The sequence below is a fragment of the Chiloscyllium plagiosum genome, unplaced genomic scaffold, assembly GCF_037043375.1.
Source record: "Chiloscyllium plagiosum isolate Xiang-an unplaced genomic scaffold, Cpla_swu_hap1 HiC_scaffold_18, whole genome shotgun sequence".
NCBI classification, from domain to species: Eukaryota; Metazoa; Chordata; class Chondrichthyes; order Orectolobiformes; family Hemiscylliidae; genus Chiloscyllium; species Chiloscyllium plagiosum.
In genome coordinates this window covers 84,507,197-84,579,285 of record NW_028270156.1, presented here as the reverse complement: position 1 = coordinate 84,579,285, position 72,089 = coordinate 84,507,197, and the positions used below count along the sequence as shown (strand labels likewise).

Here is a 72,089-nt window from a genome sequence, read left to right as displayed (position 1 = left end):
ACCTATCTCCTGCTCTGGAAATCTAATATTTCTAATTCGAGAACCTGTAAACTTTTAGAGTTGGAATATTGCGTGCAATTCTGGTCTCCTTCCTATCGGAAAGGTATTGTGAAACTTCAAAAGGTTCAGAAAAGATTTACAAGGATGTTGCCAGGGTTGAAGGATTTGAGCTATAGGGAGAGGCTGAACAGGCTGAGGCTGTTTTCCCTGGAGCAATGGAGGCTGAGGGGTGACCCTATAGAGGTGTACAAAATTATGAGGAGCATTGGTAGGATAAATAGGCAAAGTCTTTTCCTTGGGGTCAGGGAGTCCAGAACTAGAGGGCATAGGTTTAGGGTGAGACCTCAGCGGCAATATAAAAGAGACCTCAACGGCAACTTTTTAACTCAGAGGGTGGTACGTGTATGGAATGAGCTGTCAAAGGAAGTGGTGGAGGCTGGTACAATTGCAACATTTAAGAGGCATTTGGATGGGTATATGAATAGGAAGGGTTTGGAGGGATATGGGCTGGGTGCTGGCAGTTGGGACTAAATTGGGTTGGGATATCTGGTCAGCATGGACTGGTTGGACAGAAGGGTTTGTTTCCATGCTGTACATCTCTATGACTCTATGACTATGACTCTTTGTAAGTGGAGTCTTTCTAAATAACAATGAACAAAGAAATGTGAGGGCAGTCCTGAATCAGAAAAGGACAAGTTGATTAGAACAAAAAAAACAAGAGCAAGTCAGAGAACCAAATAATTCAGACAAATTAACCTGAGTTTATTCCAGTGCAAGACGTCTTACAGATCTGGTCGATGAACTCAAGGCATGTATTGGAACATGGGACTGGGCTGTTGTAGTTATTACAGAAAGCTGGTTGAGGCCAGGACAAGACAGGCTGCTCAATGTTCCTGGTTTTAATTGTTACGGGAAGATAGGGAGAGCAGCAAGACAAGATGGCAGATTAGGTTTGATAGCCATGGGAAATATAGGATAGAGGTATTTGCCCAGGTGGGTTCCTCTTCCAAGGTTTGTTGTAGACTTGTTAGGCTGAATGACCTGTTTGTACATGTAGGGATTCGACTAAGTTCAAGTTGTGCTCCTTCTGCAGCTGCAACATTTTGATCCAGGAAAACATTTCTACTGTACTTAGTGTAGCTATTACTGAGGAACCTTTTGGTGAAAATCTATGGTTTGAAATTAGGAATAAGAAAGGAATGGTCATCTCCATGGGATTGGACTGTAGGCATCCCAACAGTCAGAAGGAAATTCAGAAGCAAACATGTTGAGTTCTCAAATATATGTAAGAACAATAATGTTTTAAAAGAATGGGATTTTAGTTTTCCAAACACTGTCTGTGCCTGCCAAAGTGATAAAGGTTTGGATCATGAAGAATTTCTTAAATGTGTTCAAGAAAATTTTCGTTATCAATAAATTAATGTTCCAGCTTGAGACGGAGCAAAACCTGAACTTCATAGAATCCCTACCGAGTGGAAACAGCTCATTCAGCCTAACAAGCCCACAGCAAGCCTTGAAAGAGGATCCCACCTGGACGAATACCCCTATCATATATTTCCCATGGCGAGCACACCTAAACTGCACATCACTAGATACTTTGGTGTAATGGCGAACAAGCCTAACTTACCCATTTTTGGACTGTGTAAGAAAACCAGAAACTCACACAGTCACAAGGAGATTGTGCAAACTCCACGGGGGCTCCGTCACTGAAGGGGAGAATCGAATGTGGTTCTCTCCCACTTTGAGGCGACAGTGTTAACCACTGAGGCATGGAGTTACTACAGTAGCTTTTATGAAATAAAGCAAGGCAAGTGACTGAAGCGATAGTCTTGACATGGCCTTGACATGGCTAATTTGAAAAATAAACTCAGGATCCTTGCCCAACAAGTTAAATGAGCCCTAGAAGGACTGAACACAGACAATCAACAGGAGACCATGGGACAGCCAGTGGAGAATCATACTGGCTAACCCATACTGGAGGGTGGCACCAGGATGATTAACCAAATCATCCAGGGCCCAACAGGGATGGTGGTGAGCAGGAAAACCACACCCTGTGCAGTATCTACGGTAACAGGATGATGGAACAGCTGAGGGAGGACCTCATGCAGGCTGGCCAACAGAAGGGCCCATCCCGGATTAGTAACAAACGGCGTGACTCTTTGTTCCAGGAGAAGATCCGCTTGACCAACTCTCTGTCAATTACAGCACCTCACCAAGGTCTGGTTTAATGATACCTATAAGCACACTCTTGGTGAGGCACTGGGCATGGTGCTAGCGATTATCCCGTTGGACAGAATTGGGATGAGAATCTTTGAATTTGGTAATATTGCTATAAAGAGAGGTTGAGTAGGTTAGTATTGTTTTCATCAGAAAAAAAATGGCAATTGATAGGGGAACCTGATTGAGGTCTACAAAATCATGAAGGGTATAGACAGGGTAGATAGAGATAAGCGTCTTGCCTGGACGAGGGATTCAATAATGAGAGGGCACACGTACAAGGTGAGAGGTGAAAAGTTTAAGGGATCATATATGCCGCAAATACTTTACACAAAGGGTGATAGGTACCTGGAATGCGTTGCCAGCAGCGTTAATAGAGGCAGGCACGGTAAATTCATTTAAGATGCGTCTGGACAGATGCATGAGTAGATGGGGAGCAGAGGGCTACAGATACTTCGGCATTGGTTGATAGGTATACACAGTGGATTTGGATTGGCTCAGACATGGAGGGCTGAAGGGCCTGTTCCTGGTCTGCACATTTTCTTTGTTCTTTCTTCTTTGTTCTTTATTGTAATTATATAAAATAGATATGTGGATGGGTTACCACGACACCCTCCCATACATTGTGGAGAGACAGGGGCATTGACATTAAGTAAGTGTGTATGAACAGGCCTATCCATTACATGCCCATAGCCTGTCACCCTTGAATTCAGCTCCTCTCACAGCAAGCTGTGTTTCTAACTGCTCTCACCTTGAGAAATCTCAGGTTACTGATGATTATGGTTGCAGGCTGGAAAAGGTAAATGTCTCAACAGAAGTGCACAATCACCACGAATAATGTCTGGACATACACCCAAATGCTATAAGATTAATAGAATACACTTCACACCTATTTGTTGGTGGGATGTGGGCAGCACTGTTTGGTCAAGATTTATTGCCCGTCCACAGTTGCCCCTTTAGAAGAATGGAGAGTGACAATAAAAAACATGGTCAGTGGTTTATTTAGACGGAGACTGACAATAAGAGTGAGGTCAGTGATTTGTCATTGTTGGAAGCCCATTTTGATCACTGAGACCCATTCCCTCACGAAAGGCAGTATGTTCTCCTCGCTTGACCCTTCGTGTGACTCCGGATTCTGGGAAACAGGGAATGGGGAATAAATGCTGACCTCAGCAACAACGCACACATTCAGTGTGTGAGAAGTTTCACATCTCAATCAGTGAGTGAAATGTTCTTGTTTAAAGAGGGCAGCTCCTACCTTAGATTACAGAAGAACAGCTCTGAGTTTATTTCAGTGTGAAAATGTCTATCTCAATGCAGCTTCGGTTGAAATAATTTGTGGTCTTAGGATGGGGTTCGTGATGTTTGAGTGCACAGTGTTATTGCTGTTTTCCAGATTCTGTTTTTGTTATTTTGTTACGATGTACTAAGAAGCAACACTCCGTTACAATTGGGATTAAACTTGTTATTGTAATGAGTTTGTTATTTTACAAAAATTTGAAAAACAGCAACAAAGCTGAGCAATGCTGTAACCTCAATCTCCCCAAGGAGCTTTCACACAGTACAAGGCAGCGTCTCTGGGAATGCATCAACTCAGAGTTTCAAACAAGGAGCTTGTCAGCTGCCTGAAGGGACAGATCACCTCGCACGGAAAAATGCATCGACCAATTGATCACGTGGAGAAAGTGTTCTACACCATCCTTGCTTTTATTGGCATCCCTGGTATGGCATTATAAGAATTGAGCTTGTTTTAATCCGCTGCTGATATGCTCTCTGGTTTTATGTTTTGAACAATAGTGTCTCCAACTCACTGACTGGTCAGACTTACACAGACACCGGAACAGTGACAGCGATTCACTGAGCAGCATTCTCGGTACAATTCTCCACTGACAGAGGCGCCCAACATCACTGCTGCTGCAGAATTCTCTGATCTCAGTGTTCCAGAACATGTGAAGGTATGAGGAGAGATCAGGCAAGTTAGACCTGAAGAATGGTCACTGGGCCTGACATAATAACACTGCTTTCTCTCCCACAGATGCTACCAGTCCTGCAGAGCTATTTCTGTTTTTGGTATCCAAATGAGGCCTGTGTTTTTGAGAATTTTGAAGGTTAAGGGATGATCTGAGTGAAGTCCGACAAGATATAAGCAAGAAAAGAGAAACCTTTTCCGTTGGTTGGAGATTCTAGAGTGGGGGAGCATAGCCTGACAATTAATGCCACAGCTTGGAAGCATTTCTACACACAAAGGGTAGGGGAGTTTTGGAATTCTTTTATACAATGGCAGTGGATCTGGATCAGTTGGTCAGTTCAAGTGAGATTTCTTTTGTTAAGAATATGATTTGAAGAATATGAGCCCTGTTTGGACTTGTGAAGCTTCATCTAACCAACATCCCTTCTGTAATTTCTCTCCTCCTCACTATCTCTGGTCAAGAAATTCAAATATTGACAGCTTGTCCTCTTGATCACTGACATTTGTCATGTGCACATACGCAGCTTTGCAGTGCAAATATCACAGCAGGCCTAACCTTCACACGTTGCATGTTCTGTAATGCTGCACTTCTGTAAGACACATGGAATAGTCTTGTTTGCAATCTTACTCAGGTTCTGATGACTTGTTTTCTGGTCCTGTTGTGGCTTCGATCAGGATTTGGTCCAATGCTTAGAACAGGGGATGACTATTCCAAGGAAAAGGGGGAAAGTTTGGTTTATCGACAATACAATCAATAGTCCAATGACTGAGTTGGGAGCAAGGATTCTACTGATGTTCTATGCCTGCCAGAGTTGGAGGTGCAAACTTTAATAATCTATTGCAGTCAATCAAGTAAAAAATACTTGCGACCAAAAAATAATCACAGACTTCCTTCTGCTCTCAGTCCCTGTCCAAACTCCATACTCTCTGGAATGTTTGGGCTGGAGGAAAAATTGAGGTGAGTGAGAAAGTCTTAAAATTCAAACTCATTTATCCCTAATCGCTTCCACTTTCACATTGTTCTGACTTTCGATGGTAACATCCTATTGCTGCTCTTTCGAACAGCGGGAAGAATGGAACATCAGTAATTCAGCACGTCTTTTCCAATTTTTCTTCCGCAGTTAATTTTCTGGCGATCGGAATCCTTTCACGTGGAAAATGTGGTGTATCTCCTTGCACTACTCGCTACCTGTTGGGTATGGCAGCTGCTGATCTGATGGTGATTATCACTGATGTTATACTGAGATGGTTTCCCTATTATTATTACCCATTGTGTTTCCTGGACATCACTCCAGTGTGCAGTGTTATTGGGGTCCTATATCGTGCAGCCACTGATTGTTCTGTCTGGTTCACTGCCACTTTCTCCTTTGACCGATTTGTGGCCATTTGTTGTCAGAAGCTGAAAACAAAATATTGCACTGAGAAAACTGCGACTGTGGTTCTAGCAACAACCTGTACCATGCTCTGTGTAAAAAACATCCCCTTCTATTTTCAATATGAGCATGTGACGATAATCAACAGTGTGCCATTTTACTGTAAAACAAAGTCAAGCTATCATACTGAGACTTGGTGGGTGGTATTGGATTGGCTTGATACGGTTTTGACTCCTTTACTGCCATTCACTTTGATTCTGTTGCTCAATGCTCTGACAGTCAGACACATTTTAGCGACCAGTCGAGTCCGGAAGAGGCTGAAGAGGGAGAGCAAAGGAGAGAATCACAGAGACCCAGAGATGGAGAGCAGAAGGAAGGCTGTTATTTTGCTCTTCACCATCTCTGGGAGCTTCATCCTCCTGTGGTTAATCAATATTGTAAATTTCTTCTATTATGTCATTCAAGCAATAGATCCTGATGATTTCCCGCCTTTTCTGTACAACGTCAGAAGAGTTGGTTTCATGCTGCGGAACCTAAGTTGTTGTACAAACACATTTATTTATGCAGCGACATTGTCCCGGTTCAGAGCAAAGATCAGCAACGCAGTAAAATACCTGGTGACATAAATTACTTGCAGTATGATTAAATGAAACTCTCCGGTGGAGCCCACAGGAGATTCCACTGTTCATAGACAATTATTTTTTACTTTACTCGTGGGAGGTGTGTCTCTCTGGTTGCATCAGTGTTTATTACCCGCCCCTCGAATCCCCTTGCGAAGGTGGTGCTGAGCTCCCTTCTTGAACAGTGGTAGCCCAATTTCCATTCAATACGCTCATCTTTGCCCCGCCAAATTAGTCCCCCCACCATCCCCAACTTGATAGAAAATATCGAACAGAAAATTAAAACACAGTATCGGCCCTCAATATTGCACCGACCTCTGAAAACAATCTGAAGCCCATCTAACCTGCAGTATTCTATTATCATCCATGCATATATTCAATGACCATTTAAATGGCCATGAATTTGGCGAGTTTACTACTGTTGCAGGCAGTGCATTCCACGCCCTTACTACTCTCTAAGTAAAGAACCAACCTCTGACGTCTGTCCTATATCTATCACCTATCAATTTATAGCTATGTTCCTGTGTGCTTGCCATCACCATCAGAGGAAAAGGTCTCACATTGTCCTCCCTATATAATCCTCTGATCATCTTGTATGCCTCTGTTAAGTCACCACTTAACCTTCTCGCTAAGGAAAACAGCCTCATGTCCCTCAGCCTTTCCTTGTTAGACGTTGCCTCCATACCAGACAACATCTCAGTAAATCACCTCTGAATCCTTTCTAACGCTCCCACATCGTTCCTATAATTCAGCGACTAGAACTGTATGCAATACACTAAGTGCAGCCGCACCGGAGTTTTGTACAGCTGCAGCATGACCAGAACAAACATATCTACTTAACATAAACTAAACTACAAGCCAATTAAATAAAAATTAAATTAAACTGATTTTAAATTAATTTATATTAAATTATATCACACCACTTTATTCTATCTCACTCCTCACATCTCCACTGAGGCTCCCATCCTTGGGAGCACCAGTCATTGTACCCATATTCCTTGCCCCCTCCCAGGATCCCACAGGCACCCAGAGGGATTCCCAAGGCTATACCACGGTCTAATTAATATTGCTGATAAGTCTTTGTCAATATAATTTAGAAAGGCCCGCCACGTCTTGTAAAACTGCTCTGATTTGTGGTGAGTCTTGGCGAGATGTTGCAGTATCAGCCTGCGCCACCCATAAGACTTGAGTTTTTTTCTTACATGCAATTCATTACAATGTTCTTCCCCGCACACTGACCATGAACGTTACACATTCCCGTGTTCCCCCAAAGAAGGCAAATTTGGCAATCCCAGAAGAAAAAATACCGGACCCACATTAACTTCAATCCCTAGGATGTCCTTTAGCTCCCTTACTGGAGCTCTTCAGTATCCCTGGATCTTACAACATGACCAGTAGCTGTGTGTGAGAGTGCCTATACGAATGTTACGTTTGGAACACCCTGGTGACACTCCTCTCTTGATCTTAACTAGCCTGTCTAGCGCCATATGAGCACTGTGCAAAATCTTCAATTGCATGGCCTGTACTTCCTTACATAATGGCATGTTCCTTCCATTTTCTCATATACCGTCCCATACGTCCAATGAGATATCCTCTCTAGCTCTCTATTCCACGTCCTACAGAGTCCTTCCACGTCTCTTAAGGCATTTCCCCTCTTTCCACATATCCCTTCTGCAGATGATACAAAGTACTACATGAAAGTGAACCCGTACACCGGAGCACTGAAAACTGAGCTAGGAGGGTGGTCTTCATCTGTATAAAATCCCTTATCTGAAAGTACCAGCAAAGGTCGCTATAAGGCAATCCATATTTCTGGCTGGCTAAATGACATCAAGACCTCCCGCTCAAATAAATCTCCCAGATCAGAGATTCCCTTATTCTCCCATACCTTAAAGCCAAAGTCCATTGTCCCAGGTTTAGGTCTTTGGGCTCCTGCAAAGGCGTAAATGGTGAGATCTTTGACCAAATACTCTCGTTTTGCCTCATTATCCTCCAAGCTTTCACCGTATTTTAAATTCACTTACACTGTTTGGTCATAGATTTCATCTTATCCGTGAGCAGTAAATTACCAGGGGGCAACTCGAATGCGAGGCTTCAACGTCAAGCCAGATCGACTCCAAATCCTCCCCCCCCCCGTATCCAGAAACTGACATATGCCAACAGGACGCTTATTTGATATCTCTTCAATTCCGGAAGGTCCACCCCTCCGTCACCCTGTGAGAGCTGCAATTTGTAAAATTTAATTAGGGGGCACCTGTGACACCAAATAAAGGATCCTGGCCAACCATTGAGCCTCTGTAACGCTCGTCTCTGTAGCAACAATGGCAGCATTCTCATGGGGTACAACAGGCGAGTAAGTACATTCATTTTGATCAGGGATACTCAGCCGAACTATGTTATCGGTTTCCCTCCCACCATTGCAAATCTTGTTTTACCCTGTCCAATAATTTTACATAATTAGCTTTATACTGCTGGCGGAAGGCAGGGGTAATAAAAATTTCCAAATACAAAAAAGCATTTTGATGACCATCTAAACTGGAACTGCATTCCATCCTTCAGATCAGGAACCTCCACTAATCCCTCCATCGGCATGGCTCCCGACTTTGTAAAGTGATCCTGTAGCCCAAAAAACTGCCAAACAAATTGTTTGAATCAAACAAGGAACTGACTCATCCGGATTAGCCAAAAAAAAAAAAGAATTAGCCAAAAACAAAATCAGCATACAGGGTGATATTGTGCTCCCCTGTTCCTACCCCTGGAGCCACTATTTCAGGATCCCTCCTGATAGCCACAGTTAAAGACTCAATTGCCAAGGTAAATAACAGTGCTGAAAGAGGACACTCCTGGCGACTACCTTGCCCAATATTAAACTTATCTGACTTTGTAGTGATTATCACCTTAGAATCTTTATACAAAACCGCCACGCATCTGGCAAAGGATCCCCCAGACCAAAGTGCTCTCGGACCCAAACAGGTATAGTCATTTTATCCGGGCAAATGCCTTTTCTGCGTCTAGGGAGACCACCATACCCGTTATCAATCTTTGTTGTCATATCTGCATTATGTTCAGTACCCTCCTGATATTGTTGGAGGAGTTACAGCCCTTGATAAAGCATGTCTGATCTTCTTTTATAATATGGGGCAACACTTTTTCCAACCTCGGAGCCAGCATCTTGCATAGAATTTTAAAGTCTCCATTCAACAGTGAAATTGGTCTGTATGAAGAACAGCGTCAGGATATTTCTCCATTTTTAAAATGAGGAAGATATTAGCCTCCCTCAGAGAGGGCAGCAGTCAATCCTGTGTATATGAATAGCTATGCATCCCCAGATGTGGCTCCACCAACACATTTGTGAATTCCTTTTAAAATGCATTTGGGACTCCATCTGGCCCCAATGCTGTCCCACTCTGGAGATGCTTTATAGCTTCCTGCACCTCCTGTACCATCGTAGGCACATTCAACAGGGAAACCTGTTCCACGTTTATGCAGAGGTGGTCCAGATTCTCAAGAAAGGACTGCATTCTTGCTGCACTATGTTCGCCTCCTTCCGAATGATATAACTCTGCAATGTATTCCCTAACACTAACATTGATTTTCTTCAACTCACGGATAACCATGCTAGCCTTCTCTCTAACAGACATAATAGATTGGGAAGCATTTTTCTTTCCAGCCAGATATACCAGATATCTACCTGGCTTATCTCCAAATTCAAACGGTCTTTGTTTAGCAAAGGAGATCTCTTTTTTGCCACCTGTGTGTGCAATGAGACAAGAGTAGGCCAGAGGGCTGTGACCTGCTGCAGCTTGACAAGAGAGTGCCTATTATAATATACTTCGTTAGCTATCAGCAGCCGGGCCTCCAGCATCCATTGTTGTTCTTCCCCTGTTTCCTTCTAGTCATTGAATATGAAACGAGCGGGCCTCGTAAATATGCCTGAGTGACCACCCATAGTATTGCCGGTTTACTTGCCATACCCGAGTTGATATCTCAGAAGGCCCTGAACTCTCTTGTGAAGTACTCAGCAGATTTGCCATCCCTTAACAGGAATGGGTCCAAGAACCAGTGCCGTGCATCCATTCCACCACCCTTGATTTTAACATTTAATATACTTGCACATAGTCTGAGACAGCTATATTCCCAATTTTGCTCTCCAATGTTCTATCCAAACAACCCAATGGCATAGAACATATGTCAATTCATGAATGACACTTGTGTGGAGCTGCCTCCACACATCCAGGAATGGCAACTCCTCACACATGTCCACAACTTCTTAGATTGCGCTGGCGTACCTGCCAGGCCCGTTGGCAGCCTGTGTATTTAGTGATCTATTAGTCGATTAAAATCCCCTCCTATGATCATGCAACTCATGCCAAGACTCATTAATTTATCGACTGCATGAGTTAGAAATTTAAGAGGGTGCACCGGGGTATAATAAACATTCAGGACGCCATATTCTTCTCCAAGTATAAGAGCTTTAAGGATGATAAACCGTCCATATTCGTCCTTAATTTGCTCAGTTACTTGGAAAAGGTGGTTAATTTTCCCCGTATGGCCACTCCTCTACTCAGAGAGATAAAGAAGGAAAAGAATGCCCTATCTCATTTGCAAGAAGAAGTCTAAGAGGGGATTTGATAGAGACATACAAGATGATCAGAGGATTAGGTAGGATAGACAGTGAAAGTCTTTTTCCTAGGATGATGGCGTCAGCATGCACGAGGGGGCATAACTACAAATTGCGGGGTGATAGATTTAAGACAGATGTCAGAGGCAGGTTCTTTGCACAGATAGTGGTAAGGGCGTGGAATGCAGTAATTGCTAATGCATTCAACTCAGCTATATTAGGGAGATTTAAACAATCCTTTCGAGAAGCACATGGATGATTTTGGGATAGTGTAGGGGGACGACCTGTGAATAGTTCACAGGTTGGCGCAACATCAATGGCCGAAGGGCCTGTTCTGCGCTGTATTGTTCTATAACCCCCCCTACTGCAGCTTCATTATCAGTTAAATGCATCTTCTGCAGCAGGGCGATAGCCACCCTTTCCTTCCTAGGGCTTCACAGCACCTTCTTTCTTCTAATGGGGGAATGGCTCCGTTTTACATTCCAGCTGTACCACCTGAACAAATCACTAGCGATATTCATCTCGGGCAGCCTGTCGTTTCTCAACAGGAGGGAGTTTATCTGCGATGCGGCGAACAATAAAGAGCCTTAGACTTAGACTTAGTTTATTTACAACGTGGAAATAGGTCCTTCGGCCCAACAAGTCCATACCGACCCTCTGAAAAGCAACCCACCCAGACGCATTCTTCACCAAACATTACGAGAAATTCACCTAACCTTCACATGTTTGTGCTGTGGAAGGAAACTGGAGCACCCGGAGGAAACCCACGCAGACGCGGGGAGAATATGCAAACTCCACACAGACAAGTTGCCTGAGGCGGGAATTGAGGCAGCAGTGCTAACCACTGTGCTGCCGAGAACTCTATAAAGTCGAAAAACAACTACAACTAAAAAACTAACCACGACATTTAACTAAAGCAAACACCCAAATAACCCCTAGTTCACTAGAGATCTCCCCGCTTCCCCATAGGGGGCACTCCTCCAAATCCTTGCTACCATCCCAACTCTCTCTTGCTGACGCCATATCCGAGCCCAAGTCAATTCGCAAATTGTGAGTTGAAGAATGTGAAATAAAGAAAATCTGTTGTCTACATTCTGCGAATTAACAGGGTATGCCCATTTCCAAAACCCTCACACCTTAACCACAGGTGTAGCCACCCCAATCCAAAAACAAAAGGACAACAGTTAAAAAAAGGCAATACCCAGATAATATCGAATTGATTGATATATGAACTAATTCAGATTTTACATCAAGGCAGGACATATAAAGCCGATAATCACAATAGAAAAGGGAGAGAGGAGAAAAGACGGGGCAAACAATTTAAAAAAAAACCATTGTCCGCAATAGTGTTCCCTGACCACGTCTACCCCGACTCGAGTTCTTTAATTCAAAGATTTCACCAAGTCCACCGCCTTTTCTGCCGAATCAAAATTAATACCGTCCCTCCATGAGTGAAATGCAACATGGCCGGATACCGTAAGGAATATTGAATGTTCAGAACCCTTAACTTTCTCTTAATTTCATAAAATGCCCTTAATTCTTAATTATGATTCCTGAGAAATCTTGAAAAAAAAAACATTAGTCTTGATCCTTTGTATGTTAAAGCCTATGGATCTCTTCCCAGTCTTCTTGCTGTTTCAGTCACTAACTTTTTTTAATATACAATGCAGGAGTCGCACTAGCACAGCGCGGGGCGCATGTCTGACCCAGACCTGCACATTGTGATCTATTGTGCCCGCTCCACACTCAACAGGCTCGACTCCAACTCGAGTCCGAATAACTTCGGGAGCCCCACCTCCAGGAATCCGACAAGGTCTTCACCTCCCTCATGTTCCAGAAGACCCACAAGCCATAAGTCTTTGCTTTTGTTTTTATTTTCCACGTCGTCCACTTGCTCCTGAAGGACCAAAACCGTGTCTTCCAGCTTTCGGATCCTTCCTCAGGAGACTTCCGCCATGGTTTCCAATGCCACGGTCCTCTCCTCCACTGTCTCTCGTCTTCAGTGTTGTGTTTGAATCTCCTGCACATGCTTTTTCAGCATGGCAGTTAGTGATTCCACCGCTGCTTCAATCTTTTCTCCTAGTTCAGCAAACTCCGAGAGTAACTGTTACTGCCCCATCAAATCCAAAGTGGCCACCCCGAGAGTTTCATCTTTGGCTGCAAGCACCCCCGATTCAGTAGGGGAGTGCCCTGCCTGCTCTACTTCTTTTTGCCCCTTCCATGATTTAGAGTCATACAGTCAGAGATGTACTGCACAGAAACATATTGTTTGGTACAACTTGTCCATGCTGACCAGAAAACCCATCCCAATCTACTCCCACCTGACAGTACCCGGCCCATATTCCTCCAAACCCTTCCTATTCATATACGCATCCAAATGCATTTTAAATGTTGCAATCGTACAAGGATCAACCACTTCCTCTGGCAGCTCATTCCATACGTGTACCACCATCTGCTTGAAAACGTTGCCCCTTATGTCTCTTTTATATCTCTCCCTTTTCACCCTAAACCTTTGCCCTCTAGTTCTGGACTCCCAACCCTAGGGAAAATGACTGTCTATTTAGCCTATCCATGCACCTCATAATTTTGAAAACAAGTATAAGGTCACCCCTCAGCCTGCCACACCCTAGGGAAAACAGTCCCAGACTGTTCAGCCTCTCCCTGAAGCTCAAATCCTCCAACTCTGGAAACATATATGTAAATATTCTCTGAACCCTTTCAAGATTCACAACATTTTTCCGATACGGAACAGACCAGAATTGCACGCAATATTCTAACAGTGGGCTCACCAATGTCCTGTACAGCCGCAACATGACCTCCCAACTCCTGTTTTCAGTACTTTGACCAAAAAAGGAAAGCATATCAAATACCATCTTCATTATCCTGCGACTCCATTTTCAACGAGCTATGAATCTGCACTCCAAGGGGTCTATGTACAGCAACACTCCCGAGGACCTTACCATTAAGTCCTGTTAAGATTTGCAGCACCTCTCATTGATCTCAATTAAACTCCATCTGCCACTTCTCAGCCTATTGGCGCATCTGATCAAGATTCTGTTGTAATCTAATGTTAACCTTCTTTGCTGCCCACTGCACCTCCAATTTTGGTGTCATCTGGAAACATACTAACTATACCTCTTGTGCTCACATCCAAATAATTTATGTAAATGACGAAAGTAATGAAGCCAGCACCAATCCTTGTGAATTCCACTGGTTACAGGCCTCCACCACCACCTTACATCTTTGAATCAGTTCTGTATCCGAATGGCATGTTCTCCCTGTATTCCTTGAGATCTAACCATGCTAACTAGTCTCCCATGGGAACCTTGTCAAACACCTTACTGAAGTCCAGATAGATCACGTCCACCACTCTGCCCTCATCAATCCTCTTCTTTACTTCTTCAAAAAACTGAATCAAATTTGTGAGACATGATTTCCCACACAAAACCATGTTGACTATTCCTAATCAGTCCTTGCCTTCCCAAGTACAGGTACATCGTGTCCCTCAGGATTCTTTCCAACAACTTGCCCACCACTGACGTCAGGCTCACTGATCTATCGTTCCATAGCTATTCTTTACCACCTTTCTTAAACAGTGGCACCACGTTAGCTAACCTCCAGTTTTCCGGCACCCCACCTGCGACTAACGATGATACAACTATCTCAGCAAGAGGCCCAGCAATGACTTCCCTAGCTTCCCACAGAGTTCTAGTGTACACCTGACCTGGTTCTGGGTATTTCGTCACTTTTATGCGTTTCAAGACATCCAGCATTTCAAGATGTCACACCTATTTCCAGACACTCTATACCTTCCATGTCCTTTTCCACAGTAAATACTAATGCAAAATATCATTTAGTATCTCCCCCATTTTCTGCAACTCCACACAAAGGCCGCCTTGCTGATCTTTAAGGAACCCTATTCTTCCACTATTTATCCCTTTGTCCTTAATGCATTTGTAAACACCATTCGGATTCTCCTTAATTCTATTTGTCAAAGCTATCTCATGTCCCCTTTTGCCCTCCTGATTTCCCTCTTAAGTATACTCCGACTAAAGTGAAATGTTGCAGTGTTCCAATTTATTATCTCAACCTTGTCCTCAGTCTCCATATGATACTCTCTACCTTGTTTCCACTCTTACCGATAATTGACCGTTTATTATTTAAATATATTTTGTAAGTAACCTGTTCAGGGATGTTACTATGCATCAAAGGAATTGTAGGAGCTTGAATCTGCACCTTCTGACTCAGAGGTAAGGACACTATAACTGTGGCACAAAATACCCTTCTTTTACCATGTGTACACTTACCAAAAATTACTTAGTTAGTTTAACAACAAACCTAACCTTATGTGGTCTCCTCACTCCTCTTCTAGAACTCCTCCATGCTTTCCACTTTCAGTTCAGTTTTAATGAAGAAAAAAAAATCGAAAACTGAAATGAAAAGCAAATTTTATGAAACATGTTTACATGAGTCTGAAGTTCATTTAAAGGCACAGGGGAATGTTCAGATAACTGTGATAGTCATATATTTTCCAAACTTCTGTTTTAAGCCACAATAAATGGAGTAGAGCCTTGTGAATCCATGGTTTGATTCTTTCTGCTCAGCAGTCCGGCAGTAATCAACTTGATAAATCTTAACCGCTCCTATCGTTCCTGCCTGCACCAGTACACCTGACTACGAGTTATCGACACCAACAATTCTGTGTAAAAAAATCTGCCCCTCACATCTTCTTTGAACATACGCCCTCTCATGTTAACTGTATGCCCCCTAGTATTGGACATATCAACTCTGGGGAAAAGGATTCTCACTGTCAACTCTATCTCAGTTGAACAGACTTCGAGCAAGTCTCCCCTCCACTTCCACTGCACCACAGAAAACAATCAGAGTATTTTTAAGCCTCTCCTCACAGCCCATACATTCTAATCCAGGCAGCATCATGGTCGATCTCTTCTACACCCTTGCCAAATCCACCATATTCTTCGTATGTGGCAACCAGAACTGAACACCATGCTCTAACAGAGGAACAACATCATCTACTCGCCAGGCCTCGGGACCTCTCCAGTGGCTCATGAGGATACAAAGAACATGGTCTAGACCCCACCAATCTCTTGCCTCACTCAATAGCCTGGGGTAGATACCATCAGGACCTGGGGCCTTATTCACCTTTATGCTCTTCAGGTGTCCCAGCACTACTTCTTTCTTGATCTCAAAATGCTCCAGCATATTCGCATGCTCCACACAAACCTCACTATTCCCCATATCATTCTCCTGGGTGAATGCAATGCAAAATACTCATTTAGGACCTCACCACATCCTCTGCCTCCAAGTACACGTCTTCTCCTTTATCCTTGAGTGGCCATTGGTCACACTGTCTCCCGAGTTATTCTCTTACTTTTAATGTATGTGTAGAATGCCTTGGGATTCTCTTTAACTCTAATTGCCAAGGTCATTTCATGCCCCTGCCTTGCTCTCCTAATTCCATGTTTGAGTATTGACCGTTTTTCTTTATAATCATCACAGGCCCTGTTCAATTTTAGTTTCCTAAACTTTACATATGCTTCTGTTTTCACTTTTGACGAAATTCACAAACTCCCTGTTATGCAAGGCCCCCTTACTTTTCCATCCTTATCCTTACTCCTTTCTGGAAAATGCTGGTTTCAATATTGAACCCCTGGAAACCCCACTCCAAACATTCCTCCAGCTGGAAAAATATCCATTGGCCATTACTTTCTCGTGGGGCGGAATGCCCTACCTTCTAATGTAGTCAATTCAGCCAGATTAGGGAGCGTTAAACAATCCTTATATAAGCACATGGATAATGATGGGATAGTGTAGGTGGACGAGCTGTGAATAGTTTACAGGTCGGCGCAAGATCGAGAGCTGAAGGGCCTATTCTGGGCTGTATTTTTCTGCGTTCTATGTTCTCTTACCTAGCACTTATGTCAATTTTGTGTCCAAGTTGCCACTGCCGCTTGTAAAATGAACTGTAAACTTCCTCACAAGTCTTATGGAAATCCATAAGAAGGGCCTGTGCCCGAAACGTCGAATCTCCTGTTCCCTGGATGCTGCCTGACCTGCTGTGCTGTTCCAGCAATAAAGTTTCAACTTTGATCTCCAGCATCTGCAGACCTCACTTTCTCCTTATGGAAATCCATATACACCACATCACTAACGTTGCCCTCATCCACTCTTTCCGTCAATTTAAAAGCCTTTAGCAAGTTACCAGTGCAAAATTTCCCCTTCACGTTTCCTAATCAATCAACCTTTCTCCAAGTCAGCCTGAGCTTTATACGAAATGATTGTAGCCAAAAGCTCTCTCAACTTCAGAGTAAAAATGACAGGGCTGTAACTGCCAGGAACGACCTAACAACCCTCTTTAAAACAAGGCTATAATGTCAATCATTCAGTCTTTGGGCACCTCCTCCAAGTCCAGAGGAGAGGGTAATGTCAATGCTCCAGTCTCCTGACACCTCCTCCCAGTCCAGGGGAGACTGAAATGTCAATCGTCCTGTGTCCTGCCTCATCCTCCCAGTCCAGGAGAGACTGTAATGTCAACCCACCAGTCTCCTGACATCTCCTAATAGTCCAGAAGAGACCGTAATGTCGATCCTACAGTCTCCCGGGACCTCATCACAGTCCAGAGGAAACTGTAATGTTAAGTCTCCTGACACCTCTTCCCCATCCAAGGGAGTCTGTAATTTCTTTCCTCCGGTCTCTGAGCGCATCCTCCCAAACCAGCGGAGACTGCAATATCAATCCTAAGTCTCATGTCTGTTGTCTGCAAGGTGTTAGAAGGGATTCTGAGGGATAGGATTTATGACCATCTGGAAGAGCATGACTTAATTAAATGCAGTCAACACAGCTTTGTGAGGGGCAGGTCATGCCTCACAAACCTTATCGAGTTCTTTGAGGATGTGACTAGAAACGTTGATGAGGGTCGCGCTGTGGATGTGGTGTATATGGACTTCAGCAAGGCATTTGATAAGGTTCCCCATGGTAGGCTCATTCAGAAGGTCAAGAGGAATGGGATTCAGGTGAACATAGCTGTCTGGATACAGAATTGGCTGGCCAACAGAAGACAGCGAGTGGTAGTAGAAGGAAAATATTCTGCCTGGAAGTCTGTAGTGAGTGGTGTTCCACAGGGCTCTGTTCTTGGGCCTCTACTCTTAGTAATTTTTATTAATGACTTGGATGAGGGGATTGAAGAATGGGTCAGCAAATTTGCAGATGACACAAAGGTTGGAGGGGTCGTTGACAGTATAGAGGGCTGTTGTAGGCTGCAGTGGGACATTGACAGGATGCAGAGATGGGCTGAGAGGTGGCAGATGGAGTTCAACCTGGATAAATGCGAGGTGATACATTTTGGAAGGTCGAATTTGAAAGCTGAGTACAGGATTAAGGTTAGGATTCTTGGAAGTGTGGAGGAACAGAGGGATCTTGGTGTGCAGGTACATAGATTCCTTAAAATGCCCACCCAAGTGGACAGGGTTGTTAAGAAAGCATGTGGTGTTTTGGTTTTCATTAACAGGGGTATTGAGTTTAAGAGTCGTGAGATCTTGTTGCAGCTGTATAAAACTTTGGTTAGACCGCACTTGGAATACTGCATCCAGTTCTGGTCGCCCTATTATAAGAAAGATGTGGATGCTTTGGAGAGGGTTCAGAGGAGGTTTACCAGGATGCTGCCTGGACTGTAGGGTTTATCTTATGAAGAGAGATTGACTGAGCTCGGACTTCTTTCATTGGAGAAAAGGAGGAGAAGAGGGTACCTAATTGAGGTATACAAGGTTGTGAGAGGCATAGATAGAGTCGATAGCCAGAGACTATTTCCCAGTCCAGAAATGACTAACACGAGGGGTCATAGTTTTAAGCTGGTAGGAGGAAAGTATAGAGGGGATGTCAGAGGCGGCTTCTTTACACAGAGAGTTGTGAGAGCATGGAATGCGTTGCCAGCAGCAGTTATGGATGCAGGGTCATTGGGGACATTTAAGAGACTCCTCGACATACATATGGTCACAGAAATGTGAGGGTGCATACATGAGGATCAGTGGTCGGCACAACATCGTGGGCTGAAGGGCCTGTTCTGTGCTGTACTGTTCTATGTTCTAATCCTCCAGTCTCCTGGCACCTCCGTCCAATTCAGGGGGGACAGTAAAGTCAATCCTCCAGACTCCTGACACCTCCTCCAATCCAGGGGAGACTGTAATGTCAATAATTCAGTCCCCTGAAACCTCCTCCCAGTACATTGGAGACAGTAATTTCAACACACCAGTCTCCTGACACGTCAGAGTTTCAAACAAGGAGCTTGTCAGCTGCCTGAAGGGACACCTCAGTTCGCACAGAAAAATGCATCGACCAATTCAACACGTGGAGAAGGCGTTCTACACCATCTTCGCTTTTATTGGCATCCCTGCTAAGGTTTTATGACAATTGAACTTGTTTTAGTCTGCTGCTGATCTGCTCTCTGGTTTTATGTTTTGAACAATAATGTCTCCAGCTCACTGACTGGTGAGCCTTATCCAGACACCGGGACAGTAATATCAATTCACTGAGCAGCATTTTCGGTGCAATTCTCCACTGACAGAGACTCCCAACGTCACTGCTGCAGCAGCATTCTCTGTTCTCACTGTTCTGTCATCTATTCTGGTTTCATACGGTGTGAGAGTATGAGGAGTGATCAGGCAAGTTAGTTCTGAAGAAGGATGACATATATCGAAACTTTAATTCTGCTTTACCTCCACAGATTCAACCAGACCTGCTCAGTTTCTCCAACAATTTCTATTTTCTTACACAAATGAAGCCTGTTTTCTTTATAATTTAGAAGGTTAATGGGGGATCTGAGCAAATATATTAACAAAACCATTCTCATTGGTGAGGGAGCATTGTGTGAGAATTCGGTTTAGAGTCTTCCAGTTTAGGAAGCATTTTGACACACAAGGGTGGTAACGTGTTGGAAATAATTTGCAAAAATGGCAGTGGGTGCTAGATCAGTTTTGAATTTTAAATCTGCAATGACACTTCTTTTCGTAAAGCTTCATGTAACTATTGTCCCTTCTGGAAATTCTCTCCTCCTCACTGTCTCTGACCAGTGGATTCAAATCTTGACAGATTTCTCTTGATCCCTGTACTTCAAAATAATTGTCACTTGCAGATGTGTAGATTTACAGTGGGAATATCAGAACAGTCCTAACACTCAAACATTATCACGAAGGGAGCTGAACTTGTGACATATATATGGAGTAGTGTCGTTTGAGATCTTACAAAGATTCCGATGATCTGCTTCCTGATCCTGCTCTGGCTTCCATCAAGATTTGGCCCAATGTTTGAACATAGAACATAGAACATAGAACAATACAGCACAGAACAGGCCCTTCGGCCCACGATGTTGTGCCGAACTTCTAACCTAGGTTAAGTACCCATCCATGTACCTATCCAAATGCCGCTTAAAGGTCGCCAATGATTCTGACTCTACCACTCCCACGGGCAGCGCATTCCATGCCCCCACCACTCTCTGGGTAAAGAACCCACCCCTGACATCTCCCCAATACCTTCCACCCTTCACCTTAAATTTATGTCCCCTTGTAACACTCTGTTGTACCCGGGGAAAAAGTTTCTGACTGTCTACTCTATCTATTCCTCTGATCATCTTATAAACCTCTATCAAGTCACCCCTCATCCTTCGCCGTTCCAACGAGAAAAGGCCGAGAACTCTCAACCTATCCTCATACGACTTTTCTCCATTCCAGGCAACATCCTGGTAAATCTTCTCTGCACCCTCTCCAAAGCTTCCACATCTTTCCTAAAGTGAGGCGACCAGAACTGCACACAGTACTCCAACTGTGGCCTAACCAAAGTCCTGTACAGCTGCAACATCACTTCACGACTCTTGAATTCAATCCCTCTGCTAATGAACGATAATACTCCATAGGCCTTCTTACAAACTCTATCCACCTGAATGGCAACCTTCAAAGATCTATGTACATAGACCCCAAGATCCCTCTGTTCCTCCACCTGACTAAGAACCCTACCATTAACCCTGTATTCCGCATTCTTATTTGTTCTTCCAAAATGGACAACCTCACACTTGGCAGGGTTCAACTCCATCTGCAACTCCTCAGCCCAGCTCTGCATCATATCTAAGTCCCTCTGCAGCCGACAACAGCCCTCCTCACTGTCCACAACTCCACCTATCTTCGTATCATCTGCAAATTTACTGACCCACCCTTCGACTCCCTCATCTAAGTCATTAATAAAAATTTCAAACAGCAGAGGACCCAGAACTGATCCCTGCGGAACTCCACTTGTAACTGGGCTCCAGGCTGAATATTTACCATCTACCACCACTCTCTGCCTTCGACTGGTTAGCCAGATTTCTATCCAATTGGCCATATTTCCCTCTATCCCATGCCTCCTGACTTTCCGCATAAGCCTACCATGGGGAACCTTATCAAATGCCTTACTAAAATCCATGTAGACTACATCCACTGCTCTACCCTCATCCACATGCTTGGTCACCTCCTCGAAGAATTCAATAAGACTTGTAAGGCAAGACCTACCCTTCACAAATCCGTGCTGGCTGTCCCTAATCAAGCAGTGTCTTTCCAGATACGCGTAAATCCTATCCCTCAGTACCCTTTCCATTACTTTGCCTACCACAGAAGTAAGACTAACAGGCCTGTAATTCCCGGGGTTATCCCTATTCCCTTTTTTGAACAGGGGCACAACATTCGCTACTCTCCAGTCCCCTGGTACCACCCCCGTTGCCAGTGAAGACGAGAAGATCATTGCCAACGGTACTGCAATTTCCTCTCTTGCTTCCCACATAATCCTAGGATATATCCCGTCAGGCCTGGGGGACTTGTCTATCCTCAAGTTGTTCAAAATGTCCAACACATCTTCCTTCCTAACAGGTATCTCTTCTAGCTTACCAGTCCATTTCACACTCTCCTCTTCTACAATACGGTCCCTCTCGTTCGTAAATACTGAAGAGAAGTACTTGTTCAAGACCTCTCCTATCTCTTCCGACTCAATACACAGTCTCCCACCACTGTCCTTGATCGGACCTACCCTCGTTCTCGTCATTCTCAGGTTTCTCACATACGCATAAAATGCCTTGGGGTTATCCTTGATCCTATCCGCCAAGGATTTTTCATGCCCTCTCTTAGCTCTCCTAATCCCTTTCTTCAGGTCCCTTCTGGCTATCCTGTATCCCTCCACTGCTCTGTCTGAATCCTGTTTCCTCAACCTTATGTAAGCCTCCTTCTTCCTCTTTACCAGACATTCAACCTCTCTCGTCAACCAAGGCTCCCTCACACGACCATTTCTTTCCTGCCTGATAGGTACTTACATATCATGGACACGCCGTATCTGCTCTTTGAAAAAGTTCCACATTTCCACCACATCCTTCCCTGACAGCCTATGCTCCCAACGTATGCTCCTCAAATCCTGCCTTACAGCATCGTAATTTCCCTTCCCGCAATTATAAAATCTACCTTGTTGTGCGCACCTATCTCTCTCCATAACCAAGGTGAAAGTCACAGAATTGTGGTCACCATCACCAAAATGTTCACCCACTAACAAGCCCACCACTTGTCCCGGTTCATTACCGAGTACCAAATCCAATATGGCCTCCCCTCTGGTTGGACAATCTACATACTGCGTTAGAAAAGCTTCCTGGACACACTGCACAAACACCGCCCCATCCAATCTACTTGATCTAAAGAGCTTCCGGGGATGTCCTGATCCAAAAGGTAGGGGGGAGTTTGCTTTGTTGACAGTCCATTCTCCAGTCCTATGACTGAGCTGGGGGTGAGGTTACTCATGTGATTCTGCACCTGCCAGAGTTGAATCTGAGAACTGGAAGAATCTATTACACACATTCAGACAGTACCCGTGCAAACCAAACAAAATCACAGACTTCCCTTTGCTCTCCTAGAAGGGACAGTGAGGTCACTCTCTGTCCCAACTCCACAATCTCTGGAGTGATTGGGCTGGAGGACAACCTGGGGTGGGTGAGAAAATCGTAAACTTTAAACTCATTCAACCCTGACCACTTCCAATCTCACAGTGCAACTGTTTTTTTCTTCTGGGAAAATCATATGTTACACTCTGGAACAGGCGGGGTAGACCTTGACAGTAATTCAATGCATCTTTTCCCTTTTGTCTCCCACAGTTAATTTGCTGGTGAGTGTTGTCCTTTCTCGTGGGAGGTGCAGTGTTTCTCATTGTGCTACTCGCTACCTGGTAATTATGGATGCTGCCGATCTGATGGTCATCATCATTGAGGTCACTGTGAGGAAATTCCGCTTTTATTATTACCCGCGGTGTTTCCTGGACATCACACCTGTGTGCAGTGTTACTGGGGTGCTGTTACGTACAGCCAGGGAGTGCTCTGTCTGGTTCACTGTCACTTTCTCTTTTGATCGATTTGTGACCATTTGTTGTCAGAGCTGAGAACAAAATATTGCACAGAGAAAATTGCGACTGTGGTTCTAGCAACAACCTGCACCCTGTTCTGTTTGAAAAATATCCCCATCTATTTTCAATATGATCCTCGGAGGATAATCAGCAATGTGCCATTCTACTGTAGAACAAAGTCAAGCTACTTTACTGAGACTTGGTGGGTGGTATTGGATTGGTTTGATACTGTTTTGACTCCTTTACTGCCATTTGCTTTAATTCTGTTGCTCAATGCTCTGACAGTCAGACACATATTAGTGACCAGTCGAGTCCGAAAGAGGCTGTAAGGTGAGAGCAAAGGAGAGAATCACAGAGACCCAGAGATGGAGAGCAGAAGGAAATCTATGATCTTGCTCTTCACTGTGTCTGGGAGCTTCATCCTTCTGTGGTTAATCTTTATTATAAATTTCTTACATTATGTCGTTCAAGGACTCAATCCTGTCGATTACTCAGGTTTTCTGTATAACTTCAGGAAAGTTGGTTACATGCTGCGTTCTCTAAGTTGTTACACAAACACATTTATTTATGCAGCAACTTTCCCTGGTTTCAGAGCGAAGATCAGTAATACAGTAAAATACCTGGTTACATGAATTCATTGTGTTGGGAATAAATAAAACTCCCCAGTCAACACCACAACAGGGGTCTCTTGGATGAAGACAATAAAATGATGTTTTAAAAATATTCAGTCATGATAAGTGAACATTTCTGGTTGGGTCAGCATCTATGACACCTCCCTAGTTGCCCCTTGAGAAGCTGGTGCCTTCTTGCACTGCTGCAGTCCAGAATGCCCTGAGAGAGGGTGTTCCAGGATTTTGACCCAGCAACAATGAAAACTCAGGATGATGAGGGGCTTGGAGGGCAACTTGCAGGGGGTGGTGTTCCCACGTAGTCGCTGCTCTTGCCCTCCCAGATCGAAGTGGTCATGGGTTTGGAAGGTGCTGTCTGAGGATCTTTGTTGAATTTCTGTAGTGCGTCTTGAAGATGATATGCACTGCAGCTACTGAGTGTTGGAGGCAGTGGAAGTGGTTGTTTGTGGATGTGATGTGAATCAAGTGGATTCTTTATCTTGGAGGGTGTCGAGCTTCTTGAGTGATTGTTAGAGCTGCACCCATCTAGGTAAGTGGGGAATATTCCCTCACACTCCTGACAGAGGATCCTTATCCCATTGCAGGGAGACAGTTGAGCTGGGAAGCTGATAATTTACCACTGTAGCACAATCCAAAGGAATTGTCCGTGGAAATGGAATCTCTTAAAGGATAATTCATTTCACCTTGGAGCCCTCTGTAAGTCTCCATCACAATCAAATCCTTCAGAGTGTGCTGATGAGATTAAATAGTATAGTTTACCAGAAAATGCTCCAATACATGTTCTCGCTGCTCATTAACAATCCAAAATATCTCATACTAATGTCATAAATAGCAAATGATGAGCTGCTTCGATCTGAGAAACCACTCACCAAATATTTATGCAGCAACATTGTGGAGGGTCAGAGCGAAATTCAGTAACACAGTAAAATATTGAGTTTCATTAATTCCTTGCATTCTGTGTAAATGAAACTTGTGAATGATAATAAATGTGGAGCATGTTATTGTTTTAACATCAAGCTTAGAAATTCCAATGGGCTGCTACACCATTGCAGCCCACAAACATGCATTTCCTGTCATGGAGTGAAGATTCAAACCCAAGCAATAAATATCTCTGCTGTTAAATGTGATACAACGCTATCCATTACTGTCCTCCCCCTGCCACTACATGTGGTGCTGTGGAGGACTCATTCCCTCCATAATTCAGTCAGAGAGAGAGAGAAAGAGCGAGAGAGACAGCAGCAGCTCACAGTATAATCCAAACTGACAGCATCATGAACACACACACACACACACACACGTGTATGTGCACACAAGTCCCGTGTGGAGACGGTTGTAATTGCACTGAGGTCCCTCAGTGTGGAACATGCTCATGTGGAGAAATGTTGTGCTCCCTCTGCAAAGTGGAATTTGTCATTGAGCTGTATTTCTGATATTATATACATTAACTATTGAATTTCCATGCTAATGGTATTCAGACATCTTCAAGTGAGTCATTTCTTAGTCAGAAGAGTGTTTTTTTTTGCAGCTTACATTGATTTGTAACAGGCTTTGATGTTTTCTCCAAAATAAATCTGATGGCGTGGGGAATCCAGCAGAGTGGGCATAGCATCACTTTAAAAACAAGAGGAGCAGATAGAGTCTCTGAGCCGTTGCATCATCACATCTTAATTTATTCATGTAATCTTGCATTCAGACAAAGTGATTCACATTGCGGGCAGAGATGAACACACAGAAATACGTACACACACACACATACATGAACACACGAATAGAGACATGTATCAACATGAGCATCAACGTGATTTTTAGAAATGTCTTGGATGAGGAAGTGGAGGGGTGGGTTCGTAATTTTGGAAAAGTGGACAGTGTGGAGGGCTGTTGTAGGTTGAAATGGGACATTGAAAGGATGCAGAGCTCGGCTGAGAAATGGCAGATAGAGTTCAACCTGGAAGTGTGACGTCATTCATTTTGAAATGTCGACTTTGAATGCAGATTACAAGGTTAAAGGCAGGATTCTTGGCATGTGGAGAAACAGAAGGATCTTGGGGACCACATACAAAAGATCCCTCAAAGTGGGCACTCTATTTGATCGTGTTGTTAAGAAGGCATAGGATATGTTGGCTTTCATTAGCAAATCGATTGAGTTTAAGAGCTTCGAGGTTATGCTGCACGGTTATATAAAACTCTGGTTAGACCACAATTGGAATATTATGTTCTGTTCTGGTCACTTCATCACAGGAAGCGTTAGAGAGTGTGCAGAGGAGACTTATCACGATTTTGCTTGGACTGGAGGCTGTGTCTTATTGAGAAAGCTTGAGTGAGCTAGCTACTTTTTCATTGATGTAAAGAAGGATGAGAGGTGACTTGTTAGAGGTGTACAAGATAATTAAAGACATAGAGAGAGCGAATAGGCAGAGACCTCTTCCCGGATGGCAATGTCGATCACGAGGGGGCATAATTTTAAGGAGATTGGAGGAAGGTTTAGGGGAGATGTCAGAGTTATTCTTTCCACAGAGATTGGTGGATGTGTAAAAAACACTGCCAGCAGTGGTAGCAGAGTCAGACACATTAGGGACGTTTAAGTGACTCTTGGATAGACACATTGTGGACAGTAAAATGAAGGTATGTAGGTTAGTCTGATCTTAGAATAGGATAAAAGGTCAGCACAACATTAAGGGCCGAAGAGACTGTACTGTGTTTTACTGTCCTATGTTCTATTTTCTACCTTTTATTAACATTATATCATCTTAAACACAAGAGAGAGAGAGAGAGAGAGGAGTTGACCCCATTTCAATGGCTTAACACCCAAAATAACAGATCCCATTGCACCGAGATACACACAAGCACAGATACAGACTGTTAGATTAACACATAATAGACACACACATAACAAACAAACAAACAAACAGAGACAGACACAGAGAAGCATCCAGATATGGAAACAAACATAAAAAGCTCAGTAATATACGCATTAATATTCACTTACAGACGCACATGTACTGACAGCCACACAGAGGTAATCACACACAGATACCGAGTCAGAAACATTCATAGACAGACACTTACAGAGACAGAAACACAGATAGGTACACACGGCGACACACAAATACACACATGCATACACACACTCACAAACACATACATGCACACACAGACGCCCGTATAGAAACACAAACGCATACACACACACAGAAACCCCACATATGCATATACATGCACACACGCACGCACACACAGATATTGCCGAGGATAGCAAAAGATAAGAGTTTAATAGAGTTCTTTGTTCCTACATCTAAATGAGAAACTAACAGATTTTTAGGAATATGTGAGTTCACTGGAAAATGTTTGCATAATTTTCGCTCGACAGTTGTGCCTTTAACACATTTGTGAAGGAAAAAAAAAGCAATAAGTTGTCTAGTTAGCAGATCACGAGGCTGCCTTTGAAAGCAAGAAGACAAGTTGAATAAATTAACCAATGCTGGCCATCCCTGATTTCCCAGAATTTACCCAATGATAGTTGATGCTGGTGACTTGAGGCTGTGTACTGTCTTGTTATAGGACGGTGAACCAGGAATAGAGAAACCCAGAGGGTACTTCTCTGAGAAACAATGCCAGTCATTGGAAAACTACTCTCTGATAGATTAAAAAGGGCTTTGGGAGTACTGTTGGCTATTCAATACTTTGAAGTCTATATCCATCAAAGAACAATGAAATGCTTAGTTACACTGATCACAATCCACTAACTTTTATTGAAAAATTGCGAATGAAGAATGTAGCTTTATTCCGATGGAGTATTTTGTTGCAACCACTGAACGTAAAGATTGTGAACATCACTGGAACACGTAATGTAATTGCTGATGTATTGTCCAAGTGCTAAATGTTGGAATAAGGGAAAGGTTTAAGGAATGCTCAAATTCTATAACATTCTAAGAGTGGAGAAAGTATAAATAGAGTCGTAAAGTCGCAGAGATGTACAGCATGGAAACAGACCCTTTAGTCTAACCTTCCATGCTGATCTCAACCCAATATAGTCCCACCTGACAGCACCCGGCCCATGTCCCTCCAAGCCCTTCCTATTCATATACCCATCCAAATGCCTCTTAAATGCTGCAATTGTACCAACCTCCACCACTTCATCTGGCAGCTCATTCTATACCAGTACCACCTTCAGTGTGAAAAGGTTGCCCCTTAGGGCTCCTTTATATCTTTCCCCTCTCAGCCTAAACCAATGCCCTCTAGTTCAGGGCTCCTTGATCCCAGGGGAATGACTTTGCCTATTTACTCTGTTCATGCCCTCATAATTTTGTAAACCTCTATAACGTCACACCTTAGCCTCCGACGCTCCAGGGGAAGCAAACCCAGCCTGTTCAGCGTCTCCCTGTAGCTCAAATCCTCCAACTCTGGCAACATCCTAGTAAAACTTTTCTGAACCTTTTCAAGTTTCACAACATCTTTCCGATAGAAAGGAGACCAGAATTGCACGCAATATTCCAACAGTGGCGAACAAACGTCCTGAACAGCCGCAACATGACCTCCCAACTCCTGTACTCAATACTCTGACCAATGAATGAAAGCATACCAAACGCTTTCTTCACTATCCTATCTACCTGCGGCTTCACTTTCAAGGAGCTATGGACATGCACTCCAATGACCCTCTTCGCTGTCCACTACACCTCCAATTTTGTTGTAATCTGCAAACTTACTAACTGTACCTCTTATGCTCGCATCCAAATCATTTATGTAAATGATAAAAAGTGTCAGCCTAGTCAATTTCTTTTCTAACAATATTGCTTGTAATAAACATCCTGTCAATTTCACCCAGTCTGGCTCGTGCACTCTCTGCTTTATTGGGCTAATTTCACCGACAGATTGGCGTTAGTCGGCAGCCCTCTTTTTTTGTCTTTCGACACGGTAAGTGAATCTGATTTTTTAAATTTAGCCCGGTTCAGACCTGGTGGCTATCCTTGAAAGCCAGGTACAGCACTTACAAATCATCCCGAGACGTCCAGGATGCTAGTGGGCACGGACATTCACCCTCTGCTGAGAGATGCCAGCTGTAGGAGCGGGGCAGCCCGAACCACGTGGTGACAACGGCCCCGGACTGAAAATAAACAAGATTACCCTGGTCTGCGGAGTCCCTTACCACCGCGGGCTCAGCCCCGCTGCCCTATGCCCCACAGTACACAGAACTTCCCCTAACGGCCCCAGAGCCAGACCCGTTGTTAAATGTCGTGGCTGCCTTTCACACGCAGCCCACGAGGAGCCCGAAGCTAGACACAACAGCCGCTGGGTAGAATGAATCACTATCTCTGCCCAACCCAGGGTCACACGCTGCCCTGAAAACCCAGGGCACTGAATGCCAACTTCCACACTTAGTATTGGATCTCCTCCCCTTGATAAGCCCTGGAACCACGTAGAGGTCTAGGCCATGTTGCAAGACGCCCCACACCCATTGAAATACCCACTCTCATTCTATAATTGGCTGCAATAAATTTCCACTATTTTCAACTGTCTGCCACAAGATGTGCAGACCTTGTTACAGCTCGCCGAAGGTACCACTGGCCGACCATTCGCCCTGCCATTAACGTCCCCACCCAATCCTGGGACACTGCGGCAGCCGGGTCAGATGGCTGGACAGCACTGTGAAAGAGGCGATAAAAACTCGTACAAGACAGCATGCAGACTTTGGTGTTACCCGGTGACTGCAGAAAGCAGACGGGCCCCTGACAATCTTCGTTGCCCCCTTTAAGGAGGCCATGACCTCTTCCGCAGGCATCACCTTAACAGAGAATAAGAAACTGGTTGTACAGACTCTCGTCAATTGCATATGCCCATGTATACAAACTACATAATTTAACCTTTCCAACAACATCCTGGGGCGACATGTTTGCATCCCTTTTGAAGTACTTCCTTGCCCATGTCCACTGACACCAGACCCCCGAAACTCTCCACAGATAAAGCGCTTATTCTGCATCAAGAGGCCCTGCTGGAGTATGTCCAGGGCCTTAGCAGGAGCATTAGTGTTACACACAGCCAGGTCCGGGCCGCGTCGCCCATGCCACAATCAGTGCCCATTCATCCGTTCAGACCCAGGGACTATGTCATGATAAAATCACTAGAAAAGGATTCTCTCTCCCTTCGGTGGAAAGGTCCGTTCCTGACCCTGATGACGACCCGAACAGCTGTGAAACTGGAAGGACGGCCCGAATGGACACATGACACCCGCTGCAAGAGGGCTCCATCATCAATGAACAGGGACCAAACAGCGAAGACACAACTCCAACCACCAAAGATGGATCCAGATGCTCGCCACAGCCATAATCACCACCCGCAGCCTGACCTGTCTGACCATCATACTGTGACTTGCTTGTGAACAGGGACAAGGGGCCTGTGTGCAACATTGCTAACTTCTGCTGCTCCCCCCCCCCCCCCCACGCCATTCAGCAAGCACAGATCCACTGGGAGTATGTCCCTGCCACGAGATAACATTTGCTGAGCCAGGCACAGACTCAGACAGCCAACTGTCTGATGTTGTGGTTCTGTTCGCCGAGTTGGGGATTTGTGTTGCAGACGTTTCGTCCCCTGTCTAGGTGACATCCTCAGTGCTTGGGAGCCTCCTGCGAAGCTCTTCTCTGATCCTTCCTCCGCCGTTTGTAGTGGTTTGAATCTGCTGCCTCCGCAAATGGCGGAGGAAAGATCACAGAACGTCTGCAACACAAATTCCCAGCTCGGTGAACAGAACCACAACAACGATCACCCGAACTACAAATCTTCTCACAAACTTTGAACTGTCTGATCCTGAGAGCCCCAACCCCCCACCCAACAAATCCCCTGGCTCTAGCTACGTTGAGCCCTTATCACCCCTCCCCTAAACAATGTCGGAATTGTGGAAAATGATCTGCCATCATGCCAACCCATAAAAGATCCAAAACGAACATAGGAAAGCAATCATGGCCAAATTGTACCAAAAGCACCCAGAATGCCTCAGCAGGGATCAAGTAGGCTGACAAGCGAAACTAGACAGCACTCGCTGACAAGAGAATACATTTCCCAGCTCCCACTAACAACGTCATAGCAACACAGCAATCTCAAACCCCCGAGTACAGTTTCACAACCCAGCAACTTCAAAGACAAACAAAAAACAGGTCAGACAGAGACATCAGCAAAAGCACTACTCCCAGGACAAGACAGTGGAAACACCTTACTGTTTCAGAGGAGACATTAGCACCTACCTGTGAAGGAACTGGAAGTGCTAGACCCATTGATACTGTCAGGATGTTACATTGTATCGAGAATCAGGACATTCTTCCGATAACTGTTTTCTGATTAACATCATTGTAACTAGAGTACTCCATTTCCAAATACGTTGTATCTTTCCTCATTCTAATTAACCTTATTCTACAAGATTCTTATAAAACCCGGCTTCTTCCTCAGCTAGAGGAAGAGAACCCTTGATATACATGATCTAGATGGTCAGTTTTATGTCAGCCGAGTCAATTTCTCTTCCAGCGATATCACATGTGATAAACAGCTTGTCAATTTCAGCTGATCTGGTTTGTGTGGTCTCGTGTTTTATTGGGCTAATAACTCTGACACCTATCATTAGTTATATAAGAATTATGTCCCACACGCCAACGTCCCCATGTTCCACAATACTACCCAAGGCCCTAACTTCAATTATATAATAAATGTGTCCTGAACCCCCAAGGTCCCTCTGTTCCACTACAGTACTCAAGCGCCTACCATTAATTATATAAGAATTAGGCCCTACAAAGCATAGGTTTCTCTGTTCCACAACACTACCCAAGGCCCTACCAGTAACTATAAAGTATTGTGTCGTTATATCAGAACTATGTCATACACCCCGAGGACACGCTGTTCTACAACACTACACAAGGTCCTATCATCAATTACATAAGCATTGTGTCCTATAATCCGTCGGCCCCTGTGTTCTGCAACACTATCTGAGGCCCTACTAGTAATTATACAAGAATTATGTCCTTCACCCCATGGGACGTTGTGTTCTACAATATTACCCAACGTTCTACGATTAATTACATAAAAAAAATGTCCTACACCCCTTAAGTCCCTCTGTTCTACAACACTACCCAAGGCCCTATCATTAATTATATAAGAATTATGTCCTACAACCCAAGGTCCCTCTGTTCTACAACACTACACAAAGCTAGATCATTATTGTGGTAAGAATTATGTCCAGCACCCCCTGGGCCCCTCTCTTATACATCACTACCCAAGGTCCTACCATTAATCACGTAAGAAGTATGTCCTCCACCCACGATGACACCCTGTTCTACAAAACTACCCAAGCCCGATCATTAATTACAATATAATTATTTCCTACTCCCCACCCCCAGGTCCCCTTGTTCTATATTACCATCCAAGGTTCTACCACTAATTACGTAGTCCTACACCCATGTCGACCCCTTCTCTACAACACTACCCAAGGCCCTACCGTTCATTATATAAGAATTATGGGCTGCACCACGAGGTCCCACTTTACAACAACACGACCCAAGGCCTGAGTATTAAATATGAAAGAATTATGTCCTACACTTCCTGGATCCCTCAGTTCTACAACACTGCTCAAGGCCCAATCTTTAATTATATAAGTATTTTGCCCTGCACCCCCGAGGTCTGCATGATCAACAACACTACACGAGGCCCTACCATTAATGATATAAGAATTATGACCACCACCCCGCAGGTCCCTCTGTTCTGCAACACTACCAAGTCTCCACCATTAATTATATAAGAATTATGAACGACAACCCCCAGGTTCCTCTGTTCTCCAACACTACCGAAGGTCCTACCATTAATTATATAACAATTATGTACTATACCCACTATGACCCCTTTTCTGCAACACTGCCGAACGCCCTACCGTTAATGATATATGAATTATGTTCTACACCTCCTAGGTGGTCTACATCACGACCAAGTCCTACCATTAATTATGTTAGAATTATATCCTGCACATGTTAGGACCCTTTCGTTTTACAACACAACCCAGGGGCGTATTATTAATCATAATAGAATTATGTCATACACACGCTCGGTACCTCTGTTCTACAATGCGACCCTGGGTCGTACTATTAATTCCATAAGAATAATGTCCTACACCCAGAGGACCCTCTGTCCTCAAACACTCCTCAAGGTCCGACGATTAATTACATAAGAATAATGTCCTATACCTCGTAGATTCCCCTGCTCTACAACACTACCAAAGGCCCACTGCTAATTACATAAATATTATGTCCTACACCGCGAGGTCACTCTTTTCTTCAACACTACCCAAGGCCCTAACATTAATTATAAAATAATTATGACCTACAACCCCTCAGTCCCTGTGTTCTACGACACTACCCAACGTTGTACCATAAATTACATAAGATTTATGCCCCATACCCACGAAGACCCCTGTAATACAAGTCTACCATCAATTACAAAATAATTTCCTACACCCTCTTGATGCCTTTGTTCAACAACACTACCCAAGCCCTACCTTTAATTACAATACAAATATGTCCGACACCCCTGGTCCCTCTGTTCCACAACACCACAGAAGGCCTTACCACTAATTGCATAAGATTTATAGCTTAAACCACCTTGGTCCCCCTGTTCTGCAACACTACCTAAGGCCCTACCATTAATTATGTAAGAACGATCTCCGCCACCCACGAAGACAACTTGTTCTAAAAACTACCCAAGCCCAATCATTAATTACAATAGAATTATTTCCTACAAGCCCGAGGACCCCTTGTTCTACATAGCCACTCAAGGTTCTCCAACTCTACCGAGTGCTCCGGTTTCCTCCCACAGTCCAAAGATGTGCAGGTCAGGTGAATTGGCCATGCTAAATTGCCCAGAGTGTTAGATAAAAAGGGGTAAATATTTGTGGGTTGCGCTTCGGCGGGTCGGTGTGGACTTGTTGGGCCGAAGAGCCAGTTTCCACACTGTAAGTAATGTAATCTAAATAAGAATTATGTTCTGAACTCCCTAGGTCCCTCTGTTCTACATAAGCCTTGTGTCCTGCACCCACTAGGTCTCTATGTTGTTATACACTACCCAAGGCCCAACCATTAATCATATAAGTATAATGTCTGACACCCCGATGTTCCTGTGTTCTGCAGACTACCCCAGGCACTACCATTAACTAGATAAGAATTATGTAGTATACCCACGATGACCCCTGTCCTATCCAAGGCCTATCAGTAATTATAAAAGAACTTTTTCCTAAACTCCCCAGGTCCCTCTGTTCCACAAAACTACTCAAGGCCGTACCACTAATTATATAAGAATCATGTCCTTCTCCACCTCGGTCTCTTTATCCTACAACACTACCCTTGGCCAGACCATTAATTCCGTAAGAATTATGTCCTCCACCCACGAGGACACCCTGTTCTACAAAATTACCTGAGCCCTATCATTATTTACAATAGAAATATTTCCTACACTCCCGACCCCCCTAGGTTCCCTTGTTGTACATTATAACCCAAGTTTCAACCATTAATGACATAGGAATAATGTCCTACACCTGCCCTACAACACTACCCAGGGCCCTACCACTAATTATATAAGAATTATGTCCTACACAATGAGGTCCCACTTTTCGACAACACTACCCAAGGCCTGAGTATTAATTGCAGAAGAATTATGTCCCACACCCCCTAACTCCCTCAGTTCGACAATACTACTCAAGCCCTATCATTATTTACAATAGAAATTATATAAGAATTATGCCCAACACACCCTAGGTCACCATGTTCAACAACACTACCCGAGGCCTTAACATTAATTATATAAGAATTATGTCCTACACCCCCAGGTCCCTCTGTTCTGCAGCACTACGCAAGGCCCCATCATTATATTATATAACAATTAAGTCCTGTACCACCTATCTCTCTCTCTGTTCTGAAACACTACTGAAGGCCCGTATATTAGTGATATGTGAATTATGTCCTACACAGCACAGGTCCCTCTGTTCTGCAACACTAACCAAGACCCCACCATTAATTATATAAGAATTATGTCCAATATCCTCTACGTCTCTCTCTGTTTTGCAACACCACACAAGGCCCTAACATTAATGATATAAGAATTACGACCCACACACCCAAATTTCGTCTATTCTACAACACGACCGAAGGTCCGTCTACTTATTATGCAAGAAATATGTCCAACACCCTCTAGGTCCCCCTGTTCTACACCACTACCCAAGTCCCTACCATTAATTGTAAAATAATTATGCTCTACACCCCTTAGGTCTGTGTGTTCTGCAACACCACCCAAGGTCCTACCATTAATTAGATGAAATTATGTCCCACAGTCATAGATCCCCCTGTTCTGCAAAACTGCCCAAGGCCCTATTATTAATTATTTTAAAAATATGTGCTGCAAACCACAGGTGTTCTACAACACGACCCATGGCCCTGCCACTAATGAGATGAAATTATGTCCTACAGCCCTACGTCCCCCTGTTCATCAACACTGCCTAAGGCCCTACTATTAATGATTAAAAAATTATGTGCTGCAATCCCTAGGTGTTCTATAACACTACGCAAGGTCCTACTATTCATTACATATGAATTATGTCCGACATCCCCGAGGTCCCCCTGCTCTATAACACTACCCAAGGCCCTACCATTAATTAAATAAGAATTATATCCTGCACCTCCATGTTATTCTATTCTACAGCACTACCCAAGTCCTACCGTTAATTATATTAGAATTATATCCTACATACTAGGTCCCTCTGTTCTACAACACATTAAGTACCACGTTCATATTATTAATTCCAGAAGTATAATATCCGACACCCAGAGGACCCCCTGTCCTCCAAAACTACGCAAGGTCCTACCTTTAATTGCATAAGAATAATATCCTACACCTTTAAGGGTCCCCTGTTCGACACACTACCCAAGGCCCTACTATTAATTATATAAGAATAGTGTCCTACACCCCGTAGGTCACTCTCTTCTTCAACATTACCCAGGGCACTAACATTAATAACAAAGCAATCATATCCTGCAAACCCTCAGTCCCTGTATTATACATCAATACCCAACGCCGTACTATTAATTATATAAAATTTATGTCCTATACCCACGAGGACCACTGTACTACAATACTACTCAAGTCCCTACCATTAATTACAAAATATTTTTTCCCACACCCCCTAAATCCCTCTGTTCTACAGCAGTACCCAAGCCCTACCATTAATTAAAATAGAATTATGCCGGACAGCCCTAAGTCCCTCTGTTCTACAACACTACCCAAGGCCTTATCACTAATTATATAAGAACTATGCCCTCCACCCACGAGGACACCCTGTTAAAAAACTACCCAAGCTCTGCCATTAATTACACTAGTATTATTTCCTACAAGCCCTAGGCTCGCTTGTTCTCCATTACTACCGAAGATGCTACCATTAATTACATAGGAATAATCTTCTACACCCACGAGGACCGCCGCTCTACAACACTACCGAAGGTCCTCCCATTAATTGCATAAGAATTATGTCCGACAGCCCCCAGGTCCCTTTGTTCTGCAACACTTCCCAAGGTTCCACCATTAATTATAGAACAATTATGTTCTAAGCTCCCTCGGTGCCCCTGTTCTACAACATTACCCATGGCCCTACAATTAATTACGTAAGCATTGTGTACGGCACCCACTAGATCTCTGTGTTGTACTGCACTACCGAAGGCCCAAACATTAATCATATAAGTATGATGTCCGACACGGCTGAGGTCCCTGTGTTCTGCATTACCGTTAACTTGATAAGAATTATGTCTTACAATCCCAAGTCCCCCTTGATCTACAACACTAACCAAGGCTCTGCAATTATCTATATAAGATTATGTTCAAAGTTTGTGCGAAGATTTGTAGCTCGGGTGCTCGTTGCTGTGGTTCTGTTCGCCAAGCTGGAAGTTTTTGTTGCAAACGTTTCGTCCCCTGGCTAGGCGACATCATCAGTGCTTGGGAGCCTCCTGCGAAGCGCTTCTTTGATGTTTCCTCCGGTGTTTATAGTGGTCTGTCCCTGCCGCTTCCGGTTGTCAGTTTCTTCTTTTTGCAGTTCTGGTGTACTTCAGTGTGTTGTGGCCCTTTTGAATAGTGTCCTGATGCAGCTTCGTTTGTGTGTGTTGGAGTGGTTACTTTCATAGTTTAGGACTTGGTCTGTGTGTGTGGCTTTCCAGTATACTCTTGTAGTGAATTCTCCGTCTGGTGTTCTCTGTACCATCACATCTAGGAATGGGAGTTGGCTATCCTTTTCTTCTTCTCTTGTGAATCGGATTCCTGTGAGTGTGGCGTTGATGATCCGGTGTGTTTTTTCTATTGCCGTGTTTTTAATGATTGCGAACGTGTCATCGACATATCTGACCCAGAGTTTGGGTTGGATTTGTGGTAGGACTGTTTGTTCTAACCTTTGCATAACTGCCTCTGCTATGAGTCCCGAGATTGGTGATCCCATGGGTGTTCCGTTGATTTGTTCGTATATGTGGTTGTTGAATGTGAAGTGTGTTGTGAGGCACAAGTCCAGTAGTTTAAGTATACCGTCTTTGCTGATGGGTTCAGCGTCCCGTTTTCTGTTTTGTATGTTCAGTAGGTTGGCTATTGTTTCTCTGGCTAGGGTTTTGTCAATCGAAGTGAACAGTGCCGTCACGTCGAATGATATCATGGTTTCTTCTTTGTCTATGTGTATATTTCTGATGATGTCCAAGAATTCCTAGGGACACCATCATACAAACTGGCCAAAGAACTATAACAGAAACTGAAACACCTGGTCAGCGGATCCAAACACTCGATACAATCAACACAGGAATTCTTGGACATCATCAGAAATATACACATAGACAAAGAAGAAACCATGATATCATTCGACGTGACGGCACTGTTCACTTCGATTGACAAAATCCTAGCCAGAGAAACAATAGCCAACCTACTGAACATACAAAACAGAAAACGGGACGCTGAACCCATCAACAAAGACGGTATACTTAAACTACTGGACTTGTGCCTCACAACACACTTCACATTCAACAACCAGATATACGAACAAATCAACGGAACACCCATGGGATCACCAATCTCGGGACTCATAGCAGAGGCAGTTATGCAAAGGTTAGAACAAAAAGTCCTACCACAAATCCAACCCAAACTCTGGGTCAGATATGTCGATGATACATTCGCAATCATTAAAAACACGGAAACAGAAAAAATACACCGGATCATCAACGCCACACTCACAGGAATCCGATTCACAAGAGAAGAAGAAAAGGATAGCCAACTCCCATTCCTAGACGTGATGGTACAGAGAACACCAGACGGAGAATTCACTACAAGAGTATACAGGAAAGCCACACACACAGACCAAGTCCTAAACTATGAAAGTAACCACTCCAACACACACAAACGAAGCTGCATCAGGACACTATTCAAAAGGGCCACAACACACTGCAGTACACCAGAACTGCAAAAAGAAGAAGAGGAACACCTATACAAGGTATTTGCCAAAAACGGATACCCGCGCAACTTCATCAGCAGATGCCTAAGAGAAAGACCACGGAACGAGGACATACCACAACCAAAAGGACTAGCCACACTACCATAGTCAGGAGCATCTCAGAACTGACTGCCAGACTACTGAGACCCCTAGGACTCATAACGGCACACAAACCAACAGCCACGTTCAGACAACTCACCAGAACAACAACTCAAGGACCCGATACCTAACATGTGCAAAACGAATGTAGTGTACAAAATACCATGCAAGGACTGCACTAAACACTATATAGGACAAACAGGAAGACAGCTAACAATCCGCATACATGAACATCAACTAGCCACGAAACGACACGACCAGCTATCCTTAGTAGCCACACACGCAGACAACAAGCAACATGAATTCGACTGGGACAACACTACTATCATAGGGCAAGCCAGACAGAGAACAGCCAGGGAATTCTTAGAAGCATGGCATTCATCTACAAACTCCATCAACAAACACATCGACCTGGACCCAATATACCAACCACTACAGCGGACAGCTGAAACTGACAACCGGAAGCGGCAGGGACAGACCACTATAAACACCGGAGGAAACATCAAAGAAGCGCTTCGCAGGAGGCTCCCAAGCACTGATGATGTCGCCTAGCCAGGGGACGAAACGTTTGCAACAAAAACTTCCAGCTTGGCGAACAGAACCACAGCAATAAGTTTATGTTCTATACCGACGAGGACCCCTGTTCTACAACATTACTCAAGTCCCTACCATTAATTATAGAATTTTTTTTCCTAAAGCCTCCAGGTTCCTCTGTTCCACAACACTAACCAAGGCCTTACCACTAATTATTTAAGAATCGTGTCCTTCACCACCCAGGTCTCTCTGTTCTAAAACACTACCGAAGGCCTGACCATTAAGTACTTAAGAATTATGTCCTCCACCAATCAGGGCACCCTTTTCTACAAAATTACTCAAGCCCTATCATTATTTACAATAGAATTACTTCCTACCCACCCCAGGTCCTCTTGTTCTACATTACTACCCAAGTTTCTACCATTAATTGCATAGGAATAATGTCCTACGCGCACGAGGACCCCCTGCTCTACAACATTACCCAAGACCCTACCACTAATTATATCACAATTATGTCCTACACACCGATGTCCCACTATTCGAAATACCCCACCCAATGCCTGAGCATTTCGTATGGAAGAATTATACACCATACTACCGAGATCCATCAGTTCTGCAATACTACTCAAGCCCCTACCTTTAATTATATATGAATTATGCCCTAAAACCCCGAGGTCTGCATGTTCAACAACGCTACCCGAGGCCCTACCATTTATGATATAAGAATTAAATCGTACACCCCTCCTCCCAGGACCGTCTGTTGTGCAACACTACCCAAGGTCACACCATTAATTATATAAGAATTAAGTTCTGTACCCCCTATGTCTCTCTATGTTCTGCAACACTACCGAAGGCCCCTCCATCAATGATATATAAATTACGACTTACACACCACAGGCCACACCATTAATTATATAAGAATTATGTCCTATTAACCCTTCATGCCCGAAACATCGCTTCTCCTGCTCCTTGGATGCTGCCTGACCTGCTACGCTTTTCCAGCAACACATTTTCAGCTCAGATCTCCAGCATCTGCAGTCCTTACTTTCTCCTAACACTGCCGAAGGTCCACCCATTAATTATGCAAGAAATATGTCCTACACCCTCTAGGTCCCCATGTTCTACACCACGACCCAGGGCCCTATCATTAATTAGATAAAATTATGTCCTATGGCCCTAGGTGCCCCTGTTCTGCAACACTGCACAAGGTCCTACCATTAATTATATAAGAATTATGTCATCCACCCTACCAGATCCCTGTGTTCAAAAACACAACCCCAGGCCCTATCATTAAGTATTATAAAAGTCCTACAGCCCGAGGTCCCCCGTTTTACAACACTACTCAAGGCATTACTATTAATTATATAAGAATTATGTGTTCTATCCCCGAGGTGTTCTCCAACACTATCCAATGTCATACCATAAATTACATAAGAATTATGTCCTACACCCCAGTCGGTCTGTTCTACAACACTACCCAAGTCCTATAATTAATTGTAATATAATTATATCCTACACATACTAGGTCCCACTTTTCTACAGTGTGACCCAGAGTCGTACTATTAGTTCACAAAGAATAAATTCCTACGCTCAGAGGATCCCCTGTTCTACAACCCTACCCAAGGTCCGACCATTAAATACATAAGAATAATGTCTTGCACCCCGTAGGTCCACCGTTCCACAACACTATCCATGGCCCAACTATTAATTATATAAGAATTATGCCCGATACTCCCGAGGTCACTCTGGTCTTCAACACTACCGAAAGCCCTGACATTAATTATAAGAGAATTATGTCCTGCAATGCCTCGGTCTCTGAGTTCTACAACACTACCCAAGGCCGCATCATTAATTAAATAACAATTATGTTCCACGCCACCAAGGTCTGTCTTAATTAATTAATTAGAATTATGTGCTAAATTCCTAAATTGCTCTGTTTTACAACATTACCCATGACCCTCCAATTAATTTTGTGAGCATTATGTCCTGCACACACTAGGTCCCTGTTCTGTACTACACTACCCAAGGCCCAACCATTAATCATATAAATATTGTGTCCGACACCCTCGAGGTCTCTGTGTCCTGCACACTACCCAAGACACTACCATTAACTAGATAAGAATTATGTCCTACACCCTCAAGTCCCGCTTGTTCGACAACACTAAACAAGGCCTACAATTAGCTCGATAAGATTTATGTCCTATACCCACGAGGACACATATTCTAAACATTACTCAAGTCCTTGACATTAATTATAAAATAATTGTTTCCTACACCCCCCAGGACCCTCTGTTCTACAACACTACCCAAAGCCTTGGCACTAATTATATAAGAATTACGTTCTTCACCATCTCGGTCCTTCTGCTGTACAACACTACCTAAGGTCTGACCAATAATTATGTAAGAATTATGTCCTCCACCCACGAGGACACCCTGCTCTGCAAAACTACCCAAGCCCTACCATTATTAGCAATAGAATTATTTCCTACCTACCCCCAGGTCCCCTTGTTCTACATTACCACCCAAGGTTCTACCATTAATTACATAGGAATGATGTCGTACACCCACGAGGACGCCCTGCTCTACAACACCAACACTACCCCACCTACGTTCGAGACACCACCGACGCCCTCCACCTCCTCCAAGACTTCCATTTCCCCAGCCCCCAACGCCTCATCTTCACCATGGATATCCAATCCCTCTACACCTCCATCCGCCATGACCAGGGCCTCCGAGCCCTCCGTTTTTTCCTCTCCTGACGTCCCCAACAGTACCCCTCCACCGACACTCTCATTCGTTTGGCCGAACTGGTCCTCACCCTTAACAATTTCTCCTTTGAATCCTCCCACTTCCTCCAGACCAAAGGGGTAGCCATGGGCACACGTATGGGCCCCAGCTATGCCTGTCTCTTTGTTGGCTACGTAGAGCAGTTGATCTTCCGTAATTACACCGGCACCACTCCCCACCTCTTCCTCCGCTACATTGATGACTGCATTGGCGCCACCTCGTGCTCCCGCGAGGAGGTTGAGCAATTCATCAACTTCACCAACACATTCCACCCTGACCTTAAATTTACCTGGACCATCTGTGACACTTCCCTCCCCTTCCTGGATCTCACCATCTCCATCAGTGACGACCGACTTGACACTGACATTTTCTACAAACCCACCGACTCCCACAGCTACCTGGATTACACCTCTTCCCACCCTACCTCTTGCAAAAATGCCATCCCGTATTCCCAATTCCTCCGCCTCCGCCGTATCTGCTCCCAGGAGGAGCAGTTCCACCATAGAACACACCAGATGGCCTCCTTCTTTAGAGACCGCAATTTCCCCTCCCACGTGGTTAAAGATGCCCTCCAACGCATCTCGTCCACATCCCGCACCTCCGCCCTCAGACCCCACCCCTCCAACCGCAACAAGGACAGAACACCCCTGGTGCTCACCTTCCACCCTACCAACCTTTGCATAAACCAAATCATCCCCCGACATTTCCGCCACCTCCAAACAGACCCCACCACCAGGGATATATTTCCCTCCCCACCCCTCTCCGCCTTCCGCAAAGACCGTTCCCTCCGTGACTACCTGGTCAGGTCCACGCCACCCTACGACCCACCCTCCCATCCTGGCACTTTCCCCTGCCACCGCAGGAACTGTAAAACCTGTGCCCACACCTCCTCCCTCACCTCCATCCAAGGCCCTAAAGGAGCCTTCCACATCCATCAAAGTTTTACCTGCACATCCACTAATATCATTTATTGTATCCGTTGCTCCCAATGCGGTCTCCTCTACATTGGGGAGACTGGGCGCCTCCTAGCAGAGCGCTTTAGGGAACATCTCCGAGACACCCGCACCAATCAACCAAACCGCCCCGTGGCTCAATATTTCAACTCCCCCTCCCACTCTGCCGAGGATATGGAGGTGCTGGGCCTCCTCCACCGCCGCTCCCTCACCACCAGACGCATGGAAGAATAACGCCTCATCTTCCGCCTCGGAACACTTCAACCCCAGAGCATCAATGTGGATTTCAACAGCTTCCTCATTTCCCCTTCCCCACCTCATCCTAGTTTCTAACCTCCAGCAACACGATCTCCTGACTTGTCCGGACTTGTCCGATCGGCCCAGCTCCTTTTCCACCTATCCACTCCACCCTCTCCTCCTTGACCATTCACCTTCATCTCCTTCCCCACTGACCTATTGTACTCTATGCTACTCTATCCCCACCCCCACCTTCCTCTAGCTTATCTCTCCACGCTTCAGGCTCTCTGCCTTTATTCCTGATGAAGGGCTTTTGCCCGAAACGTCGATCTTGCCTGTCCTCGGATGCTGCCTGAATTGCTGTGCTCTTCCAGCACCACTGATCCAGAATCTGGTTTCCAGCATCTGCAGTCATTGTTTTTACCAACACTACCCAAGGCCCTACCATTAATTACATAACATTATGTCCTATACACTGAGGTCCCACTTTTCAAAATACATTACCCAATGCCTGAGTATTAATTATGGAAGAATTATGTCCCACATCCCACAGATCCCTCAGTTCTACAATATTACTCAAGCCCCTACCTTTAATAATATAAGAATTATGCCCTACGCCCCCTAAGTCTGCATGTTCAACAACAATACCATAAGCCCGACCATTAATGATATAAGAATTATGTCCTCCACAATACAGGTCTTTCTTTTCTACAACACGACCCAAACCCCAAAATTAATTATAGAAGAAATATGCCATATAACCCCTACGTCCCCCTGACCTATAAAACTACCAAAAGCCCGCCCATTAATTAGAGAAAAATAATTTCCTACACCCCAACGGCTCCCGTTCTGCAACATTACTCATAGCACTGACCCAAGGCTCATTCAGAAGGTCAGGAGGAATGGGATACAGGGAAACTTAGCTGTTTGGATACAGAATTGGCTGGCCAACAGAAGACAGCGATTGGTAGTAGAAGGAAAATAGTAAAAGTCAGTGGCGAGTGGTGTTCCACAGGGTCTGTCCTTGGGCCTCAACTGTTTGTAACTTTTATTAATGACTCGGATGAGGGGATTGAAGGATGGGTCAGCAAGTCTGCAGACGACACAAAGGTTGGAAGTGGCGTTGACAGTATAGAGGCCTGTTGAAGGCGGCAGCGGGACATTGACAGGATGCAGAGTTGGGTTGAGAGATGGCAAATGGAATTCTACCTGGATAAATGCAAGGTGATGCATTTTGGAACGTCGAATTTGAAAGCTGAGTACAGGATTAAGGATAGGATTCTTGGCAGTGTGGAGGAACAGAAGGATCTTGGTGTGCAGGTACATAGATCCCTTAAAATGGCCAGTCAAGTGGACAGGGTTATTAATAAAGCATATGGTGTTTTGGCTTTCATTAACAGGGGGATTGAGTTTAAGAGTCGTGAGATCTTGTTGCAGCTCTATAAAACTTTGGTTAGACCGCACTTGGAATACTGCTTCCAGTTCTGGTCGCCCTATTATATGAAAGATGTGGATGCTTTGGAGAGGTTTCAGAGGAGGTTTATCAGGATGCTGCCTGGACTGCAGGGCTTATCTTATGAAGAGAGATTGACTGAGCTCGGACTTCTTTCATTGGAGAAAAGGTGGAGGAGAGGGGACCTAATTGAGGTATGCAAGATAATGAGAAGCATAGATAGAGACGATAGCCAGAGACTGTTTCCCAGTGCAGAAATGGCTAACACGAGGGGTCATAGTTTTAAGCTGGTAGGAGGAAAGTATAGAGGGGATGTCAGAGGCGGCTTCTTTACACAGAGAGTTGTGAGAGTATGGAATGCGTTGCCAGCAGAAGTTGTGGAAGCAAGTTCATTGGGGACATTTAAGAGACTGCTGGACATGCATATGGTCACATAAATTTGAGTTTGCATACATGAGGATCAATGTTCGGCACAACATCGTGGGCTGAAGGGCCTGTTCTGTGCTGTACTGTTCTATGTTCTATGTTAATTACATCAGCATTATGTCCTACATTCCGTAGGTCTCCCTGTTATACTACAAAACGCAAGCCCTACCAGTAATTATAGAAGAATTATATCACCCTGTTCTACAACACTACCTAAGGTCCTGTCATTAATTATATTAGAATTATGTCCTACACCCCCAAGGTTCTACAACAAAAGTCAAAGCCCTGCCAATAATTATGCCAGAATTATGTCCTCATGGTCGCTGTGTTCTGCAAGGATACCCAAGGCTCTTCCATTAATTATATAAGAATTATATCCAACCCCTTCTAGATCCCTCTGTTCTACAACACTACCCAACTCCAACCATGAATTATAACATAATTATCTCCTACATCCCCTATGTCTCCCGTTCTACAACACTACCCAAGGCACTACCCAAGGCACTACCCATTAATTGCATCAGAATTATATCCTACAATTCCTAAGTCCACGTGTTCTACAACGCAACGCAAGCCGAAACATTAATTATAGAAGAATTATGTCCTACAACCCCTCGGTTCACTTGTCCTAGAACACTACCTTAGGCCCTACCATTAATTATATATGATTTGTGTCCTGCATCCCATGTCCTTCTGAACTACATCACTACTCAAGTGCCCGACCATTAATTATGTAAGATTTATGTTTTGCACTGCCTCTGTCCCCTGTTCTACAACAATACCCAAAGTTCCACAATTAATTACATAAGAATTATGGCCTACACTCTCTAGATTCCCGTGTTCTATAACACTACCCAAGGCACTAACCATTAATTATATCAGAATTATGTCCTACACTCCCTAAGTCTACGTGTTCTACAACACTACGCAAGCCGTATAATTAATTATAGAACAATTATGTCCTACAACCTCTCGGTCCACCTATTCCACAACACTATCTAAGTTTCTACCATTAATTATATATGATTTATGCCCTGCACCCCCATGTCTTTCTGAACTACATCACTACTCAAGTGCCCGTTCATTAATTATGTAAGATTTATGTTTTGCACTGCCTCCGTCCCCTGTTCTACAACAATACCCAAAGTCTCACCATTAATTACATAAGAATTATGTCCTACACCCCCAACGTCCCACTGATCTATAACACTAGCCAAGACCCGACAATTAATTTTATAAGAATTATGTCCTGCACACCAATATTTCAATAACACTGCCAAAGGCTCTACCATTAATTATATTGGAATTATGTCCTCAACCTCCTAGTCAGACAATGTCAAATACAACCACACAATGTCTGGTACTTACTGCAGTATGTGTATATTAGTTTGGAATCCTCAGTCGCAGACAGTTGTTCCATTCCTGAATCCCCCAGTTTATTACAGAATAACAGTGCATTCAGAATCAACAGTGAGGAATTTGCACTGACAGCAGAGGTGAGATCATCAGTGCAAGAATCTGAGAGGTTGCTATCATTTAGGCTGGGGACCAAAGACCGAAAAGAAAACTGGATAATGGTAGCAAGGTGAAACAGACCAGGTATGAAATTGGATTTCTGATGAAGGACTTATGCCTGAAACGTAATTTTTCCGGCTCCTCGGATGCTGTGCTTTTCCAGCGTTACTTTTCTCAACTCTGATCTACAGCACCTGCAGCCCTCACTTTCTCGCAGGTTATGATATTGGATCTGGTAAGGATGCAGTATATATGAGATTGCCAGATTCTTCTGTCCCATGCTCAGCTAGATTTTAGCTTTCATCAATTCAGAGTGTGATTACAGGGCAGGTCTGCAAGAACTGGCAAATAAAATGTCATCTGTTTTATATCTCCACAGTTTCACCTCCGATTTGTTATTAATGTCGCTACCTTTAAACTACCACATTTTTATTAGTAACATTGAAGCTAATCGAATGGTGTTTAGAGTTAGATGTCGAGTTATTTTACTCCAGTCACCAAATTTTAACGTTTGGATTCCTCAGAGCTGCAGATGCAATTTCACTCCTGAATCTCCCAGGCCATTGCTCTGGAGACTAAGCAAAATTATCATGAAAATACATTTAGTCACAACCAAATTGATGCAAAATGTCTTTCTTCAATGTTACAAGAAACATGAAAAGCTAAATGAGAGCTTCTTTGATGTACAAATATAATTCAGCAGGACAAATTGGAACGTCCTACTGTAATTAATAAATTAGGAGTTAATGAGGGCTGCAGTTGCTGGAGATTAGAGTCGAGAATGTGGTGCTGGAAAAGCACAGCAGGTCAGGCGCTGGAGCAGGAGCCCTAATGAAGGGCTTTTTTCCAGATATGTCGACTCTCCTGCTCCTCAGATGCCACCTGACCAGCTGTGCTTTGCCAGCACCTCACGCTCGACTGCAATTAATAAATGACAAGTAACAATGATATATGATAAATTACCAATTACTGGAAATTTACCTTATCCAATTTCGCTTCCAATGGAATTTCAATGTCCAAAGTCAACGAAGCAGAGAAACAAGAACAAAGTGGACTGGCTGTCCATTCTCTATCACTGATCTTACGTTGTGGTGAAGTCTGATATCACTCAGAACCTGGTTTTCTCCCCCCCCCCCCCCCACCCCCGCAATACCATTTCACATCATTTGTATTCAAATGACCATCCAATGCCCTGTGAAAGATTCGGTTGAACCTGCCTCCACGATATTTTCAAACAATGGACTCCATGCACCAAGTACTTATTATGTGAAAAGGTTTTACCTCACTCACCTTTGCAGATGCGCTCTTTTGGCATTTATTAAATGCTGGTTTGGAGCTTCTACATAGCAACAATCAATGGACTGACAACTGCCCAAGCCTTTCTATTCCTGGATGTTATTTCTCGGAATGGCATTGAGTCTGGCCCCTTCAGAAGTGAGAAGTGTAGCATCACTCAGACATCTTTGTTGTTTAAGGGAAGAAGACACACGTCCTTTTGGCAATAGCCACTGGTGTTTATGTCTGAATGAATGACTGTATCAGTAAATGAATGAATGAACGAATGGACTGCAAAGGTTGAAAAAGGTATAACACTCCGATCTTCTTCAGGGCAACTTGGGTGGGTGATAAATGCTCACATCTTGTAAGTGAATTCAGAAAACTACAACATGTGTATGTGGGTGAGGTAAGTGGCTAGAGTGGCAGGTTTGTCGGGTGGAGGGTGCAGAGGGTGACACGTTCCTGAGGGAAGCCAAAATTAATCGGTTTCGGTCAGGAGATAGTCAGTTCAAGAGCTAGTCAAGTCTGGTGAAGGAAGGCAGTCAGAATGAAGATTAGTTTTATTGGTTTGGGCGCAGTCCCTATCATCTAGAAGGTCATTCAAATTTTAGCCCTGGTTAACTGAGCTTTACACCAGTTCCAGGAAGATCAGCATGTAGCTAAATAAAATAATCAGTGCTTGGGATCTTCTCTGAGAGGACCCATCACTCCCGATCCCTGTCAGCTTGCTTCAACCATCTCCCGTGGGTCCCAGAGCCCCATCTGAACTGGATTTATTTCAGTTCAGTTACACAGCCCTGCTGGAATTCCTCTGTTAAAAAGTGGTTCCGGTGCGGCAGTGAATAGCATAATTCTTCCTGCGCCGAGCCCATGTACTGTTGGAAGGGATGCATGTGTGGGTGTTGGGTGTAGACACACTTAAACCACAGTGTTGGTGTGGGAACGCCTCGGCGTGCTGGTGATGCTGTCGTTGTGTATTTATCTTTGTTACAGTCTTACTCAGCTTCCTTGCTACAGCCAGTACTGTGATGGCTGTCTTTGCGACGTTCCCTTTGATCAGCTCGATGTGGAGTAACTTCATCAACTTGTTTAAAGTTTCCACAAATTCCCGGTATTCAATGGACCTTCTTTGTTACATTTCTCTAGTCTTCAATTCATTTTCAGACAATTGCTTCTCTACCACGATCATGCATAATCTCACAGACTCCCATATCTATCATGCTCCCCACCCCGTTGTGATTTCTTTGGTTCTATTGATCCTTATGTCCATCTCTTTTTTGGTATTGTCGACAGCAAAGGTTATCCAAGATTACAAAGGGATCTTGGTCAATTGGGATAACAGGCTGAGAAGTGGCAGATGGAGTTTATTGCAGTTTAGTAAAACAAACAAGGTCAGGACTTGTACAGTTAATGGTAGGGCCACAGGTCGTTTTGTCGAATGGAGACAACGAGGGATTCAGACACATTATTTCTGTAAAGTTGTGTCACAGGTAGACAGGGTAGTTAAGACGGTGGTGAGCATGCTTGCTTTCATTGCTCAGAACATTGAGTGTAGGAATTGCGATGTCATGTTGATGCTGTACAAGACATTGTTGATACTGTTTTTGGAGTACTGTGTATAGTTCGAGTCACCCTGCGATATGATGTTATTACATTGGAGAGGGTTCAGAAAAGATTTTCCAGGATTTTGTCAGGAAATGGAGGGTTTGCGTTGTAAAAACAGGCATGATACGCTGGGACTGTTTTGATTGGAACGTCGGAGATTGAGGGGTGAACTTTTGGAGTTTGATAAAATCATGAGAAGCATAGATAAGGTGAATAGCAACGATCATTTCCCTCCGGCGGTGGAGTTTAAAACTAGGCACTGTATTTTTAAGATGAGAAAAGAAGGTTTGAAAAAGGACATGAGATGCAATTTTTTAAAGGCAGAGAGTGGTTCATGTGTGGAATGAACTTCCAGAGGAAGTGGTGGATGTGGGCACAATTACAATGTTTCGAAGACATTTGGATAAGTAGATGAATAGGAAAGGTTTGGAGGATTCTGGGCTCGGACTAGTTTAGTTTGGGAGCATGGTTAGTGTAGATTAGTTGGACTAAAGGGTCTGCTTCTGCGCTGCATGATCGATGACTCTATGAAAAATAATAAGCCAATGTTCTTTATTCTGTCCAATATGTTATTCAATTAAATATTTTAGTGTAAGCCACGCAGTGAAGAACTGATAGTTGCTCTTTTAAATGTTAGCCAGGAGATTTCAATAACCAGAGTTTATTCTGATGGTTTATTAAGTTTCAATATCCTAATATGTAATGATGATCTCCTCAATCTTTAGTTACGATCAAATTGCCTGCATTATTTTCAAGCCAAATTATTGCTCCATTTTGGAATAACTCCTGGACATTCCATAATTCCATAGATCCTCAGACTACAAAGACCTAATGACCAGTCAATGAGTGTAATAGGGTTTTTACCAACCAGTGTTTGTGGAAACCAACAGAAATATGGACTAGTGGAAAACTCCCTAGTTATTCCATACACGTCTGCCAAATAGGATGTAACTCTAATAGGTATGCAAGAGTCTTTAAATTGTCAGATTTCATTATTCAAATATAATTGAGAACAATTCCATTAAACAATTCTTCAAAAAAAAATTTCCTTAATTTTCTAAGCCTGTTTGAATATATAGGTTATAAAGCACTTAATTTCTCTCATGCACAATTCATTTAAGCTGTAAAATGAGAAATATTGCTATTTTATTTTAAGTGCATTGATGCTTGAAATTCATAACGTGTCCATGCATCAAGTTAAATCAAGTAAATAAAATGTTTGATTATGATTTCATGATGAATTTCTACTAAAAGCTGGGAGATATAACAACATTTACAACAACTGTTTGCAAAGGTTCCATTCTCAATCCTCAACGCCATGGTACCAAGATCGCACTGCTTCTTCAATAAAGCTTTGTGCCTCTGTTTTTTAGGGTGAAGAAGAGGCTGTTTTTTCATGATAGCGAAATTTTAACATAGACAGTGACATTTAACAATGGAACAGCAGCTTCAGAAAACAACATTTCATTACCTCAACATTTGGCATTAGGGAGCCAGATACTGCAATCCTTCATAATGAGTGTAGCAGTCACCTACATCGAGGTGTTTGAGTGTGTCATAGAACTCACTGACATAAGATATAATTACACAGTCCTCAATTCATTAAGCTTAAATACTTTTAGACATTCCAATGTGGACCCAGCTAGTGCTTTGAACTGATGCTCGAACAGACAATGCCATGGTTTCAGGAGTTCGGGTTTATCAATTTCACTGGCTGTATTCGTAATTTGTTCTTTAACCTTCTCCTTCACCCAATCACTTTGCAGGTTGTTTGATGAAGAAATTGACTTTGAAACTCCTCCAAGGGCCGAGATGTCAGTGGGAAGGAAACGCAAGCAACAAAATGGAGAAATCTCTCAAATTGCCCAACTTCCTTGTGATGGGCTTCACTGAGGAGCTTCTGGATGTCCCTGGGATCTTTGGTCAGGAATTGTACCAGAGCAGCCACAAACTCTTGGACGGTGAGATGTGGGAATGTGTGAAACACACTGCAAGCAGAATCATCTCTCTTCAAAAGTTCCATCATGAACCAGACAGGAACTGTGAGGGTTGCTGGATTTACTGGATCAAGTCTCCATTCCTAAACACAATCTTCTTCTCAGAGATTCCTGTGTAAGCCATCTCACCAAGATATGTAACACATCATGGGGATCTTCAATTTTTCGGCCATGGTTTTGCAAAATGTCATAAATATAGTATGAATAGAGATGGGTGATGGTCCTGGAAACCTGCTGCTGTTTCCTATCTTTTTCTGTTAAAAAGGGACCCAGTGACAGGCCGAGGATCCTGCAGTACGAAGAGCAGTAGCACGTGGTGTACAGGATCTCATTCTTCTCCACGTGTTTGAAAACAACTGCTGTCACCGCCCGATCGTCAGAAAACGTATTGAAATATTCCTTCCTCTCATTCCAAACAAATCCCAGGATTTCAGCCCAGACACTGATCCCAGCTTTTTCCAGTCTATGCAATGCAGTGGGATGGCTGGTCACTAGCACTGAACATCCTGGGAGCAGCTTGTACTGGATTAAGCTATCAATCACTTCACACCAGCTTTTAGGATCCATGCACATGAATTGTGGTTCTGATTTCTCCGACTGTCAGAAAAATTAATGCTGTCTTTGGATTCATCCAAACCATCGATTATAAATAGCAAACCCTCTGCGTTCTTCCAGAGCTCTCGCAGAACATTCCCGAAGCAAGGATACTCATCTCGTATCAGCTTCCTCAGGTTTATACTACAGTTAATAGTGTTCAAATCCAGGAGTGCAAATCTGAAAACAAATTGAAATTCTGGCTGTATTTCCCCAGTTACCCAGTCATAAACCACCTTTTGTACCATTATCCAATCCTCTTTTCTAATTCGCTCGGTCTCCAGTCCCTGCTACTGTACTCCCAGATATGGAATCTCTCTGAGGGATAAAAACTGTTCTGGAACAACTGATGAGTTTGTATGTTTTCCAGTTCTCTCCGGAGATGTTTGTCTCTCCACTGTTCATGATCGTGGCCTCTTACCAGGAGTTCCTCTTCTATAAATGTCTGATCTCGTACGTTAGCGATGAGTGGTTCCTCAGTGTGTCGCTCAGACAGCCAGAAACTGTTCACCTTCTCATTCAATAGGACAGTGTTCAGTCAGTTTCTCAGTTTGTACCTGGAGCATCTCCTTGTGTTTCTGCTGAACACCATCGAAACTGGATTAGAGAGTAAACCGTTCTCGATATTCTCTGTATTGTGATTTCATCAATTTCTCAATACCATTTCATAATTTAGCATTTACTATTGAGTTAATTGTTGCAGATTTTATTTACAGCTTCAATCAACTTGTGTACTTGAAATGGACAAAGATCAAGAAATGTCGCAATAATGAGCTACTTTGTGACATTTTCCCTCGGATCTTTAATACTAACAACCCACCCCGTATTCCAGGCATCTCATTGTAAATCGACACTTGGCCCTAACAATGCCATAGCAGATATGAACAAGGACCCAACTGGTCCCTCAAGCTGTTCTGCTGTTTATTAAGACAATGCCTGAGTCATTCTCAGGTTGTCAATCTGTGTCCAGAAGGAACAGTGCCTGTGCCCTGTTCTGGGAACTGATCGTAATATTTCCAAACTTGCAGATGATGTAAAACTTTGTGGGATTGCAAATATTGAGGAGGATGACAAGGGATGTCAGGTGGACTTGGCTAGGCTGAGTGAGTGAGAGGAGCATGGGAGATGGAACAGAATGTGAATGAGTATGGGGTTATCCCCTTTGCTTGGAGGCTTGATGCTGCAGAGCATTTTGTAAACCGGAGAAGGTAGAAATTGCTGTGGTCCAAAGGACCTTGATATCCCTCTTCGCAAGGTACTGAACATTAGCATGCAGATGCAGAAAGCTGTTGGGAGTTTTCTCTCCTCAATGAGAGATTGAGGTCACTGAGCATGTTTTCTCGAGAGATTGGACGAATGAACAATGTTCTCAGAAAATTTCAACTTTCTTGAAATGGGAAAGACAGAGTAGATGGAAAAAGCATTCACCATCAACAAGGCACAAGTCACAAATGTGATGAAACATCCTCCAACTTTGCCTGGATGAGCAACACTCAAAGAGCTTGACATCAGACAGGTCAAATCACCATCCTATTTTGCATCCCATCCACCACCTTTGAAATTCACTCTTTGCAAACAACTCCCAGTGGCAGCAGCGCGTGCAATCAACAGGAATCACTGCAATAATTTATCAAGGCTGCTCAGACAACACCTTCCAAACCTTGAACCTCTGTCATGGTGAAGGACAAGGGCACCAGATACATGGCACTATCTGCAAGATGCCTTCCCAGTGATATACCATGGAGACTTGGAATGAAGTTGCTGTCCCTTCACTGTTGCTCAGTCAAATTAGTGCTTGACGACCAGGAGAACGTTCCCTTCAAGCAGCTGCTTTCTTTAGAAGCTGAGAAGATGGAGAAACACCAACACGTGAACAGAAGACTGTTGCCACAAACTGCACAGATCAATGTGCCTGCATGTTCTCCGAGTGCAGAAAAATGCTCTCAACTGGCACAGATCATGCATTTTTTTCCGCTACGCATCGTAACTGAACAATATCTTTGTCATGAACATAAAAAAAAGCTAACTTAAAATGACTTATCAGTTCTCGGTCACTTTGTGACTCCTAAACTTTTCTTTCACACACCACTCTCACTCCTACTCCTTTTCTCCCATATGCATCCGATTTCTCTTCCTATCAAGGAGGCCCCCTTCTCTCCGGTGACACAGGAAGACCATACAACCATATCGACAGCAGTCTTCAAAGGGCAAGGGCCTGCATGTGGAGAGCTACACTCAACCACTCACTGCCTCACGCCTGCCCCTGCTCGCTAAATCCCAGACCTCAGCTCACAAGCCTGACAGGTTTCTATCATCCTCCCAGACCTCCACCTCACTGAGGATGAACGATCAGTTCTCAGTAAAGGACTCATCTTCATCCAACTACGTTCCCTTGTCAACAAATTCCATATGTGTTGTGATAATGAACTTTTCTTCTACCTCTCCATACTTACTTTCTCAACCATGATTCTCACCTACTCTCAGAGGACCCCTACCACTTATACACTCCGTCCTGGTCTGTTAGCTACCCCCAACCTCTGTCTCCAACTGCTGCTGTGACATAGACTGCCTCAACCTGTCCAATCCACTTCATCCACTCCAAGCTCTTACCCTCGACTACCTCCATTCCAACTCTAACTTCACCATCAAACCAGCAGACAAGGGAGAAGAGGCACAGTGGTAGTTTGGCACATCAACTTCTACACTGCTGAAGCCAGGCACCGACTCGTGAAAACCTCCTCCTACTGTCCCCTCGACCATGACCCCTCCTCAATCACCAAAGCATCATCTCCAAGAACATTTACAACCGTATCACCTCTGTGGATCTCCCACACACAGCCTCCAACTCATAGTCCAGGAACCCTGCATCACCAAATTCTACTTCCTATCTAAGGTCCACAAGCCTGACTACCCCAGTCAACCCATCATCTCCACCTGCTCCTGAACCACCAAACGTACCTCTTCACATCACAACATCGTCCTGTCCCCCTTGGTCCAGGAGCTCCCCACGTACTTTCGGGACACCACCCACACCATCAACGCCCTCCATGACTTTCGTTTCCGTGGCCCCCAGTGCCTTATCTTCACCATGGACATCCATCCACCATGGCAAAGGCCTCCAAACCTTCTGTTTCTTCCTCTGTTCCCGACACATCTGTACCCCTCCACCGACACACTCACCCAATAGTTGGAACTGGTCCTCTCCCTCAAACAATTTCTCCTTCGAATCCTCCCACTTCCTTCAGGCCACAGACACCTGCATAGGCCCCAGCTGTGCCTGCGTACTCATTGGATATGGGGAACAGTCCATCTTCGGCAGATACACCGGCACCATTCCCCACCATTTCATCCGCGACATCGTGCTCTTACAAGGAGCTTGAACAGTTCAACAGCTTCACTCACACCTTTCACGTTGATGTGGAACATCTGCGATTTGGATTCAATCGTTTTAAACAGGGCTTGGTGTACTAATGGATCCTTCAGTCACTAAGAGTTTTCTGGGGATGGACGGAGTGACTTTGGATGTTTTACACAAGGTGAGCAAGGCAAAGCTGTTCGGCCTGGCAGATCGAGTGGAGTTGAGGTTAACTTTATCTGCAAGAAAAGGAGAGATCACTCCAACAATAGCTTGGTATTTAGATTTACTGGAAATGCCATCGGAATCTCTGGAAATGGCTGGAATTCAATTGGAAATGAGACAGCTTGAACATAGAAAAGAATGGAAACAATTTAAACTACGATTAAAAACAGACAAAAGAGAAAAAGTGAAAGCCACTCTTCAAGAAAAGTAAAGAAAAGCAAGGGCCAAGCAGAACAAAAAGAAAATGACAGAATTATTTTGGCAGAATATAAAAAGAAAACAGAGAGAGTAAAGGGAGAAAGAAAGAGCGTTTGACCCTCAGAAACTTGAACTTAAATAGGAAAGTTGGTATAAAAGGATGGAGGTGAAGGTAGAAAGTAGGCTTATTGAGGAGAATAGTGGGGATGTGCAAACCCATCGCTGCCAATGTTTGGTGGTGGTCTGTTTAAACATAACCACGCATTGCCTTAATTTGAGGAGAAGGATGTAGAAGACTTTTTCATTGCATTTGAGGAAGTTGCTAAAGAAATGAAGTGGCCAGTGACCATGTGGGTTTTGTTGATCCAAATAAAGCCGGTATGTAGATCTAGCGAGGTATTTGCCTCACTATCAGATGAAGTATCTGGGGAATATGAGGAGGTGCAGAAAGCAATTTTAAGTGTATATTATTTGGAGCCAGAAGCCTGCAGACAAGGTTTCAGGAATCTAAGGAGGGACCCCGTTCAAAGATGCATTGAGTTTGACAGGATCAAACAAAGCAATTTTGGTAGGTAAGTAAGGGCATGAAAAATAGATCGAACATATGACTCGCTCAGGCAATTAATTTGGAGGACTTACAAATTCACTTCCTGACGAAGTGAGAGCTCATGTGGAAGAGCAGAGAGTGAAAACAGCAAGATTAACAACTGAAATGGCTGATAATTATGAATAGATACATAAATGAAATTTTGGCTTCCAACATCAATTTCAATCCGTGACGGATAGAAATTAGGGGAAAGAGAAATCCTCATGTGGTCAGGGAATTTCAGATCTCGGTGAAGATCATAAAGATATGTTACAACAGAGTTAAAAGGAAGCCCTTGAAAGGGACAGAGAAGTTAAAATCTCCGGTGTTTTCACTACAATAAAGTTGGTCACATGAAATTACAGTGTTGGCGGGTTAGGAAAAGCACCGAGAAGACGGATGTGGGATAACAGAATAAGCCAGAGTATTTTTTTGGAATGGTAATAAAAAGCACAGTGGAAGCTAAAAAGCTGCACCAGAATATACAACCTGGTCAGAGGTTGGTTAAGGGGAATGTGCCAGATCTTAACTCATTTACTTGTATTTCAGGAGCAGCAGGTAAACAGGTTAGAGTATCAAGAAATACAGGGTTATGTCAATCTTTGATGTTGAGAGATGAGAAGATATGTAACTCAGAAGGACGATTGCCAGAAAAAAAGTGCTCGGACGTGGAATTTATGTCGAGTGAGGTTAGAGTGTCCAGTGGTGGGAGGAGGAGTGGATGACCTCTCGGCAGAAGCAATATCATTTTTCCTTGATAACGGTACAGCTGGGTCCCAGGTATAAGTGCTGCGTACTGTGGTTGAAAGCCAGTGTAAACTCAAGCATCTGAGGTATCGCAGGAAGCATATTCTGGGATTTTTCCTGAGAGTCTGGTAACAGGATCACGACGTTAGCAGCGGAAGCAGGAGGAGAAATCACAGAATACAGGTAAGGGAGTTGAAGTAGAATTATCAGAGACTGTGTATGATCACATGGTTGAGACAAAATAGGTGATTGGGGAGTTTCCCATACCATCAATGAAGATAGAGTTACTTTGCTTCCTGGATTGAGTGGCTTTTGCCGGATGTTCATACTGAATTTTAGCAGTTAGCTAATTTATTGTTTTACTGCAGAAATGCAGGAAGTTTCAGTGGAAGGCAGATTGTCAGAAATCAGTTGACAACATGAAAGCTGTGTCAACCATTGCCCCAGTATTAGCCACGTTTAATTACGCAAAGCCATTCAAGGTGGCTTTTGACGTAAATGATGTCGATGTTAGTGCTGTACTCTTACAAAAAGATGGCGGGAAGATAGAAAGACCTATTGATATTTCTCCAGTAAACAGAACATTCATCAAAAGAAATACTCGACAATTGAGAAGGAGACGTTGAGGTTGGTGTTCGCGTTTCAGCACTGAAGTTGCTAGTGATGTGTCTGAGACAAGCATATATATTGATCATAACCCACTGACGGTTTTGGAGAAATTTAAGGACAGAAATTTAAGGACGAAGCTTGTTATTGGAGCTTGTTATTGGAGCCATTCAATTTGAAAATTATACATGTGGCAGGATGAGAAAACGTAATTGCCAACACATTGTCAAGACTCGAATGAATAAACAAAGGCATTCAGTTTGAGGAGTAAATTGACTGAAATAGAATGTAGTAGGGCATGTTTGCATGGCTATAGTCAACATAATGTAGTGTACTGTACTAACACAGTAAAACAAGTGGTTTTAAATGAAGCCATTTTTGTATGTGAGGAGTGAAAATGCTGTCACTTTAAAAAGGTTATTTTGTCCTTTTTTTCCAAGAGAGGTCACAAAAACAAAGGTGCAGGAATCTAGTTTAACAAAGGCAGGGGAGTTCGCCCAGTTCTGTTTTTTTTCCAGGTTCTTTTAATTGTAACAGTAAAAAGCTGCCTGCAATAGCAGAAAGGTTTCAATCTTCGGTACTTAGTTCGTGACTAGCTTTCTCTCTGAAATCTCTCCTATCTGTAAGAACCTGTGTTTGAATTTAATTTTTGCCAAAGAGTGTGGCTACAGAATGTAGTGGAAATTGGTCCAGTTCCTCAGTCAAGTTGGATTGTTTTCAAATAGTTAAGTTATTCTAAATTCTGTGTTCCTTTGTCCGTGTTTCAACTGTAGAGTTTGACTGAATACTGTTTTGCTTAAAGCCGAGTGGTTTGACCAGCTGCATCATACCTGGAATATACACTTCACATGTATCTTTAAAATAAGTGAAAGTAAGGGTCTAGGCTATCTTCTTGGAACATTTTGAGAGGGTCTGGCTGGTCCATAACAACCTGCTCTTGCGGTTAGATAAGGATTCCTAGAAGTATAGTCCAACTATACCCATGAGCGTTATTAGCAATATATGTACCCACTATTTCGGTATCATCAGCCTGTGCCATTTTTCATAATCTAATGGAGGGTTATGCCCCTTCATTAGTAGTGACATCTACTTATTGATTAAGGAAGTTTTGTGGAGAACAATGAACAAATTCCTCCCCATCCAAGCCCTTAACACTGTAACAATCCCAGACTATGTTTGGAAAGTTAAAGTCGCATGATTCTTCTTACAGATGTCTGCGATCTCCCTATGTATTTACTCCTTAATTTCCCACAGACTATTGATGGGAGCTTTAGAACAATCCCGTCAAAGTGATCATCACCTTCTTTTGTTTCAGTTCGACAAATATATCTTCACTGTTTCATCAACAGAGCACGTAAAGATAGCATTTCCCTTTCCCTATAGGGCATTAATGAACCAGTTGGGTTGTTGTGACAGTTGACGATAGTTTTTTGGTAGAGATTAGAGTAACAATTTCATTTTTAATCATTTGAAGTTCTGTCTTGATCGGATTTGTCCTGGGTACACAATAATACTTCTGAAGTATCTTGATATAGAATGATTCTATGTCTGACTTCCTGGTTCGTTTTAGAATCCAAGATAATATTTCTGTTTCAATTACTCAATAAACCTTAATTATCTCATATATCATTTAGTGAAATACTAATTTGTCTCTGTTTGGTCCCGAGAAAATGGGAATACAAGCAGATGAAGTGAGAATCGTGGACTACATTAACTTGAAATCGCTGCTAAGTTGTGAGATCGTCCAGTTTTTTGTGATGGAGACGGTTTAGCACAATTGCTCTGTGGGAAGATTGAAGGAACTATGGATGATCAGAGTCAGTTGTGTCTCCAAGCAAAGGAAGTTATTCCAGAAAAAGGTATAAAAGTATTTGAGTGAGTGTGTGTGTATATAGGCCTCTGTAAGATCACAACTCAGTGTTTTATTTTCCAGGAAAGAAAAGTCTCAGCCCATTTAACCTCTCCTTATAATGCAAACCTTCCAGACCAGCCAGCATGCTTATAAATCGTTTCTACACTCTTTCCAGTTTTATAATATCCTTCATATAGTAAGGCGACCAGAACTGCGTGCAGCATTCTAAATGTGGCCTCACCAATGTCTTGTACAGCTGCACCAAGACGTCCCAATCCAAATACTTAACCCTCTGGCTGATGAAAGAAAACTCTTTGTTCTGTCACACTCCTCAGGGCCCTACCATTGACTATGCAAGTCCTGCCAAAATGCGACACATTCCATTTACCTAAATTAATCTGCCACTCCTCAGCCCAAATGGCCCAGTTGTTGAAGGTTTCGCTGCATTTCCAGATAACCTTCTTCACTGCCCACTGTACCATCAACCTTGGTGCCATCCACAAACCTACTAATGGTACCTCTGAAATTCCCATCCAATTCATTGATATAAATGATAAATGACTGTGGACCCAGAACCTGTGGTGCACAGCTGGTCACAGGCCTCCAGTTTGAAAAACAATCATCTCCCACCATCCTCTGCCTTCTACCATCAAGCCAATTCTGGATCCAATTAGCCAGCTCTCCTGGATCCCGTGAGATTTAGAGTCCAGACTTTAGCCCTGGAAAAACACAGCATCTGAGGAGCAGGAGAACCAACATTTTGGGCAAAAGCCCTTCGTCATTCCTGACGAAGGGCTTTTGCTGAAAAGGCGATTTTCCTACTCCTCGTATGATGCCTGCCCTGCTGTGCTTTTCGAACACTACATTCTCGACTTTGATCTCGAGCATCTGCAGTCCTCACTTTATCACCATGAGGTTTAACGTTACTCAACTACCTACCCATACGGTACCTTGTCAAAGATCTTGCTAAAGTCCATGTAGACAATGGCTGTCACACTACCCTCATCTATCTTCTTGGTTCCCACTTCAAAAAAACTGAATCAATCAGGACTTTGTAAAGTGAGAGGTGGAGGATTGTGTGCAGTTCTGGTCACTGTACTGGAGGATGGATGTGATTGGACTGGCGGGAGTGCAAAGGAGATTCACCCAGAATGTTGCTGGGAGATTTTAATTAGATTACATTACAGTGTGGAAACAGGCCTTTCGGCCCAACAATTCCATACCGACCCGCTGAAGTGCAACCCACTCATACCCTTTACCTAACACTATGGGCAATTTAGCATGGCCAATTCACCTGACCTGCACATCTCTAGACAGTGTGAGGAAACCGGAGCACCCGCAGGAAACCCACGCAGACACGGGGAGAACGTGCAAGCTCCACACAGTCAGTCGCTTGACGCGAGAATTGAACCTGGGTCTCCAGCGCTGTGAGGCAGCAGTGCTAACCACTTTGCCACCATGCCGCAATGCAACTGTGAAGAGGACGGATCATAAGCTCAGGCTGCTTTCTTTAGAGTAGGATTTGGGGTATATAATACTATGAGGGACATGGACAGTGTGGATAAATGGTAGATGTTTTCCCTTTGTTGAAGCACCAACAACAAGGCAGGATAATTTTAAGCTGAAATGCTTAGGGGGGAACATGAGGAAAACTTTTCTCACCTCGAGGATGGAAGTGACCTGCGATACACTGATCGGGAAGGTATTTGAGACGGGAAACCTCACAACCTTGAAACAATTCTTGAGGAGCACTTGAAATGTCATAACCTTCACGGCTATGGGCCAAGTGCTGGAAAATGGGACGGTTGGAGATTCAGTATAATTTTGGTTGGACAAACATGACGATCCGCCCAGCTTCATCTATTCTATGTGATTCTGTCATTCTATAATTCTGAAGGGAAGGTGCTGAATTAGTTTCTTTTCTCGTATTTGTCTCGGTATCAGTTCCAATTCTTGAGGTGATCAGTATCGGCTTCAAGTTCTGTATTCGACTGCTCGTTCACAGATAGAATTACCCTAATGATTTGTATAACTGAGTGAACAAGAACAGCAGTGGGATAACAGTGTGCAGTAGAACAGCTCTCAAAGAGTTCGACAGCATGAGGTACTGAATGACGGTATAGCCTCAGCAAAATAAAGGGCTTCACGAAAAAAAAACAGAAGATATTTAAATATTTATGGTGTTGATAATATGTGAAATAATCGAGGAGAAAGTGAGGTCTGCAGATGCTGGAGATCAAAGTTGAAACTTTATTGCTGGAACAGCACAGCAGGTCAGGCAGCATCCAGGGAACAGGAGATTCGACGTTTCGGGCCCAGGCCCTTCTTCAGGAATGAGCAGAGAGTGTTCAGCAGGAGAAGATAAAAGGTAGGGAGGAGGGACTTGGAGGAGGGGCGTTGGAAATGTGATAGGTGGAAAGAGGTCAAGGTGAGGGTGATAGGTCGGAGTAGGATGGAGGCGGAGAGGTCAAGAAGAAGACTGCAGGTCAGGAAGGCGGTGCCGGGCTGGAGGGATTCGGATGAGACAAGGTGGGGGGAGGAGGGATGAAGAAACTGTGGTTCATCCCCTGTGGTTGGAGGGTTCCCAGTCGGAAGATAAGACGCTCCTCCTCCGACCGTCGCGTTGTTGTGGTTTGGCGGTGGATGAGTCCAATGATCTGCATATCTTCAGATGCAGTAGATGATGTGGGTGGAGGTGCAGGTGAATCTGTGGCGGATATGGAAGTTTCCTTTGGGGCCTTGGAGAGAAGTGAGGGGGGAGGTGTGGGCGCAAGTGTTGCACCTCCTGCGGTTGCAAGGGAAGGTGCCGGGAGTGGAGGTTGGGTCGGTGGGGGGTGTGGATCTGACAAGGGAGTCGCGGAGGGAGTGGTCTCTACGGAAAGCAGATAGGGGAGGGGAGGGAAATATATCCTTGGTGCTGGGGTCTGTTTGGAGGTGGCGACCGAATCAACACGGACATCTACTACAAACCAACCGACTCCCACAGCTATCTGGACTACACCTCCTCCCATCCTGCCCCCTGTAAAAACGCCATCCCATTCTCCCAATTCCTTCGTCTCCGCCGCATCTGCTCCCAGGAGGACCAGTTCAAAATACGTACAACACAGATGGCCTCCTTCTTCAAGGACCGCAATTTCCCCCCCCGACGTGGTCGACGGTGCCCTCCACCGCATCTCCTCCACTTCCCGCTCCTCCGCCCTTGAGCCCCGCCCCTCCAACCGCCACCAGGACAGAACCCCACTGGTCCTCACCTACCACCCCACCAATCTCCATGTATAGCGCATCATCCGCCGTCACTTCCGCCACCTCCAAACAGACCCCAGCACCAAGGATATATTTCCCTCCCCTCCCCTATCAGCTTTCCGTAGAGACCACTCCCTCCGCGACTCCCTTGTCAGATCCACACCCCACACCGACCCAACCTCCACTCCCGGCACCTTCCCTTGCAACCGCAGGAGGTGCAACACTTGCGCCCACACCTCCCCCCTCACTTCTCTCCAAGGCCCCAAAGGAAACTTCCATATCCGCCACAGATTCACCTGCACCTCCACCCACATCATCTACTGCATCTGAAGATATGCAGATCATTGGACTCATCCACCGCCAAACCACAACAACGCGACGGTCGGAGGAGGAGCGTCTTATCTTCCGACTGGGAACCCTCCAACCACAGGGGATGAACTTGGACTTCACCAGTTTCTTCATCCCTCCTCCCCCCACCTTGTCTCAGCCGAATCCCTCCAGCCCGGCACCGCCTTCCTGACCTGCAGTCTTCTTCTTGACCTCTCCGCCTCCATCCTACTCCGACCTATCACCCTCACCTTGACCTCTTTCCACCTATCACATTTCCAACGCCCCTCCTCCAAGTCCCTCCTCCCTACCTTTTATCTTCTCCTGCTGAACACTCTCTGCTCATTCCTGAAGAAGGGCCTGTGCCCGAAACGTCGAATCTCCTGTTCCCTGGATGCTGCCTGACCTGCTGTGCTGTTCCAGCAATAAAGTTTCAACAATATGTGAAATAATACAAGAATTGTCAGTTGAACATAAATTGAAATTAATTGGATACCTAACAGGTTCAGATGAATCCAATCTTTGAGGTATTCAGTTACAGAACCAAATCTCAATGATATCACATCTTTAAAATAAACCTGTTGTCATAATTTTTTTGTTCAAAATTACATATATAATTTGAAGATGTCATTAATGTTTTACTGTGGAGATACCATACAGTTTATAAAAATCCATCACTGCAACTGTGTCAGTTCCAATTTCGAGAGAATTCTCTCGTTCCGACAGATTGCCAACAACAGGGAGAGGTTGTTTTATAAACAAAAAAAATGCATCTTCCACTAGAAAAAGTTGCCAAAGTATACTACAACATTCTTGCTGTGGGTGGTATGCCTCCTAAGTGTCATGACAACTTAGGTTGCATACATCTCTGCATTACATCTGTCGTATTCTACTGCATGACACTTAGACATTTTCTTTCTATTTCGCAAGGCAAATACTGATGTCAGATGCCAGTATCCTCACTTACTAAGTTGAAAGGAAATAATTGTTTGATTAGAACGTTCCTCAGTAAATTGCTGCATTTACTGTTTCTCTATGTTGTGCAGAATGGGTTTGCCCATTCTGAGGATACATTGATTGGGTTTCGCTGAGCATCAGGCCTGGCTGGTCGAGAAGGTGCTTAGCAAGACCACCCTCTCTCTCTGTGAGACTTCAAAGCCTGCTAGTGGTCGAATGGGCTTTGTAACAACCCACCTCTTTGTGATAGCCGGTGTTTCGCATTCCTTAATGTGAAGTAATTGAGTTGGTGGGTCTTGCTCAGACAGCTTGCTCCAAATGGGAGCTCATATGCAACAGGTGGGCAATGGTAGAGTTTAGCAAGTCATTACAGAGTGAGAAGTTAATGTTAGCACGGATAGCTTTGACCATCTTGTCTGTTTTTGTTCAGTCAGTAGATGTGGGGGCCTGACATTTGTGAGAACAGTTCATTGGGAGGGGATGTTGAGCACAGGGTTCCAGTTATGGTGAATTATATTGAATTATTTGATTGTCAAAAAGACGGGTGAGTTGTGCCATTTGTAAAACGTTGGACAGTGCTGTTGTGTGGAGTTTATCAGAACAAACACTGACATCTGAAGTACAGTGGTAGCAGCTCTCACACAGAGGACCATACATTTTGGCCAATAGGATGTTTCCCACGCTGCCCTGTGTTGTTGTTACCCTTTGATGTTCCTGGAACTATACTGGTCAATGTGGAAGGGCTCCCATGTACATTCGTTTTGGATTGTTATTTAGTCTTTGGCTACCGTTTTCGATAAAATATTATTATTTTGATTATTGTTATTATTATTATTTTGTTGGTACTGAGAGATGAATCCTATGGACATATTAAAAACTGATTCACTATGAAGCCATAGTGTTATACCATGGAGTGCAGTACTCTGTCAACTTTTTGAAATCTCTGTTCATCTACCTGGTCCATAGGGCTCAGAATGGTGGAGATTCGGTAGTTCAACAGGATTTTTCATTGATGAAAGATAAGTTGGTTCGCTCTGTAATTTCGGATATTTGACATTATTGTGTTGATGAAAGGGTCCAATCGGGATCAAGAACATTCAGCCATATGGACTGATAGTTAGCCCTGCTGTTGGGAACTTCAGTTGAGCTGATGTTCAGAACTCAGAGACTTGGTGATTTGGATAATATGTTGTGGTTCTGTTCACCGAGCTGGAAATTTGTGTTGCAGACGTTTCGTCCCCTATCTAGGTGACATCCTCAGTACTTGGGAGCCTCCTGTGAAGCGCTTCTGTGATGTTTACTCCGGCATTTGTAGTGATTTGTATCTGCCACTTCCGGTTGTCAGTTCCAGCTGTCCGCTGCAGTGGCCGGTATATTGAGTCCAGATCTATGTGCTAATTGATTGAATCTGTGGATGAGTGCCACGTCTTTAGGAATTCCCTGGCTGTTCTCTGTTTGGCTCGTCCTATAATAGTAGTGTTGTCCCAGTCGAACACATGTTGCTTGTCATCCGCGTGTGTGGCTACTAAGGATAGCTGGTCGTGTCATTTCGTGGCTAGTTGGTGTTCATGGATGTGGATCGTTAGCTGTCTTCCTGTTTGTCCTATGTAGTGTTTTATGCAGCCCTTGCATAGGATTTAGCACACTACGTTGGTTTTGCTCATGCCGGGTATTGGGTCCTTCCTTCTGGTGAGTTGTTGCCTGAGAGTGGCTGTTGGTTTGTGTGCAGTTATGAGTTCTCGTGGTCGCAGTAGTCTGGCTGTCAGTTCAGAAATGCTCTTGATGTATGTTAGCATGGCTAGTCCTTTGGGTTGCGGCATGTCCTCGTTCCATTGTCTTTCCCTGAGGCAGCTGTTGATGAAAATGAGGGGGTATCCGTTTTTGGCGAATACATTGTATAGGTGTTCTTCTTCCTCTTTTTGCATTTCTGGTGTACTGCAGTGTGTTGTGCCACTTTTGAACAGTGTCTTGATGCAACTTCTTTTGTGTATGTTGGGGTGGGACCTCGACAAACAGGATGGTCTACACCTGTGTGGGAGTGCGGTGGAGTCCTCATCTGTGACTACTGATGACCGAACTATCTCAGCAAGGGCCCCAATCATTTCCCTAGCTTGTCACAGACGTCTAGAATACACCTGATCAGGTCCTGGGGAATTATCCACTTTCATGTGTATTAAGACATCCAGCACCTCCTCCTTTGTTATAAGGACATTTTTCAAGATGTCACTATCTATTTGACAGCATTCTATATCTTTCATGTCCATCGCCACAGTAAACACTGAGGCAGCCTATTCTCTCCCTAGTTACCCTTTTGTCCTTAAATGTATTTGTAAATCCCTTGGGATCCTCCTAAACCCTGTCTGCCAAAGCCATCTCCTGTCCTCTTTTAAACCTCCTTGTTTTCGTCTTAAGTATACTCTTCTCAGGATTCACTATCTCTGTTGTCTAGACCTGGAAAACGTTTCCTTCTCTTTTTGAACCAAAACCTCACTTTCTCTCATCATTCAATTTTCCTACACCTACCAGCCTTGCCTATCACCCTAACATGAACATATTGTCGCTGGACTCATTATCTAATTGTTGGAGGCTTCCCATTTTCTAGCTGTCATTTTACATGCAAACATCCACCCCAATCAACTTCTGCAAGTTCTTGCCTAATACCTTCATAATTGACCTTCTCCTATTTAGACCGTTAAATTTTAGACCCGAACTATCCATTCCCATCACTATTTTAATGCGAATAGAATTATGGTTACTTGCCCCAAAGTGCTCCCCCACTGCTAACTCTCTCTTCTTTCCCATGAGAAGGTGCAAAACCTGATCTGCTCTCGTTGGTACATCCACATACTGAATTTTAAAAAAGGACATTCTTAAATTCCTCTCCATCTAAACTCTTAACATTAGAGCCGTCCCAGACTATGCCTGGTACGTTAAAATCCACTTACAGAACCACCCTATTTTTTATAAGTGAGACAGAACATGGAACAGTACAGCACTGTACAGGTCCTTTGCCCTCGTACCTTTTATCCTATTCTAAGATCAAACTAACCTACATCCTGTTGATTTTACTCCCCATCATCCATGTGCCTATCCACAAGTTGCTTAAACATCCCTAATATTTCTGGCTCTACTGCCATCACTGGCAGTGCATTCCAGCACCCACTTTATGTGAAAAGAACCAAAGTGACATCCCCCAAACTTTTCTCCAATCACCTGAAAATTATGTCTCTTCGCGATATCCATTTCTGCCCTGGGAAAAGTATCTGACTATTCATTCTCTATGCCTCTTATCATTTTGTACACCTCTATCAAGCCACGCTCTCCAGTCCAGGAAGCATCCTGGTAAATCTCCTGTGCACCCACTCAAGCTTCCAAATTCTTTCTGCAATGAGACGACCAGACATGAACACAATATTCCAGTGTGGTCTAACTAGAGCTCTATAAAGCTGCAGCATAACCTTGCGGCTCTTAAACTCAATACCCTTGCTAATGAAAGCCAACACACCATATGCTTTCTTAACAATCCTATCAACTTGGGGAGGGGGGCAACTTTGAAGGACCTATGAACGTGGATCCAAAGATCCCACTATTCCGCCACACTGCCAAGAATCCTGCCTTCAATCCTGTTTTCTGAATTTAAATTCGACCTTCCAAAATGAATCACTTCACTCTTTTCCAGGTTGAACGCCATCTGCCACTGGCCAGCCCAGTTCTGAATCCTGCCAAAGTCCTGTTGCAACCTACTATAACCCTTCACACTTTCCACCATTCCACCAATCTTCATGTCATCGACAACCCACCCTACTATTTCCTCATCCAAGTTATTCACAAAAATCACGAAGAGCAGAGTTCTTTGTGACTTTTGTGCACAAATCCCTGCAGGACACCACTGGTCACTGAGCTCCATTGAATACTTTCTATCTACCATCATCTTTTGTCTCCTATGGGCTAGCCAATTCTTTAACCAGGCTGCCAGGTTTCCCGGTATCCAATGCCTCCTTACTTTCTGAATGAACCTACCACGGGGAACCTTATCAAACGCCTTGATAAAATCCATAAACATCGCATTCACTGGTCTACCTTTATCAATGCGTTTTGTCACATCCTCCAAGATTCTGTAAGTCTTGTGATGCATGTGGGCGGCACGGTGGCACAGTGGTTAGCACTGCTGCCTCGCAGCGCCAGAGACCCGGGTTCAATTCCCGACTCAGGCGACTGACTGTGTGGAGTTTGCACGTTCTCCCCGTGTCTGCGTGGGTTTCCTCCGGGGGCTCCGGTTTCCTCCCACAGTCCAAAGATGTGCAAGTCAGGTGAATTGGCCATGCTAAATTGCCCGTAGTGTTAGGTAAAGGGGTAAATGTAGCGGTATGGGTGGGTTACGCTTTGGCGGGTCGGTGTGGACTTGTTGGGCCGAAGGGCCTGTTTCCACTCTGTAAGTAATCTAATCTAATCTAATCTAATCTAATCTAATCATGACTTGCCCCTCACAAAGCCATGCTGACTACCCCTGATCAAAGTATGGTATTCCAGGTAATCATAAATCCTGTGTCTCAGAATCCTCTCCAATAATTTCCCCATAACAGACTAAGACTGGTCTGTAATTCCCAATATTATTCCTATTCCCTGTCTTAAATAAGGGAATAACATTTTTCACAGTCATATCATCTCCGTACAAACTAATGTGAGAAAGTTTCTAACCTTAAAACGTGTTCTTAAACATTTAGACTAAAATGCCATGTTGAATTACAGAACACATTTGCTGCACACTAGAAAATAGACAGGAAATTAAGAACATTTGCCTAAACATCAGTCAATCTGTCACAAGACAGGAACATTCATGGGGCTGTTCCTTTGTGAAATTAATAACTGACTCTGAACTCTAAATGAAACTTTGTCAATTAACGTCTCTCCCAAGTTATTGTCCTTCACCTTTATCTGTCCAGTTCAGAGTATGCAGTGCTATTGTAAACTTTTGTATAAAGCTAGCCTGTTTGTGATTGTTCAGCAGAGTAGCTTGCCAGGGATCTTGAATAGCTGATGTCTTACGCTTCTGCATTATTAGAATCCAGTTAGCTTAGCTTATATGTATCAGTGTTATGTTGTAACACTGATGTTATTAGCAAATAAAAAGGATGACTAAAATTCAATTAAACTGTTTGTAAGAGGTTTCTTACTTCAGGAAGGGGAGGAAACAAGAGAGACTTACAGATTGGGTACACAAGCGATTCCCTGGGCCGTGTCAAATCTGTAGTTTATCAATTTGGTGCTGCAAGCAGGGTTCCAAGGGATACGTTTGAGTGAAACCGGAAAAGAGGAGCTTCACTTAAGGATCAGACTCGAGACCAATGGGCCCACAATGTAAGATTATACCTTGATTGCTCTCCGTCTGTATCTTTGTGTGTTGCTCCCTCCATTTCAGTCGCACAGTACCCTTTCGGAACCCTAAACAAGGTCATTTAAATAGCTACTAAAACAGAAACTGGTGTGGTTGGAGCCCCTGTGGATCTGTCGTTTTGTGAAGAGTTAAAGTAAGCCAGATAAGTGACCTTATATAAGATGGAAGACACATGTTCCCTAATAGAAATAATAAGTCAGGATCCAAATTATGAGAAACAATTAAGGAGAAAATCTGCTGCAGCTGCTCAACAGAATAAGGATCGGCCTCTGGGAGGCGCATGTGATTTAACTCTACTCAAATCCCTTGAACAAGGGATTTGGGGTAAAAAAAGAAAAGGAAAGTAAGCAGAAAGGAACCATGTCAGTGTGAAAGGGTAGCTACAGAAAAATGGGAAAAATCCATGCAACCATCATGGAGACAAAGTTGTATGAAAAGGAGAATTCGTCGATTGACTGAGAAACAGCTGAACAAGATTGGACGGCACTAAAACACATACGTGAATCACATGATTTAGAAGCAGAATTGGAAATGGCTCGGGAAAAAATAAAGAAAGGAAGAATCAAAACCTACAGTGAAATGTCAAGGGCACTAAAGAAAAGGGAAACCAGTAAAGACAGCACTTGCCACTGCGCAGGACCAGACGGGACAAGAGTGTTTATACTCCACCCCCTCTCCCAACCGTGCCGAGACCCATGTCCTTTCCCAACCCCTTCAGATATATAAGCTTCGTCTTCACCGTACTAGGAGTCAATTAAAATTAAAACGTGAAGGGAACACCAAAGGAACTCCTTTGATTTCCACTACCCCAAAACTAATTAATCCTGAAGAGATTGATGAATTTCAATCAAAGTTCCTGGAACTTAATATCAGTCCATGCACACACCTTGATAAGGGAGGGCCAAAAAGAGAGCATTTCCAAATAGAGGAGTTCGTAACCCACAGGCCCTGAATCCGGGACAAGCCCAATTTCTGGATCTTCAACTATGGAAACCTCATGAACTCTGGAGCGTTATCATTAAGGCTCTAGATTCTAGCAAAATCTGCATGGATTTGTTAATTACATTAATAAGACTAGGAACACTTATAATGCAGCCTCCCAAGATGTACTTCACCTCATAGAATGCATACTTTCCCCTGAAAAATGGGCTGAATTCTTAGAAATTTAACAACGTAATAACCACGTGTAGCTTGTAGTCTAGTACCAAGCCAAACCGAATAGATCAGGCTGGGTTACTGTTTGTCTCAACAAAGCAGTGCGCCGTGCAGTTGATGTGGGTCAAATCTTAACATGTAAACCCAGCTTAGGCAAAGAGGCTGAGGAGTTCCTTGCTCTTTTAAAGGAATGCTATGGGAGCCTATTCTGGTGACACTGAGTACCCACAAGGGCGATTACCCATATTTAATGCCCTATGTATGACCATATTACCTGATCAGGTATAGAAAGCTATTAAAATCCACAACATCCACAGGCAAGGTATCAAGGTTGCACAATTCAGCTGAGAGGTTTGTTACTTCTGAGAACTAAAGAATACCAACAGTAAGGCTACTATCGGCAAGGTCAAGACAGAATGTTCCCAAACATCAGAGGCTAAATCGAGGTTTCACAATAGACCTTTCCGACTGCAAGGTCAATCAGACTATCAAATGGAATCCTCACTGTCATCCAGTATGGCAGGAATTTAGGACTGGTACGATGTATTCACACCATCCCAATGGACCTCGGGGTCCTCCTATGTATCCACCCCAACAGTCCATGATGCCCCTTGCGCCTTATATATCCTTTCACTATTCTTCACCGCCTCCCCCACCCCCTAGAGTACCCCAAAAATCCCATGTTTTTTTCCACCGTAATCAACCAGGACATTGATCCAAGAATTGCTCTTTCCCAAAGCAGCCCCCATTGATCGCCGGAGTGGAAGCAACATGGCTTCCACTTCCAGTGTGAGAGGCTCTTGCGACGGTTTTTGTTTCTGCAAAAAGCATAAGGCGGAGTCATGGGGGCTGTATACGTTAAGCAAGACATACTTGCAAACATTTACGCAAAAATCGCAAGGCAGAATCATGAGAATATATAACAAGAAATAACTAAGCGAAAAGGGAGGTGGCCAACTGGTTGAAACAGATGTATTGACATGACCGTTGCAATTGTCATGCACATAGGGAGCTAGTATGAATAAGATAATGAAATAGGAGACAGTGTTGCCTCAGCAAAAGTAACAAGACCCAGCTATCAGTTAGGGATGGGGTGTGGGTGGTTTGCACACTAACAACGGGCCACAGACAGATGTGGTAAGCCGATTAGATTAGCAACTGCACAGAGCAATATCAGATATAATGTAAAAGGGGGAGTACTGAGGAACTCAAATGACCTGTATGAATTGAAATGCAACCTCCCGATTGGTGTGCCTGCTTTAATGGTCACCCGGCTTGCAAGACCGTATGAATAAAGACTGCTTCAGAATTTGACTCGGAGTGAAATTATTGAACAGTGAGCTTCGTTTCTCACAACTGGGAGCTCGAATCCGGGATCCTGTCATCACTGGCGGAGTAGGCACCGTCGACGGCTGGAAAGACGGGTCCCGTTCCCTTTTAGAACAGTCCCGTGTTTCTCGACAGTGGGCGCCCCTCCCGGTAGACTGACCAGAATCCTCAGGGAGTCATTCTGAATCAGGAAAGAGTAAGTGGTAATACTTGAACGGGAGGCACAGGGAGACGTTGAGCCAGGCAACTCTGTGCACAGACCAAGGTAG

General features: G+C 43.9%; 3 pseudogenes; 2 read left to right on the top strand and 1 right to left on the bottom strand.

Moving 5' to 3' along the window:
* The first annotated feature begins 3,872 nt into the window (after nt 1–3,872).
* On the top strand, nt 3,873–6,209 carry LOC148147029 (putative G protein-coupled receptor 139; annotated as a pseudogene).
* Nucleotides 6,210–19,143: 12,934 nt separating this feature from the next.
* LOC148147028 (putative G protein-coupled receptor 139) lies at nt 19,144–23,846 on the top strand (annotated as a pseudogene).
* A 23,019-nt stretch (nt 23,847–46,865) lies between these two features.
* On the bottom strand, nt 46,866–54,999 carry LOC148147027 (NACHT, LRR and PYD domains-containing protein 12-like; annotated as a pseudogene).
* Between the last annotated feature and the right edge of the window lie 17,090 nt (nt 55,000–72,089).